Source organism: Aegilops tauschii, chromosome 3, assembly GCF_002575655.3.
Source record: "Aegilops tauschii subsp. strangulata cultivar AL8/78 chromosome 3, Aet v6.0, whole genome shotgun sequence".
In the NCBI taxonomy this organism is placed as follows: domain Eukaryota; kingdom Viridiplantae; phylum Streptophyta; class Magnoliopsida; order Poales; family Poaceae; genus Aegilops; species Aegilops tauschii.
Window position 1 is genome coordinate 550,454,586 of NC_053037.3, and position 71,865 is coordinate 550,526,450.

A 71,865-nucleotide genomic window follows, 5' to 3' on the forward strand; every position below is an offset into this window, starting at 1 on the left:
TTAAGGCTGTGAAAAGGATAGTGAGATACTTAATACACACACCAAATTTTGGCATTTAGTATCCTAAGAGGTCTTCTTTCGATCTTGTTGGTTACTCCGATTCGGACTATGTCGGAGACAAGGTTGATAGAAAGTCCACTTCGGGTACTTGTCAATTTCTTGGTAGATCTCTTGTGTCTTGGTCCTCCAAGAAACAAAACTCGGTATCCTTATCCACCGCCGAAGCGGAATACATTGTCGCCGTTTCATGTTGTGCTCAATTACTTTGGATGACCCAAACTCTCAAGGATTATGGGATATATGTGAAACATGTTCCATTGCTTTGTGACAATGAAAGTGCTATCAAGATTGCTCACAATCCCGTGCAACACTCTCGAACTAAGCATATTGAAGTTCGTCATCATTTCATTCGAGATCACGTTGCCAAAGGGGACATTGATCTTAAGCATGTTCGCACTGATAAGCAATTAGCGGATATATTCACTAAACCACTTGATGAGAAAGTGTTTTGCAGGTTGAGAGGTGAATTCAACGTCATTGATGCTTCAAACTTGGAGTAGAAACTCCATGTGGATACATGCAAGGCATGAGCCTTTGACTAATCCTTGATATTTCTTTCATGTTGCTATTTATATGTCTTGGATATATTTGCACCCTTGCATGCTATCTAACCCATGTAGGTGCTTGGATGAATCTAAATCTATGAGATTGCAACCCACTCATATCTTGAGCAATCTCTACATCACCAAGTCTCTACTCTACGGTGGTTGAAGACAAGGAAGCACGAAACCCTTCAAACATATCCTTTGACAAATTCTATATTAAGTTTTATGATTGTCATTTTGGATACACAAGTGCTCTTCCTTGCAAGACTAACCCATGTAGGTAGATGAACTCAAATTCCAAGTGGAGCTCCCAACTCTTGATGAGCTACATCAACCTTGAGCAACCCACACGAGTTCAACTACATGATCACGATCAACACCACCACCCAAGGTATGTTATTCCATCTTAGAGAAGCTTACTCCAAGTCATGAGTCAAAGCAACTCAACAAGATGTGAATACATCAAGATGCTTAAACAAAAAATGGTAACCCCATTTTGAGCTTAAACGATGAGTATGACCTATGATCAAGTGATCTCACTTGACTCCTAAGTCAATATACTCTAACATAGGTGACATTGTCGCCGACCAATTCTAGATGAAGTTCTCTTGTGTTCTTTTCTACGCTCTTGCATTTGTCTCATGCATATTAGTTTCCCCTTTCAAAAAAAACTTCATCTAGATTTCTTTTCTGTTTCTTTTTTGTTCTGCATTCCCTGCATCCAATTCTTTGCAAATCTTTCAGTTAATTCCTTGCAAATCCTTGTGAGATCTTACCTGACTAGTGAGCTGAGGTTACAAGTGTTTTCTCTGTGATGAACTCGGTCACACCGGTCTGTTGTTTTCGGTCCAACCGAATTCTTTCGGTGCAATCGAAGCACACAACTCGGTGCCACCAATTTCACTGCAGGAAAGACAGCTTGCCACTTGTTCCTGCATTCTTTTTGATCCAGCTCCACTCAATGATTCTTGTCCTCTACCAGCATCACATTCGACTTGCTGCTTTTTTCTGTGACTCAAGGACCAAACCCATTTGTAACAAAAATCCAGAAGAACCCTTCTTGGAAATTGATGTCAAAGGGGGAGAGAGAGATCACATCAAAGCTTAATCATTTCTATAGGGGGGAAATACTCAGGGGGAGAGAGTTCTTCTACAAGGAGACAGAAGTATCACTTCAAAAGACCCCAGATGCTTGGTGTTCAAGAGGAGAGAAGTCACATGTCTTTAAGAGGGGAAAGACATGTTCATATTTGATTGCTTGCATTAGCTCTGTTTCTTTTCTTTGCTCTGATTTTCTGTTCCCTATCCTCTCCCAGTATCCCATGCTAGATTCAGGGGGAGCAAGACATCTAAGGGAAGGAAATCCTTGAATTCATTGCACATCTTTACCTTTGGGGACATGTCTATATCCTATGGGGTACTCAGTACTCACTCTCTTCCTGTCATCCTAGTCTTGGTACTCTTGTGGTTTCTTTTGTTTGCTCTGGCTAGTAGGTGTATCTGTGTTATCTAACCTTGTTTACGCAGGTTCATTCCTTCCTAAGCCAACTCAAGACCACAAGGTAAGTATATGCATCACAGTCATGTGTATGAGGATTTCTTGCTGATGTACATACTGTTTGCAAGAAGGACTCATGAGCATGAAGGTACATTTCCTATATTCACATCATTTGCTCTGATGCATATAGCCAAGATACATGTAACACATTGCTTACTCTGTCATGCTCATGCATTCACATGCTCCAATATTCCATATTTACATGATTGCATACATGTAGGGGGAGCCTATGCATGTTACATGTCCTTCCAAAGCTTTACTTGTTATTCTCTATATATTTATCTAAAGCTTTGATGTATGTTGTCATCAATTACCAAAAACAGGGAGATTGAAAGCACAAGTGCTCCCTGGGTGATTTTGGTAATTAATGTCAACATATCTCTTGTTGGACTAATACTTTTACCTAGTATGTTTCAGATAAGTTCAACAATGGAGTGGCGTGGACTAGAGGATGTGGAACCCCTTCAAGATGCTAAGGACAAAGGATTGGCTCAAGCTCAAAGCACAAGACTCTACATTTTACTTTTAGTGATCCAAGATCACATTGAGTCCATAGGAAAGCCAATACTATTAAGAGGGGATGAGGTGTTGCTTAATGAGTTTCTTGCTCAAAGTGCTTAGTGATATGCTCCAAAGCCCTCAACCACTTTCTCACATCCACATATGTCCCAAACCAAAAGTCAAACTCGGCCCCACCGAAACTTTCTATCCGGCGCCACCGAGTTCTGTTGACGTAGCCACTGTCATAAACCCTAGTCTTTTCGGTCTCACCGATGGGGATCTCGGTCTCACCAAGATGGGATTGTAATCTCTTTGTTTCCCTTCGTAACGTTTCAGTCAAACCGAGATGAGCGATCGGTCCCACCAAGATTGCAATGCAAACTCTCTGTTTCCCTTTCGTAACGTTTTGGTCCAACCGAGATGAGCGAATCAGTCCCACCGAGTTTGCCTGACCAACTCTCTGTTTGTCAATTACCAAAATTGGTCTCACCGAGTTTGCGTAATCGGTCTCACCGAGATTACGTTATGCCCTAACCCTAACGTTATCGGTCCCACCGAGTTGACATGTCGGTCCCACCGAAATTCCTAACGGTCACATTATGAACTAAATCGGTCTGACCGAGTTTCACGATTCGGTCCCACCGAGTTTGGTAAATTGTGTGTAACTGTTAGATTTTGTGTGGAGGCTATATATACCCCTCCACCCATTCTTCATTCGTGGAGAGAGCCATCAGAACATGCCTACACTTCCAACATACATTTTCTGAGAGAGAACCACCTACACTTGTGTTGAGGTCAAGATATTCCATTCCTACCATATAAATCTTGATCTCTAGCCTTCCCCAAGTTGCTTTCCACTCAAATCTTCTTTCCACCAAATCCAAATCCTGTGAGAGAGAGTTGAGTGTTGGGGAGACTATCATTTGAAGCACAAGAGCAAGGAGTTCATCATCAACACACCATTTGTTACTTCTTGGAGAGTGGTGTCTCCTAGATTGGCTAGGTGTCACTTGGGAGCCTCCGTCAAGATTGTGGAGTTGAACCAAGGAGTTTGTAAGGGCAAGGAGATCGCCTACTTCGTGAAGATCTACCCTAGTGAGGCAAGTCCTTCATGGGCGACGGCCATGGTGGGATAGACAAGGTTGCTTCTTCGTGGACCCTTCGTGGGTGGAGCCCTCCGTGGACTCGCGCAACCGTTACCCTTCGTGGGTTGAAGTCTCCATCAACGTGGATGTACGATAGCACCACCTATCGGATCCACGGATAAAAAATCTCCGTGTCTCCAAATTGCATTTGCACACTCCAATCCCATCCCTTTACATTCTTGCAATTTGCATGCTTTACTTTCCGCTGCTCATATACTCTTTACATGCTTGCTTGATATGTATTGTGAATGTTAAAACTTGTGCCAAAACTCCACTTCAACTTAAAGAGATTAAGAACTGCAACTTTTCTTTTCTAGAGTCTATTCACCCCCCTCTAGACACCTCTTCTCATTCCTTTCACCTATATGCGGCATGATCTTAGGATTGGCCCTCCCATGGATTAGGCGCCATACAGTCTTATGTTTACTCGTATTTCACCTTTTTTTCTTTTTGAGTTTGGACTTGGTTTGACTGTGTGCATCTTAGTTATGCCGAGCCGGGTGTAATACTTAAACCTTTTAAGTAATAAAGCGCCCCTTATCGAAAAAGAAAGAACGTCGCACACTTAAAAGATAATTGACTATATTGAGATGCACAATCCGTCAAACCTAGAGTTGGATCCCTAGTGGGTTGGGGACACAAGCACTCCTGCTTTGCACCTTGTACAAGGAATGAAAATGCATTTATTAAGGTATTAGAAAGTGCCTTCTTCCCCCATGGTGCAATTTATTCACAATGTAAATCACTTTTTTTTGCTATTAGTTGAAACTATGCACCATTTTTTTAACAAGTGGCAGAGCCATCCTGGGACGACTACGCCCCTCCCCCAGCTAATAGGGTATACCACATAGTAATTAGCCTTGATATGCAGCAAAGCCAACCGAAAAACATGCCCCTTCCCCCTTCACCACCGCTTTTAACGATGAACACCTAATTGTACACATGATGGCAGTCGGGGTTTGGGTAGCCTATGTATATGGTGTCGGTAACACAATCAAGATGATCCTTTTGCGAGGGACCATTGACCGCTAGATGTGGAAGAGCATACAAGAGAAGATGTCAATGAGGAGCGATAGACTTCGATGACCCAACGAAGTTAGGAGATGTAGGATCAATATGTAGTAGACATAATTGCCAATGACAAAAGAAAAAGTCATGAAAATATATGAGAAAATTGTTATACGAAGGACAAGGAGGATTTGAGGCAGAGAAATGACGGGAAATGGACGGCACCTAAAGTCGTGCTCGTTCAAAAGTACAATTGAAGTTTGAGATGAGACACTCATATACATATATTTTTTGAATAATCACTTGTATAAATAATGAAAGCAAGATGCTTGAGCGTGATACACACTGATCAAAAAATCGAGGTGGATACGTGTCCTCTCGAACCTAGGTTGTTCTCTCTCTCTGCACAAGCAAAGAGCATCTAAAGATTTCAAACCAGTTTGAAATGAAAGATTGCAAACCAGATTTAATTGTCGCTGATTTAGTATAAAATATTACGATTGCAGATGTAAAGCAGATGATTAGAAAACGCAAGAATGAGAATTCATATGTGCGGTTTGGAACAGGATGAAAGCGCAAGGCAAAATAAGCAAGCCATTTCTTTTTACATATATAGCTTTTACTAAAAGATTTTGATCACTCTAGGTGCCTCATTCATCAAAACGACCATATTTGCTTCGCTGCATGATCTATAGTTGAATTAGATTCCACTGACTTGTGGGCCTCGCGTGGCTGCACCTGCACGACGTTTGCTCCCATCCCACTAGTACGATGGGACGCAGGGCTGTGACGAGGGACGTCCCTTCCTGTCCCGGCCTCGGCCACTAGCTAGCACCAGCAGTGCGATGGCATCGCACGCAGCGACAAACTCCCAAGCTGCAAACGCGACGAACCGGCACACGGGACATGGCACCGCGGCCGGTGACTCATCGTACTAATCCGCTGGCCAATGCTGCGTCGACACGACGACGCGCATTGCTCTTGGCTCGGGCCCGTGGTCAGAGCTGCCGACATGGTGCTTCCGGTACCCCACTCCCAACTCCCAAAAGTGCAGTACAAAATGCGGCGCACCGCCGAGGCCTGCCTCTCCAGTTAGCCGGGAGCCAGCCAAATGGCGACGCGCGCCTCCACTCCGTTCGTCCAGGCGTCGCCGGCTGAGCGGTAAGCAAAATATCTTTCCGTCCCTGTTGTTGATGTTTTCCTCCCGCTTTACTTTATGTTGCCTTCTTCCTCCCATTTCTGCTTGCTCTACTCTTCGCCTTGATTATTTTTTGGAGATCGAGATTGTGTTCTTGCATCGTTGCCACCATTGGCTCGTCACCTTGCTGGTCTCTCTAGATGCAGCAAAATTAAGCTGGCCGCGTCAGGTGTACGCCGGTTTAGCTAGTGCTAATACAGATCTCATAATTATGCAGAGCGTGCGTGCGTTGAGGGCGATGAGCTCGATCTGCTTCTAAAGCGTCGCGGGGGGTCGCTGTTGGTTGGTTCACCGCCGGCTCGTACGCGGGTGGCTGGGGAGGCGCCGGGAGGAAGTGGAGAGAGGCGCATTGCCATGGCCACCGTGTGTTAGTCGGCCGTGCCCGCCAGTAACGCCGTCCGCGCTGGCCAGAACCACTGCGTTGGGCGCCAGCCGCGGACGCGCGCGCGCGCTCCAGTAGGAAACAGAGCACCGCCGCGCGCGTGTTGCCCACAGTCACTGCTAATTAAGCTCGCTGACGCTGCTCTCGTCCCGTTACGAATTCGTTCTTTGCTTCCCTTTTTCGAGGCTCGTTTCACTTGTCCGACAGTCTCCGTCTTCACCACATGCATGGCTGCCCCTGTACGCCAACTTGCCAAGATTCGTGCGGCGTCTCCCTTTGCCTGTACTACTACATTCAATACTACCTGTCCAGTCAGTCCAATTAGCTGCTTGCTTGACCCGGGGCACAGCCCAAGGGGCAACCCGCCGCCTTCGGTAGTTTGCCTTTTTGGTGAAAGGCCTGTCGGTGGAAGGACATGCCAGATCTGGAAGGGACGTAGCACAGTGATCCCGGAGCATATGACGCATATGTCCCCGGCAGGCAGCATGACTCGACGCTCTGCCGGTCTGCCCGGTCGAAACGTATGCCTCTACCAGCGCCTGACGTTTCGACCGTGGAGACCCGCCACGCGACCAGGCGCGCGTGGCCCCAAGCTGCTTGTTTATTACGACGCGGCTTCCTTCCTTGGCCTGAGCTGCTATCTATCTATGCCTCCTTCCCCCATCTCTCTCTCCGTTTCCATTTGCTGCTGCTTCTTCTGGAGTTTCTCCTCTCCTGCCCTTCAGTCTCTGGCTCTCTGCAAGACGCGGCAAAGGTGGGTCAACGCGTGTGCTCGAGTTCTTTGATGCTTTGGTTGATGTTGTTGCTCATCTCATGGATAAGTGCTGTTGTTGATTTTTCATGATATGCACGAGCGGGGGTTTGATTTCCGTCACCGCGGCCTGAGACGAGGGGTTCGTCCACACACCTCAACTTTTTCACGCGCGTCGATCTTTGCTAGATTTACCATATAACACAGACTATATGTTGTGATGCAGTAGAGCGGACGTGTGCTTCCGTTCCGTGCAAGGCGGGATCAACCTGACAACATGAGCGAGGGCATCCTTGCCCAAGGCCAAGATGAAGGAAGGAAGGAAGGAAGGAGGACGGCGCGGCGAGGCAATCGGTGCAGTGACCGCACCGTGGTCGAGCTCACGGATGGGCGTGCCGCCATTGCCGGCGCCGGCACCGTGTCAGGTGTGTTTTGCTCGCTCGTATTATTCCATTCCCCGATGTTCACGCGGCCGATCTGTACACTTTGAAAGGTTTTCTTACTCAGCCGGTTTTACAAATTAATTAAAGCACATCTGCAAAAATATTTACAGTGTTGTTAAAAATTGTTCATCTAGTGTAAAAAAAAATGAACTGCTTGTGTTATTAAAAATTGTTCATCTAGTGAAAAAACTGCTTGTTTTTAGAGCTTAGAAAAATAAATATCTGCGATGGAAGGTACTCGACGATCTAACTAATTCTAGGTCAATTAAGAATTAGCAAATCTGTGAAATAAATTGCCAACTCTATGCATTATTCTTTTTTTTAACCCACGCACAACTTCTACCAAAAACTTACATACTGCGAGAGAACCAATAACTACCTGAAGAAAAACTAGGGAATAACTGACAGCAAATGGGAATAGTCCGTATGATTTTTCTACAACTAGTGCGTAAGAATAACATTGCTCTCTCCCTCAAAAAATAGAAGAATGGCACTGCTCATTTTTCATCGGGATTAAAGCTGAACTTTGTTTTCTTGCCTCAACGCACTACTAGATTTTTTTTTTTAGGATCACGCACTTACTCCCTCCGTCCCATAATATAAGAACGTTTTTGACACTAGTGTAGTGCCAGAAACGTTCTTATATTATGGGACAGAGAGAGTACTAGATAAACGAAACATGCTTTCTGCACAACTAGTGCATCGAGATTCAGCAAACACTAACATCACGAGGCCCAGCCCAAAGCCCAATCTGGTAGACGCAAAGAGAAAAGAGCAAAGAGGCTGTAAATTCTGTAGCAAATGCAAGACAAAGTAGGCCCACATCTCATCATCCAGCAAGGCTACTACTACTTTTTTTTTGACGAATTGCAAGGCTACCACTTATTTCATCTTTTTTTGTTTTGCGGGGAACCACTTATTTCATCTCAAATCAGCATTATGGGATCACTTACTGACATGAATAAGTGCATTAGGTTATAATAAAGTGCATCCACATAAACTGATTTCCCATTCAGTTGCAATTTTATTTGTTGACAGAGACCACTCAGTTCCATACGATAGGAATAGCGAAGGATGATAACAGACTGATAGATTCACATAAATATCACATATAGTTCGAACAAGGCAAAAGGTAAAACATCATATTATTGAATTAGTGTTAACCCACCACCCTTTTATTGAATTTGCCCTTACTGCCATACACGTTACAAGCAGCAGCTCTGACAACTCTTTCATACCCAACTGGGGAAGAGTGTTGCATCAGGAACAGAGCATTGCTTGTACCAAATGCAGACACACCACATGACTGCTCTCAAGTCCTTCCTCGCTTCTTCTTTCCCCTAGGACCATTGGCGTTCTCGCCACTCGTGCCTGCCCCGCTATTTTGTTGCGCCGACATCTGCACTCCGGCAAACAAGCAGGCAAAGCTTGTAAATAATCTTTGCACATATGGATTCAGAGGATCTATTCTGACGCCTCCATTTTGTCTTGTTTTTAGTTTATAGACTAAATTGCCTTGAAAATAGCCTTTTTATTGATTTAACTCTCCAACCAGGTTCTGTTTCAAAACTTAATTTCCTATTTGCAGGTAACTGACGGGATTTATTCTTATGTCTCCATTTTGTCTGTCATTTCAGGCAGCCTGCAATACAAACCGGCTTACTAATGCTACGGAATAAGCTAGACAATTCTCAGAAAAATGGAAAAAGAACCCGCTTGTCACTGGCTTACGGTAAACTTCAAGAGTATCCTGATTCCAGTATAGCCAGAAGATATTTTGGCATCTGCTATTTTGGCATCACAGGAATGTTCATACTTAATTTAGGCCTACCAAACAAAGCTTGTTCACAAGGTTTTCATTATCTTTGGCACGAGGTCAGATTTCTTTATGCATACGTGTGTCTGTTGCTTGGATCATATCCACAAGTACAGTTCTACTCAATCAAGGGCAGCACACAAACCTTTATGCCCTGTTTGAAATGGATACACTGGTTTGAGCTAAATACCGATGCCATACATCCATTCCAAACAGGTCCTTATGCTGAATTTAGAAAATCTCCTAGCAGTTGACTCCTTCTGAGTTAATGAAACTATCAAAGGCAGTCACATCCATAGTGAAGTATCCAGTGAGCTTATTTTGCTCTACCTATCATTTACCAACACATAGGCTCTAATATAGCAAACACATTCAGCCCATTATCTCAAGATCTAAGTACTTTCTTTAACTTTTCTATAGTAGAATTGGTAATAAAAATGGAAACTGCATACCCTATATCATAGATAATAACATTATATGCTCAGTAGGAATTAATTATGTCTAGTTAGGGCATCAAGAACAAGACTGGAAACCAAGATAGTGATAAAGCTGTGAGCTACTGAATTAGTGAAAATAGCTGAAAACAGAGCCATTTTTCTGATGGAGCAAAGGGTCCAACAGGAACCAAAGACTTGATGCATTGACAAAACACCTGATTACAGGTGTCAATAGAGCCATTGAAGTGTACCTTCTTGGATTTTGTATTCCTCAAAGCATCTGTCAGGAGTTTCTCCAGTTTCTCTAGCTTATTAGCATCTGAGACATCAGCATTGTTTTGAATAGACCTGCAGGATTGCACACAATCAGCTTATGGAAAAACACAGTAAATAACATACTAGAAGAGATTATGAAAGGTCTCAAGAGCTACCAGGAAGCGATCTCTTTAAGCGTTGACTGTATGTTTGAAGGATCACCATCCTGGTCCCGAACCAAAATATTGTGTCAGAGATATGTAAGTATATAAACAATCATATAATTTGGATATCATGGATTCAAAATGGTGTACTTACAAATATAGTCTTAGGTTATAGAATATAAATGGCTTATTTGGATAAACTAGTAGCTACCCAAAAAAAACTCTATTTGTATTCATTTTGCTGGTCCTTGATTATAAACACTCCATCATAGGTGACATAATCCTTGATCACAGACACTTCATCATGCACATCATACTTCCATGGCAAATTCAGAAATATAGACTGATAGAATCCATGATACTTGGCAGTTACATATTCCACACCTAAACAAGCTCTAAGATATGCAATAAGAAAAGCTATAGATTATTTTACATTGTTGCTACTTGCATCGCCTCCATTCAAGTTCGTTCCAGCTCCTGCAAATCTCTGATAGAGATCATATGTACCTTCAATGCTGAAAACAAATGTACCACATTAACATTTGGAAACTCACTGTACTAAAGCTGTAAGACTCTGACAGTCGGTTTCAAACAAAAATATCTAAGTAGTCAGGAGAAACAGTAAAATAGGATTCATCTCTTTCTCTTTTATAATTTGGTGAAGACTGCATATAGGTCTTTCAAATAAAAATTTGGTGAAGACCTGCATGTAAGACTCTGACAGGCGATTTCAAACAAAAAAACTAAGTACTGAGGACAAAAAGTAAAATAGAATTCATCTCTTTCTCTTTTATAATTTGGTGAAGACTGCATATAGGTCTTTCAAACAAAAAAATGGCGAAGACCTGCATGTAAGACTCTGAAAGGCGATTTCAAACAAAAATTGTAAGTACTGAGGAGAAACAGTAAAATAGAATTCATCTCTTTCTCTTTTATAATTTGGTGAAGACCTGCATGTAGTTTCATCATATCTCAACCTGTGCAAACAATAGCTACATAGTGTAAATTTAGAAACTTTTGTATCACTTTTCTCTTATAAAAGCCCCCTCCTTGGGCCCGAGTAAACCTGATGATGGACAGCCCAGCCCGATGACCCAGCCCGAGCCGGACCCAAAAAAATGGGCTGGGCTGGTCAGGCTTGCCTTTTCGGCCGGGTTTGGGTTCATTTTACCGGCCAAAAGAGTATTCAGGATGGGCTTGGGCTTCAATTTTCGTGATTTTCAGGCCGGGCTTGCACGTGCGTAGGCTAAACAATAGTGTTCAGTCAGGACTTTCGGCTTCACGCAGCTTTTTGGGCCGGGCTCGGGCTTGAGAAAAGATATATTTTTGGGTTCCGGGCTAGGCTAAGGCTTGTAGTTTAAGGATCGGGCTTTGGCAAACCCGGCCTTAAACCCGGCCCGATATATGATTAGGTTTAGGCCCGAAGGCTCTTTGCCTCCCGGAAGACGTTTTCTCCTCGGCATTCTCCAAGTCTTCTCCCAAGAGTTTGGGCCTTTGGGAAAGATGTTTGACCTAGAGTACAATACCCAACATGTATGGTATTACTTGCCCCCGTCGGCTAAAACTTCTATCAAGTTTGTAGCTACGAACCATTAAATGGATAAGATTAGTAAGGATGTTCATAAATACCTTCTAAGCATGTAGGTAAGAACACATATAAGAAGAGAAATTAAACCACATATACATTCCTTTCGAACGATATTATTGTCTCCCTTTTAGACTTTAGAGTGTGTCATCTTCACAAGCCCTCGCTCAATGTTTTTCTTTGGTTCCATAACGTTTGCATCATCCTTGGAAAGGGCTAGAACAACTACAAGAAAACTAGGACCCTCAATAAGACCGACCTCTTAGCCACGTAAGATTTAGTTGATCTGGTGAGGTTGACTCTAAGAAGTTCAAGATATTTTCTTAGCCACCTAAGAAAAGTCATTTTTCCCAACAGAAGCATAATCGATAATATAGGGCTTCAAGCATTCCTTGGTACAACTATAAAAATTGTGACACACATAGGTTGTCAAATCTACCCACTCCATTCGTCGTGGGTGCAATGCGGTGAGCTCAAGATGGTGGTAGGCAATTCGAGCAAAAGGGGGGCATCTATCTTCATAGTGGGTGGGGTTTCTATACTCCGAGGCGGATCGGGCACCAAACTTAGCTTAGATCTCCAGGAAAGCCCCTACATAGCTCAAGAAATAGTCCTACATGATGACCATTGTCAGTCGAAATGGATGGTACAACTTCAAGATGCATCACATTAAAAATGCAGTCGAATATGTTGATATCCTCAATATTCCTACTTCAGTATGACGCACAACAAATATGCTATCATACACAAACACATCTACATCACCATAATGATTCTAGACTTATTGGGCAACTTGTTCATGCGGCAAGCTCGTGGAGTCTAGCATACCTGCCTAGGCCGTGCACACCAACATCGTGTGGTGCACCACGAGGGTTTGAACAACCACCGTATTTGCAACTCTCAAATGAAGTCCATGCACTTGATATGGTAAGGGTTCCTAACTGCAAGAAATGTTAATTTCTACAAGCATACCTTCTTGCAAAAGCGCCCTAAAAGATCCATGGTGAAGTAATATTTAAGTCATTAACTTGCTCCGAAGAAACTTCTCACCCTATAACAAGTAGAGATGGGAGAAGTCCCCTGGTATACTCCAAAAGGAGTTTTACATGGATAAGCTATGTGATTGGTAATTCCACACTTCAGAGGTCACCAGTAACACTAAATGAGTCTTGAAGCGACCATCAAGTAATATGAGTTCCTATACATGCAAGAAATCATATCGGAAGAGGCTAGGCGGACTTGTGGTAACAATTGCATCAGAGTATGTTTTAGATAAAACCACCATCAAGAGTTGATTGAAAGAAACGTTTCATTCGAGATACTTTCTAAGATTTGCGGGAGGTAAGAAGCCATGGGAACTACCCCAACATTCTCATAACGTTGAAGATCCTCCAAGGGGAAGTCTCTCAAAGGATCATCCTATAAACTATTGAGGCTATTGAAGTAGAAAAGTTGAAGAAATGGGAAGCCACCATGTTGGGTTTCCCCGGCGTTTATGAGCATGCCACAATAGTTTGTCTATGTCGTGAGCTCGATGTTGGGTAATCTCCCCTTTGTTTCTCTTATTGGTACCTCCCGTGTTGACAGTCCCTCGAAATGAGCTGAAAGGATTCACCTTTTATAAATGTCTGCATGTCTTGTGTTGACAATGAACATGGAAGCCTCCCTAGGTTTTGAGCCTTGCCTAGAGAAATCACTTTGCACTCCCAAAGCCCGAGTAAGACTGCCTGAAAGGTGTAAAAGGGTTGGTGCATGAGCTTGTCCTTCGATGTGTACACTCCACAACATTGGATACCACTGCATCAGATGTGGTTGACTCATGAGATTGTTCTATGTCACTCATTTGTGTAAATCCTGGATGAATGTGAGCCACAAGAAAAGCAAACCCATGTGGAGATACTTTAACCACTCGAGGAAGGACTCATGATTGTATTGCCCCTATGAGGGAAGCATCGTTGCCAACGAAGCAAGGGAGAGTCTTTAAGAACACCCCCAAAAGGAGTCGTAAAGGGACAAGTTATGTGACTGATTCCACACTTAAGTGGTCACTAGTGACGCTAAATTAATGTTGAAGCGACAATCAAGTTACGCGTAGTTCCTATGCATGCATCACTAGCTTAATTATATTGGAGAAGGCAGGCGAACTTGTGGGAACAATTGCATTGGAGTATGTTTTGGACCAAACCACCATCTAGAGCTAATTGGAAGAAACGTTTGATTGAAACACTTCTAAGATTGGTAGGTGGTAAGAAGCCATAGCTAGTATTTCGCCACCCATCATAAAGTTGAAGATCCTCCAAAGGAAAGCCTCTCGAAGAATCATCGTTGAAACTATTGATGTTATTGTAAGATTAGGAGAAAATTTGAAGAAATGGGAAGCAACCAAGTTGGATTTGCCCGAAAGTTTATGAGCATGCCACAATATCTTCTCTGTGTTGTGAGATCGATTTCCATCTAAAATAGAGGGTAACCTTCCCTTATTATGTCTTGTTGGTACCTCCTATGTTGGGAAAGCTCTTGAAATGAGCAGTGAGTTCGCCTTTTTCAAGCATCCGCAATAGGATCCAACATAAACCTTCATCCTTGGGTTATCATTATTGACACAAACGAAGCATGGAACAACCTTTGAACTGACATAGGCTCGATCTACCACTCTTCACTGTGACCTTTTGGAACACATACCACCATCAACTTTCTCTTCAACCAAAATGATTACAATATCACAAGCGTAGTATGAGAACAATAACATACCATGCTAGAAAAAATGAACCCATGCCTTAAAATCTCCAATGCAAGGGGGCTACGTGATTCAAGAAGCCTCGATTCCCATATGACCATACCATGATTCAATGGACAAGAGCTACGATGACATTAAAATCCCCTCACAAAAACATTAGGACCCTTTGACTGTTTATTAGATGGCAACAAGGCATGATTGTGGGGCGCGCTTGCATGAATGTGGTGATGTATTAATTGGCCTTATGCTATCAAGGGATCCCATGTAACGAGCATCGCGGTGGTCCAATTATTTTACAAGTGGCCACCATTATTGCTAGTAGATTGTCTCTGCTACATATCCATCAGTATAAGAGTGTATGTCTGATAAATTGAAGGTTATGCTTAATGTGACCCCCTGAATGGAATGGTGCAATTTTCATGCTCTTTCTCCATAGCCAGAGGTGAGCAACAAATTTAAGTGCCTTTTGACCCTCTTGACATGAACTTTAGAGCCCTTTAAGTGCCTTTTGACCCTCTTGACATGAACTTTAGAGCCCTTTGGCTCAGAGACACCTCATAGTACGAATCTTAATATCAAGGAGTGACATGGAGGTGCATCGCAAATGTCAAGGCCAATAATGGGAAATGGGATGTATTTAGGCATGTGATGCCATACTTGGGTTAGCACCTCATGTCATTTAGATAGATGAAGATACTAATGCTCTATTAGTATCTAGTGTTTCACAACCTTAGGGCTTCACCCAACGGGCCAACCAGATAAATGCAATTCCCATAACTAAGCAGGAGATAAAGAATCATCATGTTTAGCTTCAGGATTAGGATCTCCATGTTTTTCTGTAGGAGGGCCTTATTGGTGGCAGTCCAATCCTTCTCGCTCTTCATTCGTGGCCCCACCAGGGGTCTCTAGCATGCTTGGATGCGATTGGACACATGTAAGAGAAAAAGGATGAAGAAAGTTTGTCCTAAAAGATAAATTATGTTTGTGACTCTATAGCCGCACCAGTTGGATTGGCCATCGATGTAAACTACGAAACGTAAACTCAATTAGTGCACATGAAATCGACATGTTTGGTCGAATCTGAACAAGATCAGACTGGCTTCTGGATTTGTCAGCAATGTATCATGATCGTGTGATTGGGCTCTAAGTTGATTCCCAAGGGTCTTAGTTCGTTTTAAACAACATAGCTAGTTGCATGCAAAGTCAATTGAATGGTCGAATCAAACAATAACCGATATATGATGAAACCAATAAATATGATTTACCAAGTGAAGATGGGCATGGTCGATGCATCGATTGGATTTGTCATTTTCTTTGAGGTTTTGAGCGTTACCACCCACAATGTGCTTTACCCCGTCAAACCCCGCCAATCCCCCGCCAATCGGCAATCAGCAGTCAGGACGCCACAAGGGAGGGCACTACCCCTTCAACCATTGCAAGGACTAATGCCCCTCTGAACCCCTTTTGAAAGCACCTTTTATACCATAGGACATTCTAAAGAGTTGTGGATTCACTTAATACAGTATAATGTGATTCTATCTATAACTTGTTTTTGCAGGATTATTGTGTAGAGTATGGCCCATTATGTATGTGATGCGTGTATGTAATTTTCCATGGCCTATGAGTCATGAGTATGTCACCCAGACTGGAGCCAATAAGCTATCATTAATTGTATTAACGACCTGCGTGTCGGCTTGTAATGATTCCATAATGCTATGTAATTTATTACTAACTGTTAGGAGCAACAAATTATATTAATACTTGGTGGCACATTGTACATGGACCATGAAGATGGAGATCATAATGGATAACAGAACCATGGCGATGGAGATCACCATAAGGGTGCCATACTATATATCACAATCATGTGAATGTGGTGGATTTTATTATTGTTATTTTACTCCTACGTACCCTCACATAGTATCAAGTAAAACTCATGCCCTCCCAATTAAAAGTTACATTGCACATCTCCTCTAAATTAATGGTGGGTCTACAAATGTAGGGTGCCATTAACTTTCCTTGATTAGATGTGTTCATGTTGAAATACACCCATAGCATTTGTTAACTTGACAAGGTCATCATAACAGTTAAGAACGTTGAGACATTGAGGTTGGCGTTGAGGCATAGAGATGCCACCTAGTAAAACGAGTCATATAGGGATAACGATTAGCAAGGTGTTTCTTACCGATTCAATTGTCTTTCAGTAGTGGCGCAAAAGGTCACTATTAGACTAGTTAATTGTAGGTCTTGAGTCACTCTATCAATAGAGGAATATTGATTTTAGTGGGAGTACATTCAATTAAATTTGCTTAATACCATTGACTATTTGATGGATTTATGTCTGTCAATGATTAATACGTCGACAATCTTACAATCGACTGTAGGTCGTGGAAGACAGTAGGGAGAAAGGTGGTGCCGAAGGGATCTCATCTACGATGAAGGTGACACGGTGGTTTTACCCAGGTTCAAGCCTCCAGATGGATAAAAGTCCTACATCTTGCCTAATAAGCTTTATTGATCAATGAGGGGATTAAAATGATGTATAACTAACTTATGAAAAACTAGATTACATGCATGTTTCTCCTGGAGTTTGATGATCTTTGACTAAGGGACACTCGCCCCTATGTAGGTTGCGGGCGATGGTGATAGTTGTCTTCGAGGGATACAATACGATAATGTGATCCCGCTGTTATAGGGAGTGTATCTCTCATAACTGCCAAATCTCTAGCTTAGTGCACACATCCTTATCCCTTTGAAGTGTCGGCTCGGTCACAACGAGGTGCAAGACATTGGAATATTCAGACACCCTTTTGGTCACTTGGTACGCAGGCCATTGAGGCATCCTTCTTGGACTAGGTACATGTAGTCACCGAGTAACCCCACCAGTACATGAAATGAATCTATTGTTATGCTTAGTGGATGCGGTGGGGAAAGTATTATCCACTCCCACTTGTAGAATCTTCCCGTCTGGCTTGGCGGAGTGGGAGCCTCAATCTATGTAGTTCCCTTCGTCCTCTGTGGTTCAACACGTACCCACAATCACAATTTTGCTCCAATATTAGACCAATGTATGGAGACGATATTTGAGGTTGGAAAACGAAGAGTTCTTCAGCAAGGAACAGTGTTCATTCAAACCGCTTCCGTTTGCTAGCGTGAATTTTGGGTAGTGGCCTTGGTGTATTTCGATCTAAACCATCACCGGTGCAGGGCGGGCTATAAAAAACCACGAGAGGCTACTTGTCGAGACTCTTTTCCCTTTGGTTTATCCACCCCCTTTTCTCCTCGCCCCTCTGCCAGAATGGTAAAGTGGCCCATGGACAATGTCGACTCTTGAGCGAGAGGTAGCTACATGAGTTGGTGGACGGTCACCTCCTGTAGGAGCAGGAGGCCATACACTGGCGCTCTACCCTTAGGGAGGCCTCTACTCAGAATAACCCTGACAAATTGGTCGTATTTGAAAGCTTCTGCCAGTGGGCCTTTTGATCCCGCCATCTGCCTTCATGGGTATCTTGGTCTGGTACCAAATCGAGCTTACCCACCTCAGCCCGTCGTCCTTGGCGTTGCTTGCTTTTTTCATGCACCTTTGTAAAGCTTGGCTTAGGGTAAGTCCAAACCTCGACATGTGGCGGTACTTCTTCCAGCTCCAGAAAGCCGAAAAAATCATTGTAGATAGGGTGTCTGACACCGCATCATTCCATGTTTGCATGGAGCAACATAGAGATTACATCACCAGACGTTTCCCCCCACCGCCAGGTTAGTGGTCAATGTCATTTTATTGTCGGGGCGAATTCAGGGAGGCTCCCTGACCGAGATTCCTGAGTAGAGTTCCAGGCCTACCTCCCTATGGCAGCTATGTTCTATCGCCCCACTATTGCTGGTAAAGATCTTCATGCCAAGGATGTAACCCGAGACTTCTTGGGGCGCCACATTTTCCTTCGATGTTTAAGGTCTTAAGCTTCATGCACTAGCCAATGCAACTAGGCAACCACATATACACTTCAACACCTCTCTCACGTGTGACGCGGGAAGTCGACATGTGGATAGACTCACAGGTATGGCTCACAAGGCCTATACATGGACACAAAGGGGGCAACAACAATTTTTGGATAAACTGCGAAAGCCGGAACTTGAACTCAAGACCTTAGGCTCTGATACCAGGTTAAGCTTTCTGCATCTAGCCAACGCAACCAAAAGTCCGAACTAATGAAAATGGTTAGAAAATCCACATATACACTTCAACATGAGGGAGTCGCGGAGTTCTCCGATGAAAGAAGTGATATCCATTGTGATTGATAAGGTTTTGCTTGCCTCAACCAAGCGTCATCATACTGAGTGATCCACTTCTAGCCGACCCTTCACCACAGCAAGTTGTACACACCTCTGATCGTTCAGATAAGGTTGGAGTTCCCTCCCTGTTTGGCCCGATGGCTGGAGCATATCGGGTGCACAACTGCCACCACTTGGCACTGGCCGAAACCAAGGAGAGATTTCTCACTAGGAGCTAGGGGTTCTGAGGCTAGAAACCCCTAACTCGGAAATGAGGAAGAGGAGGGATGAGCCTGACCCCACGAAGCTCCCTCTGAAGCACCCTTGCGGTGGTAGACGAGGGATAACCCAACTAACGGTGATCCCCCCTTTTGTTGGTTGATGCTCTTCTGTGGGTGGGCTTCGGTCTTATTTTTCCTATGAAGCCCTGGTTCCAGTGGATAGTTTTGGAGGCGATGACATTGTGATCCCTCCCACAATCCAATGGTGACCCGATCGGTCCGACTTAGATAGCTGGGAGGCCCATCAAGGCTAGATGAGGACGAGCTTTGCTTATAGGAGTTACATGCGGGTCTTCCTACCAAGGTGGATGAGACAAATTGCTTGCCATCCTTACCATGTGCTAGGGTAATACTTTTCTTGGCTAGTTAAACATTAACCTCCTCGTATGTACAATCGTCTCTTTTGGGGTCTCGCAAGTCAAGGCGAGATGGGGCCGACCTAAGGGGGTGTCAGATTTGAAGGCCAAGTAGCTTTTTCTGAGAGCAAGATAATGTTTGGCTTGGCTCGCACACCCAACTCCTGGAGCGTCGATTGGCCATGGTGTGGTAAAAAGCATCACGTTGCGTTGGCCCGGGAGGCACATTAGCAAAGGGAAAGCATTGGTACGGTAGAGATTGTCTTTTCCCTTGAGAGGTCCTTGGTGGCGACGGACCTGTCACTACGGTCCGTGTATGAAGACTGTGGAAACTTCTTATCTCGAGCGGGGTTGCAAATCGTGCCCCGAGGGACCTTTATGACCTTGGGAATCCATGATAGATTTACGACTCTTGTGTTGCCTTGATGTGCGAGATGGTGACACGGGAATTGAGTTCGGGAAACAAGAAAGCAGGCGCTAAAGTTTTGTCCTACATCACCGACAGCTTCCTTACGGTCAATCCATCGACGATACGGGACCTTTCCTAAGGGTTTTGAGGAATTGCTACTTCCTTTGTGGGGATACTTGACCCCTGACAACCATGGAGGATGTTCCGGCCTCTAGGCGGCTCAAGTTTATAGGCTCTTCACCTATAACACCAAACATGCATCACAAAAACTAGGGAAAACAATACCAAATTTCCTCCGCTTTCTGAGTCTTGAGTTGACCGTTGAGACCGTTCTAGCTCTAGGATGCTTAGCTTAAAGGTAGAGTCCTTTTAGGGTTGACGGCTGCTTGTTGATTTTTAGATTTATGAACATGTCGCAATGATCAAGTCAACTCCTAGGTCGCAACAGGGCTCTCATCTCTGCTTGTTATACTTAGTTTGGTCTTTACAACGAGCTTCCATGCAATACATCTTACCGTGTCACTATTGGATACCTAGGGATACCACTTTTCTAAGTGAAGGCAACAACGAGGAATAATGGTAGGGTACCACAAGGACTTTCTATTCCTTCCTGAATCCCAAGCAATGGTGAGGCCACAACAACCTTAATGTTTGGAAAAAAGCTTATCATAGCAATGCCCCGAGCAATTTTACAAAGGCTAAAGAAGGTTTGGATTTAATGGGAAGTGCAAAGATCATGACTAGGAAACTTGGGTGTTTTGTCCAATGGACCAAACCTGAGGAAATGGAGGCGAAGGGCTAACAGTGGAGGTTCAAAAAGTCCCTTGTGACGCGAATTCCCCTTTGCCATATGGATTCCCTATGAACCTAGTTACGCACGAGGCGGTTCATCATGGTTCTCCTGTTGAGGAAAGATGTCCTTGTGTTAAGACAAGTGTCGTTGCAAGTGTTGAAGTGTGGATTACCTAGCCCTTTCCATCAGATTGGACTTTAGGTTGCATTAGCTATTGCATGAAGCTTACCATGGTATCAGAACCGTAGGTCTCAAGTTCAAGTCCTGGCTTTCATAATTTATTGAAAAATTTGATGTTCCCCCCTTGGTGTCCATGTAAAGGGCTCTTGAGCCATACCTCTAAGTATATTCACGTGTTGACTTCCCGCGTCACACGTGAGAGGGGGTGTTGAAGTGTATATGTGGATTTCCTAGCCTTTTCCATCAGTTCAAACTTTTGGTTGTGTTGGTAGTGCATGAAGCTTAACAAGTACTAGGGTGGGATGAGGTGCATACCATAAGAGGGGAAAGTGAGAACTTTTTTTGGCCGGCGGGGCCTAAGGTCTTACATCACGTGAATTGTTAACGAGGAATGTTGTAATTCCTTAGTTTTCCTAAGGGTGCTCCCACTTTTATTAACTCTGCCCTAAGGTCTTCAAGTCTTCTTTTTCATCGAAGTCGACTCGGGCTCAAGTTTGGGTGTTGGGTGATTCCCCAAGGTCCACCTGAGTCGACATTGGGACGCATCACCCATTCTTCAAGTATATCGCCATCCTTGGTCGCCACACCAAGGTTCTTATGGCAATAACCGGCGGCCTCCATGCATCCCTAGAGCATGATGGCCCCCTTCGGCGCAGGAATCTTGCGACGAGCGTGCACATAGTTTGGCATGAACATTAATTTCATGAGTGCCAGCCATCAAAGTATGGCCTTGAATGTTGTCTTGTAGTCCACACCCTCAAAGAAATGGACAAGGTAACATGTCTAATAGTCTGGGCAGAAGATCTGCAGACTTACATGGAAGAATTGCCTAATTGACTTGATTGACGTCCTTGGGATTTACAGATCGTCACGTGCTTAAGTGATGAGGACGCTAAGTGAACTCCCTATGTCTACGAGCACCAGGGTGACGCTCTAGTTAGCGAGCACTGGGGTGAGAAACTAAAGGGAAAAACCCGAGCTGAGTTAAGTCCCTGGCTGTTCTCTTGGTCGAAGGTGATGGTGGTGTCCGACCATTAGTAGCTGCTTTTGGGATGGGGATGATGGCCAACAGTTGCCTTTCGACGACCTTGTACAACTTTCTAAACATGTCGAACACGGAGTTAGCAAATATATGGTCCAGAATGCGTTCTAGGAAGGGGTCAGTGCCACCAGTTCATGTGAACTTCTTTTTTTTCTACCGAGTGGTCATTGTGGTGTGATCCCGACCTAGACAAGCCCAAGCACTTTTCGATGATGAGTTTATGGCCTCTTTGGCATCCACGTCCTTCCATGCCCACTTGAGGAAGGAATTCATCGATTATGGCCTAGCCTTGCTTAGGTTGGCATTATAGGCGGTAGAAGGTAACCACCCCTCTAAATGCCTGGATAAACGAGTAATCAAGAACCCATGGGATAGTATGGCGGATGCTGAAAAAACATTGGATGAAGTCCCATAGTGGATCCTCATCTCCATGTTGGACATGTGACATAGTTTGTTCCACGAGTAGATTGATCATCGAGGGAGGTGCGTCAACTAATCTCTAACGGTCCCCTTAAGGATTGCCACAAAGGTATTTTGACATCACCACCACCAGCTGCTTCAATAATTGTGGCGTAAGTCTTAAGAAACTCTTTTACGATTGGTGGTTCCATCGAATCGCTTGACGGAGTAGACGCAGAAACCGTTCATCTATGGGACAACCCAAAGTTCTTCCGGGGCTAGGCATCCCTGAATTTTCCACCTTAGTGATCGACCACGCCTCAAGGAGTTTGAACTGCTAGAGCTTCCCGTAGAGCGATGAGAGGATGATGACATGCAAAACCTCTCACACGAATATTCGAGATAGGTGAAGGGACTCACATGAGCTCCTCTGTGTGTTGGCTTAGGGGGTGTAACAGGTGACCTCATGGCGATCGTGTGTTCCACACTTAGCTTTCAACGACTAGATGAATGGACATGCTTGTTTGTTCCTCACTAGAGAGCGAGAACTCGACCTTCAAACATATCACAAACTAAACATCACTTAGTGAATTTTGGCATGTGAATCTGCCTCCTGGCTTTTTCCTTTTTGAATGCATTGACTTTATTGGATTTTATTTGGATATTGGGTGAATGACTTGGTAATTTGGCAAGCTCTCTCCATGGAACCATGAACTTTTCTCAGACCATTTTGATCTCAAACAAATTCTTAGGGTGTATCTCTAAACCCTAATGCCACCATATTAAAACCATGATTCCATTTCTGACCATTACAAAGAAAACTTCTTTTCCTTTGCTCCTATGATTCTCCAATCACTAGCATAGCCTATATGATATATAGAAAGCCCACACCCACAAAAATATTTATTCGTCATTTTGCAATATTTCTCATTATTGAATATCCCTTTCATGTCCATTATCGGTTCATAAACTCAAAGTATATTTCTATGCCTTCAAAAATTATTAGGCCAACTCCAGCGCGCGACCCCATCCTGTCCGGGTGCGTCCGTTTGGGGCAAAACGGACAGACTAGACGGCCCAGCCCGCGGACGCAAACGGACTTTTGTCCGTTTTCTGTCCACTTTCGACCCATCCCCGACCCAAGTTTGGGCCGCCTTTGAGGTGAAACGGACAGCGCGCGAACGGGCGGGACGCGTGCGCTTGTCCTCCCCTGGCTCGCCCGTCGGCGGCTCCAATCGACGGATGGAGTAGCCCTCGAGTGCGGCATAATCTCGAGTCCCAAGTGAAGAACACTACTTTGATTTTTTTGCATGAATACTAAAAAAATACTTAATTAAAATAATTTGGAGACAATAAGTACAAAACTTAAAGTTTTATTCATCGAGACAGACTAGGCACAAGTTTGTGAAACAAAAATTATGAAGAACTTAAGTAAAGAAACGACGGAGGAGATCAGCATTCCCCACCCTTGGTTCTCCAGTCTTCTTATTAAGGTTATACGATCGGTAAGCACCATTCTTCAGCACCATGGAGATGATGAATGGCCCTTCCCACAGAGGGGCTACCTTATGTTCCATTTGAGTATCCAATCTGAGGACGAGATCACCTTCACTTAATGCACGCCCATGCACCTACCGCCTATGATATCGACATAGGTCCTGCTGGTAGACATGGATTGGACAAGGGCTAGCTCACGTTCCTCCTCGGGGATATCAAGGCCATCCTATTGCGCTACTTCAGCTTTCAGTTCATTATAAAATTTCATCCGGGGTGAATCATGAATAAGATAACTCGTCATATTTGCTTCGCTCCGTAGAGCATGAAAAACAGAGTGACTTTGGTGGAACGATTGGGAGTAGTTCTCAGGCCCCATAAAACATATGGTAATTCTATGACCCAAGCGCCTACTCAATGTTCCAAGTCTCTCATCAATCGTGGCTTCAAGCCTTTGAGGATCATTCCACTGGATCAGTTCAACTTTTCCATTAGTCTGCGGGTGCGCTATTGAAGCAAAGTCAACCCGAGTGCCTTGGGGCCAACAAAATTCTTTAAATTCATATGACTCAAATTAATACATCATTTTTTATGATGTTGTGAGGAATACCGAGGCGATAAATCATCTCTTTCATAAACTTGATGGATGTCTTGGAGTCCAATTTCTTGATAGGCATAGCTTCAATCCACTTGGTAAATTTGTTGACTGCTACCAATAAATGACTAAAGCCGCCTTACACCATTCTCAGCGGCCCAGTCATGTCTAGATACCAAACTGCAAACGACCAAGTAAGCCAGACGGTCTTCAGCTCGAAAGCTAGCTTATGAGGCTTATTGGCGTAAAACTGGCAACCTGTGCACTTCTCCACTATGTCTTGAGCATCAGCATGAGCAGTTAACTTGAAGAAACCAGCTCGGTACGCTTTTGCTACCAAGGCCAGAGAGGGCGCGTGGTGGTCTCATGTACCCGAGTAGATTTCTTCCAGGATTTGTCTTGCTTCTTCTGGGGGATAAAACGCTACTGCACTCATGTAACACTTTCTTTATACAGCTCACCATTCATAACAGTATAAGCCTTGGAGCGACGCACAATCTGCGATACGTAATGCAACTCTAGTCCTTCAATTTTTTTTCTCAAGTTTCCTGACTGCAGTGCAGTATGCTGCCATTGAGGGGCTACGAACATCCCAATCTTCCATCACCTGGTTAACAACTAGGTCTAAGTCCCCATAAACCAGCAAATGGTAGATACTAAGTGAAATAGCCATGCGTCGACCATACATCAAAGCTTCATACTCGGCCTCGTTGTTTGAGGGTGTAAATGACTTTGGAGCATGCAACTGAGTTTATCGCCTTTTCAGGAAATCAAAACCACTCCAACCCCCATGCCAGCTAACATCTTGGAACCATCAAAAAACATGATCCAGTGATCCGACTGGATTTGGGCGAGTGGGTGCTGGGCTTCATTCCTCTCGGCAGCGAAATTTGCAAGGGCTTGAGATTTAGTTGCTTTCTTAGCTTCAAATTTGATGTCGTGAGGCAACAATTCGATGGTCCACTTCGTCACTCGGACTGTCGCATCCCGATTGTTTAAGATTTCTGACAATGGTGCATCGCTTACGATTGTGATCGAGTGCTCTTGGAAGTAATGAACCAACTTCTTTGCAGCAAGGAAAACACCATATACAAGCTTCTGATAATGTAAGTACGCTACTTGGAAGGGGTTAAAAAACTTCATAGTAACGGGCCTTTGAACTTTCAGAGCATTTCCTTCCTCTTCACGCTTGACTGTGAGCACGATGCTAACTACCTTATTGGTTGCTGCAATGTATAAGAGCAGAGGCTCTTTTTCACTCGACACAACTAACTTCTTCAAATCTTTGAAAGGTGCTTGAGCTTCATCTGTCCAATTGAATTTATCAAATTTCTTCATCAGTCGATACAGAGGCAAAGCTCTCTCATCGAGTCTGGAAATGAACCAACTGAGAGCCGCGAGACAACCACCCAACTTCTGGAAGTCATGAATCTGTTAGAGTTATAATATAGGTCATGTACCCCTTTGTATTTATCCCGTTGTATAAGGGGTTTCCTGCATATGTTCCACACCTGTACATGTATATATATCGGCCTATGGCCTCATGGGAATATAAGTTGCTTATTCCTAACATGGTATCAAAGCCTTGCAGATCGAGCGGCAGCCAAGTCACGATCGGGCCGCTCTGGCTGATCTGGATCGAAACAACTGCTCCAGCAGCCGGCTTGCTCCACTTCGTCTCTGATCTCGCTGTCCGCTCTTTCGTTTGGTGTGCCGTCGCGCCGTTCCTCCCAGCATCGGCTCAGTGCGCGGCTCCCCGTGAGCCCCAGCTCCACTTCCCGCGGCCGCCGTTCGTGGAACCGCTGCGACTCCTTCTCGTCTCCGCTTTCCTCGCGCAGATTAAAAAAAAACATGTCTGCTGCATCGGGCTATGTTGCTGTCCCTCGCTGTCCGGTGATCTACGATGGTACTAACTACACCGAGTTCGCTGGTGAAAGAACATGCGGTGCCCCCATGTTTGGTTTTGGTAATTGATGACAATCTCTATGGACTAATGGTTGCCTTGAGTTATATTTGAAGGATTAGTCCATAGGCTTTTCTTGAAGTCCATGTGTTGGTTTCAAGGAGTTTATGTGGTGACCAAGGTGTTATTAAGGAATTATCCAAAGATTGGTCATGTGAGAGTAGAGCTTATTGCAAGCATGTCTTGAAGAAGAAGATTGTGTGATCATTCATGTTTACCTTCAAGACATCATCCAAATGAAGAGAGTTGGAAAGAGTCAAGGTTGATCAAGACTAAATCAAGAGTGAATCAAGTTGATCAACACACAAAGCGCACAAGATGTACCGAGAGGGATCAAGCGATCCCATGGTGTGGTAAGCATTGTCAATTACGCTTTGTGTACTAACCCATGATCTTCGTGAGAGTTCTTTGTGGGGTTAGGTTGCGGTGTGCAAGTTCAAGTGAAGCATCATGAAGAGATCAAATGCTTGAAGCTTGCCGTCCATTGTGGTGACAATGGACTGGTGAAGATGTGCGGAAGAGTGGCTCACCCATAGTGGAGTATGGGGGAGCAATCAACTAGACTTCATCGAGCCAACACAACCAAGAAAGGTGGTCCATCTTGAGGGAGTCAAGATCGTCATCATCTAGCTCAAGTGGACCATGTGCAAGGCAAAGGTTTGCTCTTGATAGGTTTTCTATTTTACCGGTCTCATGATGGTAGTTGGGAGACCGGGTTATAGGATCGATTGCCGTACTATCAAGGGGGGCTCTCAATGAGTAGCTTGATCGTATCGTTCATAGAGAGCTCAAACCATTGCATCCTTGCATCATCTTTGTTGGTTCTTGTTTGGTTCTTCTCTTTGTTAGTTTTGGAGCTAATGGTCATCTTGATGACAAGCTCGAGTTCATCGAAAACGGAGTTCACTCGCATCTTCTATGATGTTTTCGATGTTGGAGGTTATGCCGGTTCTTCTCGGTTGGAGGTTTCACTCCTCTATTTTTTGGTATACCTCCCCTGCCTCTTCTTACTATAACCAGTCGCTGTTTTGATGCTACTCGTCTTTCTCAATCCAACAAGCTTGAGTTTGCTCAATTCGGAGCTCATATGCAGAAGTTATGGCAGTTTTGGTTTCCTAGCGGTAGTACCGCGGCCAGAGCGGCAGTACCGCTTATCGCCCCAAGCGGTAGTACCGCTGTCCAAAGCGGTAGTACCGCCTATGGCCATAAGCGGTAGTACGGCTACGGTTCCGCGCTGGTACCGCCTCGATTTTGGGTCTTGCATTTTTCGTGTCGAGTTTTGCAGTAGTTGCACGGCAGTAAGGCACGGCAGTTCCACCTATAAGCGGTAGTACCGCTCCGGTCGGGCGGTAGTACCGCTACTGCATTTTTGTCCCGTGTTCTGCTCCTCCAGCGGTAGTACCGCTTATAAGCGGTACTACCGCCCCAAGGTTCATGTTTGGTTGCTCCTTTTCCCTGCTTCTTCCGCCAGAGCGGTAGTACCGCTCGTGGAGCGGTAGTACCGCTCCTGTGCGGGCTGAGCACATAACGGTTGGATTTTTCCCCTTCTATAAAAGGGGGTCTTCTTCCCATTGAACCTTATCCTTTGAGCTCGTGTTCTTCCCCCATTGTTGACCTCCTTCGAGCTTGCTAACTCTCAATCCCTCCATGGATTCTTGCTAGTTTTTGAGGGAAAAGAGAGAGGAGATCTAGATCCACATTTCCACCAATCACTTTCTCCTCTTTGTGAGGGGAACCCCTTGGATCTAGATCTCGGAGTTCTTGGTGTTCTCCTTCTTGTTCTTCCTCTCATTTTCCTCCCTAGCATTAGTTGCTTCGGTGGGATTTGAGAGAGAAGGACTTGGGCACTCCGTGTGCCCTTGCCATTGCATTTGGTGCATCGGTTTGAGTTCTCCACGGTGATACGTGGAAGTTACAAGTTGAGAAGCTTATTACTCTTGGGTGCTTGGTGCCCTTGAGCTTGTTCCTCTTGGGTGCTTGGGCGCCCTAGACGGTTGGTGGTGTTCGGAGCTCAATCATTGTGGTGTAAAGCTCCGGGCAAGCGTCGGGGTCTCCAATTAGGTTGTGGAGATCGCCCCGAGCAATTTGACGGGTACCGGTGACCGCCCCCAAGGGTTGCCAAAGTGTACGGGTTCGGTGACCGCCCCCAAGGGTTGCCATTTGTACGGGTTCGGTGACCGCCCTCAAGGGTCCCTTAGTGGAATCACGGCATCTTGCATTGTGCGAGGGCGTGAGGAGATTACGGTGGCCCTAGTGGCTTCTTGGGGAGCATTGTGCCTCCACACCGCTCCAAACGGAGATTAGCATCCGCAAGGGTGTGAACTTCGGGATACATCGTCGTCTCCGCGTGCCTCGGTTATCTCTTACCCGAACCCTTTACTTATGCACTTTACTTTGTGATAGCCATATTGTTTCTTGTCATATATCTTGCTATCACTTAGTTGTTTATCTTGCTTAGCATAAGTTGTTGGTGCACATAGGTGAGCCTAGTTGTTGTAGGTTTTGTGCTTGTCAAATTAACCGCTAGGTTTATTCCGCATTTGTTCAAGCCTAAACCGTAATTATTTTAAAGCGCCTATTCACCCCCCCTCTAGGCGACATCCACGATCTTTCAGCTGGCTTCATGCGCATTCACATGCGTGGCCTCCGTCTCTGGGGTGTTCTTTCTGGCGAGGTCTGCTGTCCGCCACGTCCGGTTCCTCCGGTGGCCCCTACTCTGCCGACTCCACTGGTTCTTCCTACGGATGCTAATCAGGCCGCCAAGGATACGGCTAAGCTTGCTGATGAGGCTGCTGATCGTGCCTATGATGAGAGGGTTTTGGCTTATGAGGAGGCTCTTCAGACGTATCATGGTGCTTTGTCTGTTTACACCCAGTGGCTTGATGATGATGCTCATGCTGCAGCTGTTCTCACTGCTAGTGTTCTGCCTCAGTTTGCTTCTGAGTTTCTGGGTCTTCCTACTGTCTTCCAGATGTGGACCTGTCTTCGTCAGCGCTATGAGCCCTCTGGTGATGCCTTATACCTTTCTGTGGTTCGTCAGGAGCATGCTCTTCAGCAGGGTGACTCTACTGTTGATGACTTTTATGCACAGAGTTCTGCTATCTGGCGCCAGCTTGATTCTCTCCGCAGTGCTGGTTGTCGTACTTGCCCCTGCTGCCAGGCTGTCCAGGCCAATTTGGAGTTTCATCGCGTCTACGAGTTCCTGTCTCGGCTCCGTAAGGAGTTTGAGCCCCGGCGTGCTCAGTTGTTTGCTCGTGGCCGTATTTCTCTCATGGAGGCGCTTTCAGAGATTCGTGCTGAGGAGACTCGCTTACGTGGTGCTGGTTTGCTGGAGGTTCCCTCTGTGCTCGCTAATCGGGCTTCTTCCACTCCACCTGCTGCACCGCCCCATTCTCGCTCGAGTGCTCCGCCGCTCTTGCCCACTCCTTCTGGAGGCTCAGGTCGCCCCCGTCCACATTGTGACTACTGCAACAATGATGGCCATATTGAGTCCCAGTGCTACACAAAGCGGAAACACCTGCGCAAGGCGCGATCATCCTCCTCAGGGACTTCGTCATCTCCCTCGACAGCTTCAGCCATTGCTTTGACTGAGCAGGATATTCTGAGACTTAAGCGTCTGCTCGCGGCTTCAGGTTCTTCCTCGACGGGTACTGCTGGTTCTGTGACTGATGCTTCTCGGACTGAGCACCCGCCCTCTACACAGTCAGGTACATCCCCATGGGTTCTGGACTCTGGAGCTTCTTTTCATATGTCTTCTCATTCTTCCGCTTTGTCCTCTCTTCGATCGCTGGATTCTCCTGTTCATGTCTTCACTGCTGATGGTACTCCACTTTCTGTTGCTAGTAGAGGCCATCTTTCCACTCCTTCTTATTCTGTTCCTGATGTTGCTCATGTTCCTCGACTTACCATGAATCTGTTTTCTGCCGGTTAACTTACTGATTCTGGTTGTCGTGTCATCCTTGATGTTGACTCTTGTTCTGTCCAGGATCGTCGCACGCACACTCTGGTTGGGGCTGGCCCTCGCCGCCGTGATTCTCAGGGTCTTTGGGAGTTGGACTGGCTTCATGTTCCTTCCACTGCCACCACCATCGCCAGTCCCTCCGCTGTTGTCGCCTCTGTTACTGGTTCCTTCAAGCAGTGGCATCATCGACTTGGTCATCTGTGTGGTTCTCGGTTATCGTCTTTAGTTCGTCGAGGTCTTCTGGGGTCTGTCTCAGGAGATGTCTCTTTAGAGTGTCAGGGTTGTCGTCTTGGCAAGCAGATTCAGTTACCATATTCACATAGTGAGTCAGTGTCTAAGCGTCCTTTCGATTTAGTCCATTCTGATGTATGGGGTCCGGCTCCTTTCGCTTCGAAAGGTGGTCATAAATACTATATTATTTTCATCGATGATTTTTCTCGTTACACATGGCTTTATTTCATGACTTCTCGTAGTGAGGTGTTGTCTATTTATAAGCGTTTTGCTGCCATGGTTCATACTCAGTTCTCTTCACCCATTCGTGTTTTTCGTGCTGACCGCTGGCGAGTATATCTCTAAGATGTTGCGTGGTGTCCTTGCTGAGCAGGGTACTCTTGCCCAGTTCTCTTGTCCTGGTGCTCATGCTCAGAATGGCGTGTCTAAGCGCAAGCATCGTCACCTTCTTGAGACGGCTCGTGCGATGATGATCGCCGCCTCTCTTCCGCCTCATTTTTGGGCCGAGGCTATCTCCACTTCCGCCTATCTCATCAACCTTCAGCCGTCCGCTGCTTTGCAGGGTGGTGTTCCTTTTGAGCGTCTTTTTGATCGTTCTCCCGATTATTCGATGCTTCGCTTGTTTGGTTGTGTTTGCTATGTTCTTCTTGCCCCTCGCGAACGCACCAAACTGACCGCTCAGTCTGTTGAGTGTGTCTTCTTAGGCTACAGTGATGAGCATAAGGGCTATCGTTGTTGGGATCCTATCGGTCGTCGGATGCGTATCTCTCGAGACGTGACTTTTGATGAGTCTCGTCCTTTCTACCCACGCCCATCTTCCTCGCTTTTTTCAGTGGAGGATATCTCTTTCCTCACTTTTCCTGACTCACCTATCACCCCCGTCGCGCCTGTGCCTATTCGTTCCACTCCCTCTGCTTCTCCACCCCTCGTCGATTTGCAACCACCATCTTCCCCGGTCTCCTCACTTAGCATGTCACCGGATTCTACACCTTCATCTCCGGTGACTTCTTCGTCGCCACCCCCCAATTCTACCTTGGCGATTCCTCCTTCTATTGTTCCATCTTTTCCTCAGCATTACACTCGTCGTTCACGACCTGTGGATGCTTCCTTGGATGAGTCGTCCTCTTCCTCTCAGCCTACTTATGGCTTGCGTTCTCGTCCTCGTCCGCCTATTGATCGCTTTGGATTTCCCACCGCTGGTGCTGCTGTTCTTGAGCCGACTTCTTACCGTCAGGCTGTTGTTCATCCTGAATGGCAGTTTGCGATGGCAGAGGAGATTGCTGCTCTTGAACGCACTGGTACCTGGGATCTTGTTTCTCTTCCTCCCGGAGTCCGTCCCATAACTTGTAAGTGGGTCTACAAGGTTAAGACTCGCTCCGATGGTTCTCTTGAGCGTCACAAAGCTCGTCTCGTGGCTCGTGGTTTTCAGCAGGAGCATGGTCGTGATTATGACGAGACTTTTGCTCCTGTGGCCCATATGACCACTATTCGTACACTTCTTGCCGTTGCCTCTGCACGCCACTGGTCTATATCTCAGCTTGATGTTAAGAATGCCTTTCTTAATGGTGAGCTGCGTGAGGAGGTGTACATGCAGCCACCACCTGGGTATTCTGTTCCTGATGGCATGGTATGTCGTCTTCGTCGCTCTCTCTATGGCCTTAAGCAAGCCCCTCGCGCCTGGTTTGAGCGTTTTGCCTCTGTGGTCACTACTGCTGGTTTTTCAGCAAGTGCTCATGATCCAGCATTGTTTATTCACCTTTGTCCTCGTGGCCGGACTCTTCTTCTTCTCTATGTTGATGACATGGTCATCACTGGGGATGACCCCGAGTATATTGCCTTTGTCAAGGCCCGTCTTAGTGAGCAGTTTCTTATGTCTGATCTTGGACCTCTTCGCTACTTTCTTGGGATTGAAGTCTCTTCTACCTCTGATGGCTTTTTTATATCCCAGGAAAAGTATATTCAGGATCTTCTTGCTCGTGCTGCTCTTACTGACGAGCGCATTGTTGAGACTCCTATGGAGCTCAATGTTCACCTCCGTGCTACTGATGGTGATCCTCTCCCTGACCCGACGCGTTATCGTCATCTCGTTGGCAGTCTTGTCTATCTAGTTGTCACTCGTCCGGACATCTCTTATCCGGTTCATATTCTGAGTCAGTTTGTCTCTGCTCCCACTTCGGTTCACTATAGTCATCTCCTTCGTGTTCTCCGCTATCTTCGGGGCACGATCTCTCACCGTCTATTCTTTCCTAGCTCCAGTTCTTAGCTTCAGGCCTATTCGGATGCTACGTGGGCTAGTGATCCTTCTGATCGCCGTTCACTTTCTGCTTACTGTGTTTTTCTTGGCGGTTCTCTCATTGCCTGGAAGACGAAGAAACAGATTGCAGTTTCCCGTTCGAGTGCTGAGGCTGAGTTGCGAGCCATGGCTCTTTTGACGGCAGAGGTGACTTGGTTACGGTGGTTACTTCAGGATTTTGGTGTTTCTGTCACTACACCGACTCTGCTCTTATCTGACAGTACAGGTGCTATTAGCATTGCGCACGATCCTGTGAAGCATGAGCTCACCAAGCATATTGGTGTTGATGCTTTCTATGTGCGCGCTGCTGTGCAGGATCAGGTTATTGCTCTTCAGTATGTGCCTTCCGAGTTACAGTTGGCGGATTTCCTGACGAAGGCCCAGACTAGAGCACAACATGGCTTTTATCTCTCCAAACTCAGTGTTGTTCCTCCACCATGAGTTTGAGGGGGGGTGTTAGAGTTATAATATAGGTCATGTACCCCTTTGTATTTATCCCGTTGTATAAGGGGTTTCCTGCATATGTTCCACACCTGTACATGTATATATATCGGCCTATGGCCTCATGGGAATATAAGTTGCTTATTCCTAACAGAATCTTTGCCTTACGTTTGTCTCGCGAGTATGCACTACTGAGGCTGAAGCCAAGCTATTTCTTCGTCAATTGACTTGCATTAATCTTCGGAGAAATGACGCAGGTATTCTTGACGGGTTTAGCCTTCGTATCCAAATGAAGCTTGTGCTCAGAAAGTTTCATTGGAATACCAAGCATGTCAGAAGGCTGTCATGCGAAGATGTCCCAGTTCTCATAGAGGAACTGGATGAGCTCGTCTTCCTCTCTCTTATGTATGCCCTTCGCCACATTTATGGTCTTGGTCGCGTCGGTCAGATGAACTTGCAACAACTTCTGGGTATCATTGGCAGACTAAAAGGCGGCCTCTGACGTTGGCTTCTTGGTAGATAAGTTCACTAGGATCGGCTAATTTCTATATTCATCGAGTTCTACCTCTGCCATCTACTCATCCACAATGACAAAACCGCGCTGCATGCAATTTTCAGCTCTCTTCCCATCCCCAATGATGGTTATAACTCCGTTCGGACTAGGCATCTTTAATTGAGATAAACATAGCATGGCCTGACCATGAACCTCGCATACGCTGGCTGACCAAGAATCGCAAGATGGACACATTGGAAATCCACCACTTCAAAAATCAAAATTTCTTCCCAAAAGTTTTTGGGGTTGCCAAACACCACTTCCAAGGAAATTTGGCCGAGTGATTGGGCCTCCTTTCCTGGGATGACACACGAAATCACATCTGACTAACGCTCAACTTGGACAACCGAATGCCCATCTGCTGCAAGGTGCTAGTGTATATGATATTCAGATGGTTGCCGTCGTCCATGAGGACGTCCCATTAACCAGTGGACTGACAATCAACGCATGTCGACCCAAAGTCGGGACATGAGCTGGATGATCCGACTAGTCAAATGTAATGGCGTTTTTGACCAGTTCAAGTACTTGGGTAGTACTGGCTTAACTGCATTGACCTCTCCCGTTTGACGCACTTGAGCGCCCGCTTGCACTCGGATGTGCAAAGATCAAGAGTACACCATGCTCTCTTGGAAATCCACCTACTAGAGCTACGTCATCGTCATCCTCCTCCTTTTCTTTGCTCTCCGATGGCATTAACTTGTTAGACAACATTTTCATCAGCGCCAGCACTGCCGAGTGGTGTGCTTGGGAAGAACAAGGTTTCCTTCTGCATCCTTAGTGACATGAATCTGACATGGTTTGTCCAATATTTCTTCATCTGAATCTGCCTTCTTACTAGGCACCCGCTCTTTCTTTTGACCCTTGCCCTTGTTCTGATTAGCAAAGGCAACAAGCTCAATGCTTGCACTTATTATTGTTACGATTGTTGTTGTCATTACCACGATTCTGGCCCGAGTGGTTGTTGTTGTCACTAGCTCGTCCTTTACCAGTCACGATTCTATCTTCTTCCTCGCCATTGGCATAGCAATTTGAATTTCCATCATTCGGCTCAAGGAAAGAACCTTGGTACGATCAAACTTCAAATTTAATTATCTATATCTCAATGCCTTGCTTGAACACATAAACTGCTTGATGCCTGGTGACATTTTCAATCGAGTTATGCAGTGTGGTCCACCTTTGGATATACTCTGAGAGTTTCATTCTGCTTCTGGACACAATGTTGCAGCTCGGCCAAACCACCAGGCCGCTTGTAAGTGCTCAAAAAATTCTTGACGAACACTTGATGCAAGTGTTCCCAAGTGTAAATACTACTAGGTAGCAACTCCTTTAATCACACTTGAGCAGATCCTTCCAACATCAAAGACAAATGTTTCATTGCAACATCATCGTCGACTCCAGTCTGAAAAGTGGCACGATAATCATCAAGCCAAGTGTCGGGCTTGGAATTCCTGTCGTACTTGCTTATCCAAGTAGTCATCCTGAATTGCTGGGGAATGGGGGCTGAACGGATAAACCAGCTAAAACACATTGGCCCTGATGAGCTTGATCCACTCGGGTAATCTCTTTCATAATCAGATCTTTCTTCTCGGCCTTGATCCTACCGAGTCAAGTAATCCCAAGCATCGAAGGGACGATCATCCCGCCCATGCAGTGAATCGCCATGCTTACAGGGATAATGATCAACCCGTTGACATGGAGAAATCACTTGCCTCCAATCATCTCCATGGTAAGGCGCGTCGTGATAGTGTCGGAGCGAGTATAGACTGCGCCATTGCATCGAGGAGATATCACTCGATCGTAATACTATTCATCATGTCGCGGTGGAGTTCGGTCCTAGCGGTGCATCACGTCTTCGTGGAATGGGTCGACTCCCTTCAGCATTATGGTTGATTCAGACAACCTAGAGTAGAGCTAAGGGCGAAACACTTTTCGCCCTCGTCTATGCAGCTAAGGCGGTCCTCCTTTCCAAGCTCACTTTCAAATCACCTCGCATCCAATCCTATGTGGAAGAGGAGCAATAAAAAGGGAGGATTGCCGACGTCAATCTGTTGGAGGAGCTTTGATGCCGAGCTGTTGTTTGTGCAACCCATTACCAACAAGGACTTAGACGCCATCATCATCATCATGTTCGATCATGAGCACTCGATGTAATGCCCTGTTACGCCTAGCAGGATCAAGACTGGCCCCACAGACCAACACTAGTCTTTCCTGCGCTCTTTGTCCTTGCTCGTGCGCACCCAGGACCAACTACCCGATCGGTCACCCATCCTAGAATGGGCTCCCGGAAAAGAAGGAATTCCTTGTTGATATGAGTAGTCTATCATTCCTATTAAGCCAGGCTCTCACATACACCCCCACTCAAAGGAACCGACGTCCTCGTCGGCCCATCAGGAACGTTCCCTCTTGGTACACGTGTGCGCGTCCAGTCCGGCACATGTGCCATGCCGTGTGCCACAACGGACCACACGCGCCATGCGCCACATGCCCGCGCACCTGACTCGCGCATGCCCGTGTAACCGCGAGGGTCGGCTCTGATACCAAATGTAACGCCTTGTTACGCCAAGCGGGATCAAGACAGGCCCCACAGACCAACACTAGTCTTTCCTGCGCACTTTGTCCTCACTCGTGCGCACTCGGGACCAACTTCTCGGTTGGTCACCCATCTTAGAATTACTCTAAGCCAAGCACGCTTAACTTTGGAGTTCTTTTCGAATGCGCTCCCGGAAAAGAAGGAATTCCTTGTTGATATGAGTAGTCTATCATTCCTATTAAGCCAGGCTCTCACACTCAAAGTGGCGGATCTCATCCTCCCTCGTGCCCAGATGCGAGAAGGGAAGAAGAAGCTCTCACCATGTGGGAGGGCCCTTTCTTGGTGACTAGTGTTTCGTGACCAGGTCGCGTGCGACTAGAAACAGAAGGTGTATTGGTTCCAAATGCGTGGAATATCGAAGATCTATGCGTCGAATACCGGTTCCAAGTTGTGCTCTAGGCCAATTTTCCCATGAGCACTATGCTCAGGGGCTTGTGTTTTCATGTAAAGTTTTGGCAAGTTGGATGCCCGAGCCCTCTTGGGCCGATCTTCATGTTAAATAATTTGTCTTTGTCTTTTCATATCCCGACCCCTTTGCTGCCAAGTATGCGCGTGCTTGGGAGAGTAGTGGGTAGGTTGTTTATTAGTTGGGGAGATTTATGTTCTCTTCCTAAAGATAAGCATCATCCTCACGTTTGGAACTTTTACTAACCATTGAAACTTGAAAACTGCCCCTTACCGAGCGTTCAGGCAAACATGCAAGTAACACATAAGTATGCATCTATCAAAGGAGAAGTTCTTCACAAAAAGGTGCTCGAGGGAGTCTCCATGAAGGCCTCCAAGCAGGTGATCGAGAAGTAATACTCGCACATGACCCTGGACTTCAACACCAACAAGAGGGGCTCTAGCCCTAAAACAAAAACAAAGAACGAAAAAGGCGAAGCCATTTCGCTGATGAATCCCTCTGCCACTCCAAGCCTTGTCAGTCTTCCATGCTCGAGCTTCCCTCCTCTTAGAGCCTCGACTGGTGGATGGACCTGACTCCGACGGAAGAGCAGAAGGGCTTGGCTAAGAGGCAGAGTCGTATCCTTCAGTAGCGTGCCATGGATGCACGCCCAACGAGCAACTTGCCGTTGGTCCGGAGATTTCGGCACCGGGGGCTCCAGCGATCCCATCCCGGGGGCGCTCTTGCAAGTTGGTCTCGGCGATGATCTGCATTGCCATGAGCTTCAGATCGATCTCGACCCGCTTCTAGAGTGCGTCAATCTCTTGGCTCATTGAACACCCCGGTTGTCGATGGGCATCAGCGCAAGTGTATGTTGTTGTCTGTAGAAAACACGATGTCTCGGATTCGAACTGCCCGCCAAGCCGCAGAGCGCCTCCATCTCTGCAACCACGTCATTGTGCGACAACAAGAAGTTCTGCAGACTAAACTACAGCTGGAGGGGGGTGGAGGGACGTGCGGTGGACGACGGCGGCTACTAGAGCGACATGAAGCCATGGCAATAGGGCCAAGTGGCCAGGGATTAAAAGAACGAAGAGGAAATGATGAGGAGTCTACACAAGGGTGAAGCCTTCTTATAGTCAGGGAGCTAGGATGATGGTCTTGCAATTAAGAGCAGAGCACAACTCCCATCACTCATGTAATTGGGCCGCCACGCGACACCTTCACTATGCACGAGAATCGGGGTGACGCTTGTGCTTTTGCAAGCGATGAGTTGTCATAAATGAAGGGACGTTTTCGCTTCCACGGCGCACAGGAACCAGAGTGGCATCTCCACTTCCATAATCATGGGCTGATGTTTGAGGTGACCCATCAAAGAAAAAGAGCCTTCCGCTAGTCTCGATCCCTCCGAAATTATCGCCAAGTGGTAGAGTAGGGGGCTACTGTAAACGACACGGGAAACAGGGTCCCCCGGGTCTCTAGAGATGAGCCTAGCTTATTGTTCAATACTTAAAGAAAGAGACAACATGCTCAGGGCCTCTGAAGCATCAAGACACGAAGAGCAAGTACAATAGTGGGATTATAACCTGCTTACATGGCACTTTTTCCTATGTGGAGGTGAGAGATGTGAAAAAGTAAGGGGAGTGAGCTCTCATCCAAGAGTCTAGCTATATACGCATTCCTAGATAAATGCAACAAATATGAAGAAAGAGATAGAGAGAAGATGAAAATAATAATAATGTAATAGCCAACCTTATAGCCTACATTATTGTATGAGTGCCTATAGATAATGGCTATAAATGACATTGCAATTACTTATAGCCATCAGCTGGCTATATTATTAACCATGCTCTAATTGCTGCGAGGAATCTATATATCCTCGCCTTCGGGTCATTTGAGGGGCTCGCAAGTTGGCAAAAGATCAAGTATAGGCTTGGTCGCTTCCCTTCGGGTTCTCCGTGAGATCAAAGGCCGACATGCGCATTAATAGCTATGCCTGCATGTTTATGATAACCTACGGTTTATCGGTTATGATGATTATTAATAGTAAGCCAGTTCGCTCTGAACCGAGGCGATATGGCCTACCGCGTATCAAGAACCTGGCATGTGCAAGTCACTTTTTTTACTATCACCCCGCTGGATTTAGCATGTCTCTTAGAGCAAGTACAATAAGGTGACATAAGCAGGCTTTAAGAAATAGAATATTATATCTTTACTTAGTTGGAGGAGAGAGAAGAGAAGCGGACTCTTGGTTAGTAGCCGGCTGCAACACGAGACCCAAGATACTTTGTGAGGATATAAGGTGGGCCAACTATTAATAAAGTAGTACACATTTAAAACTTACTATTGTACATGTCGGCTATGAGTTTGGCTCTAGATGACATGGCAACTCCTTGTAGCTGACCGTTGGCTGTATTATTAACCATGCTCTTAGGCTTTCTCTCGCCAGGAGTGGGAGCTGGCGAGCTATGTATAGCTAGCGCGGCTCAGTTCATCGACGCCACCTGGCCCACCGCCCTATCCTCTGACGGACCCGCGTGGGTAGCACCGACTAGGTCGCCCAAGATCGTTTGTGGCATGCTTTCTAGCAAGGTATTGCGGTGCCCCCCTACACCCCCCCCCCCCTATATAAGGGGAGGACCAAGGCCGTGCAAAAGGTACGCAACTTTGAAGAAGACATAAGAGTAGTTCAGAAAAGAGGACAACTCTCCAATAGAGAGAGAGAGGGAGAGGGGAAGGGGGAGGGGGAGGGAGAGGGAGAGAGAGATAGCGCTCATCATGTAATCCATGATACGTAAGCAGAGGAAAAACTCAAGTAGGGCATAGGGTAGTACACCATTTTGGTGGCCTGAACCTGGGTACAAAAAACTTTGTGTCTTGGTTTGAAAACTTTTGGAGTGTTTTAGCCCCTGACCAAACAGAAATGGGGATCCCCGCGATATTTGGCATCGACGCATCCAACCTCGACAGGACCATACTATTCATCAAACAATGTTTTTTAATATAGTTTCACTTTTGTCATTTTTGCCCAAAATACCACAAATGTCATTTCTTCATTAAACTTCATACACAGGTATATCGTTTGACTACGTATGTTACAAAAAAGTACATTTTTATTGCATCTAGTTTTTCTTTTTGAATTTAATATTCATAAAAAGTGTGCGTGGAATCATGTTCACCAAATCAGCGTCCAAATTTGTATCACAACTAGGGTCTTCAATTAGTGTTTTGAGGGTGCGTGCGCATAAGCATCTACCTTATGTTCGGTGTTTCTATCTATTACTCCCTCTGTCCCATAATATAAGATCTTTTTGCAAGCTAACATAGCTTGTAAAATCGTCTTATATTGCGGGACGGAGGGAGTAAAAAGTAAAATAGGCGTTGTCTGTCTACTTTCAGTTAAACTCCACAGTATAGTCCCGACGTTTAACTTCCGGTGCTTCGACTTCAAGTAATGATTTTCAGTTAAACTCCACAGTATGTTCCTTTCAAGGAGGACGCGCAAACAAAAATCGTAATCACCATGCGGGCGGCATGCGTTGGTTGACCATGCAGGAGCCAACAAAAGGCGACAGGCTCAAGCGTCGTAGGCGGAAGAATACGAGCACGCGGTCCACGCCATTGGAGAAGCTTCCCCGGGTCAGTACAAGACCACGCTTTTCTCTCCAACGAAGCAAAAGCAGAACACCTGCCCCTGCCCCTGCTCATGCTCATGCTCATGCAAGGTGGTTGTACCAATACTCGCAGTGCACATATAAGAAGCCAAGATGCTAAGCAGGTTCGTGCAAGGTGGAAAGCCTGCGGGAGATTGTCTCGAGCATCTGGCGTGCGCGCGCAGAGCAGCCGTCCGCTATGCTACTACGGGAGGCCAAGGGGAAAACAGATTGAAATCGGAGCAAATCTACCGAGCGCGCGCCGCGGATTCTGTCGGGCGAATTGGAGTACTAGCGTGGCGTAAATGAGTGCACAGGAGTAAGCAACGGGAGCAGGTAAATAAGAGCGCGGCGGCGAGGGGAGAGCATGCACCTGGAGGAGGCGTACTCGTAGAGCTTCCCGGCGGGGGAGAAGACGAGCAGCGCGACCTCGGCGTCGCAGAGGACCGCGAGCTCGAACGCCTTCTTGAAGAGCCCCGCGCGGCGCTTGGAGAAGCGCACCTGCCGGCTCGTCCGGTCCTCGATCCGCCGCAGCTCAACACGCCCGCGCCGCGCCATCCCCACCGGCCGCCGCTCGTCTCTCGCTCTGTTTTTGTATCTCGGTGGTTGTTAGGGGTAACGGAGTGTGACGGGGCGGTGCGAGGCGGGGAGGGGAACTCTGGCTCGGGTCCGGCACCGTGGGGGAGGAGGGGTGAACGGGACGGGCCGCGGGTGTGACGTGGGGTCAAAATGTGCTGGACGGATCGCTGTACATCCTGTGCTCCCAAGCAGCTGCATGTCCCCACCAATGGGAATCGAGAACGTCGGTATCCCCTGGGGCTTTTTGCTACGCCTACGCGCACACAGTAACATTTTATTCTGTTTCTTCACATGGTATGACTGGCTGATTATTTTTCTGTAATATAATAATGGGATGCCCGACGAATATACACTTGTCCCACTTTTTAATCCACTCCACTCATGTGGGTGGTGTTTGCGTCAAGCAGAAAAAAGACGCTGAAAGGTGGGTCTAGAGATCCCATGAAATGGAGAGCGCACCGCACCCACTGGGCCAGGTAACCTTAGTAAAACTCCCGATTAGGAATGCGGGGGATGAACCTGACCGTTGGCTTTTGAAGCAGGGACGCGCGGTACATATCCACTGCTGACTGTTCCCGTCCTCATCCACCCGGCTCCACGCTGTAAAAGAGACAGCGACTCACTGCTTGCAGTTGCAGTGCTCCGAGCCAGGCTGGAGGGACAAAATTTCTGTTCTGACCTTTTGTGTAAACTTAATCACGAATTGATCTCGTTTCAAAAAGATTTTCGAATCTGACCTTTTTTGGTCACGCCACATCTTTAGCGTCTGGTTTGCACGGCAGACGCCAGAGTGCATGGCGTTTGGCCCTGGCCCACACTTGCCTGGTTGGCGCTGATGTGGCAATGTGGAGACCATCCATCTTGGCGTTTGGGGAAACGCCATAGCTCTTGGTGTTTGGCCCTATTCCATCACTTAAACCAAAAAAGCTACATGCACCATTACTAGAGTTGCTTCTATAAACAATTCTCATGATTAATTACTCCCGTAATAAAAAGCCTGCTAAACATCGTTGCAAAACGAATTAACCCACGCCTAAATGCAACCAATGACGACAAATTTTCTACGGATCGACTTTGGATGAGGCGTCAGGGTGAGATGGAGCAGATTTCTAGGAGATTAATATGGTGATCCGGTTTTAAATTAATTAATCACATGATGATTTACTTTTCTGTAGTATCTGCGGTTGTTAGCCTATTAAGGGCATCTCCAACGCTGACTCTCAAACCTTCCGCGACCGTCCGGACCGTTTTGTTTGGACAAAGAATCCATCCAACATGGTCCTGTATCGGTCTACGGTGTGGTCCCGACGCTTTTTCTTTCACAAACCGGAGAAAAAATGTGGAGGAGCTTTCCGGGAGTCGGGACAGCTGTCACGCCCGCTTCTGACATCCCTAGCCCACCCAAACCCTCCTCCCTCGCCGGTGCACGCTTCCCGCTCGAAACGTTCAGCGTAGATCCAGAGTGTGAGTGTCCGCATTCATGAGGACCAGAGCAGACGCGACCACTCACTGGCGCCATCATTGAAGCAACACGCCGACCAAAAGAGTGCCGCGCGCACCGCTTCCCGGTGCTGGCGTCTGTTCCATGTTCAAACAACATGACAGTAGTCCGTCCATCCGTCTGCCGCCCACATTGACGGTGGCCCCCTCAAACGCCCAGACAGACCGGCACCCCTCATCCCCAGGCCAAATATGGGCCGGATATGGAGACGTCCGGGCACACCCGCCACGTCGGACCCGGCCCACGCTGGCCCACCCGACCCCACATAAATTTCTTCCCATCCGCTCGCCGGACCAAAACCTAGCCACTTCCCTCCACTCTGCTCCGCCACCCAAGCTCGTCTCCGGCTCCTTCCGACCGTCTCCGACATGGCGGGCAGCGGATCCGAGTCCTTCACCTCCAGATCCGTCGACTCTGAACTCATCCCACGCGCCCCGGAAAGGAGATGGCCGTCCGACTTGCGCTCCGCCGCGCCTGGGAGGAGGCCCGTGCACGGCAGCGGTCGGGCTCTGTGGATGTGGAATGCATTTTTTAAGGCATGGCTGGTCACTGTCCACGGACGCGCCTAGACGCGCCCGTGGACGTTTGAAGAGTCGGATTTGCCAAGTCCTAACTACACATAGGAGTATTTCGTTAGTTGTCTAGACGTGCCTACGCCAAGACCAAGGTATTTTGTTTGGATCCTGAATTTTGATCTTTTTTGTACATTGTCTCCCGTTTTGCTAAACATAGCCAGATGGGTATGTGTGAAGACTACGTTTGTGTGTTCTAGCAGCTTGTAAATTCTTGTGAAGAAAAAACAAGTGGTGATTTGGTCAAGAGATCATCTCATATACTGTAATTGTAATCCCTTAAAATTCAAGGCAGATCTCTTTATTTTCTTCTCCTTATCTTTTTGCGTGCATGATACTACTACCAAATTAGGACAAGGTAACCATACATGCTCTAGCCTGGGCTGGGCTATCAAGCAAGCCATTAATTACGGGAGTTAATCAAGAATTTTTTTTAGAAGCAACTTCATTAATGGTGCATGTAGCCTTTTCTTTGTTTAAGTGATGGAGTAGGACCAAACGCCAAGGGCTATGGCGTTTCCCCCAGACGCCAAGATGGATGGCGTCTCCGCATCGCCACATCAGCGCCAACCAGGCAAGTATGGGCCAGGGCCAAACGCCACGCATCCTGGCGTCTGCCATGCAAACCAGACACCAAGGATGTTGGCGTGACAAAAAGGTCAGATTCGAAAATCTTTTCAAAACATGCTCAATTCGTGATTAAGTTTATAGAAAAGGTTAGAACAAAAATTTTGTCCTGCTGGAGTGTGTGGCCGCGGAGGGCTCCAGCTAAGGACGTACGGCGCCTGCCTGCCCAAATATCTGCACTGATCCTGGTGAGGCCCAACTAGCCGAAAGTAGGTAAAATTCGCGAAGATAAGGATACCGCAGAGGGCAAGGATTTGTTGTGGCTCGCGTGGTCCTCAGCCTTTTCTTTTCTTTCCGCGTTGTCGCTGGGTGCGACTGAAAGCATGGCGAATTTGCCTTGCTGTGTTGATAGCGAGGCAGGACTCCAAATCCTATTCACCGTTGGTTGATCGACCCGTCCCTTCCTCGACCGTTGGATTGCGCGTGAGACTCGGTCGTCGTCTTCCTCTCGCCATCCCCTCGCGCATGCACGTCCTCTCCGAACTCATGCCTCACCTGAGACTCGCCGTGGTAGCGTTGACCGGTGTCATTGCAGCACCGGTTGGGCCCATTCGTAGCGTGATGCTGACCGTCACCGCACATACCGCCCCGCCCCGCGCTCACAGCTCTGTTGTAACATCCCTGGGTAATACCCTAACCAGAATAATGAATTGTTATTTTATTTTGCAACCATCATGTCCGGATGCATCACTTCACTATGCAAATATTCTGAAATAAATGACAAAAATGTCAAACCTCCAAAACTAAATTGTTTTTCAAATTAATATTCTTAGGGTTTTATCAAGCCCATATTCCTTTTTTATCATAGACACTGAGATAGAGCTCTAAACTTTGCACGTGATCTTCTAATAATACTAGCAGGCTGAGGCGCGGCGGCACGCCGCACTCATGAGGAAGTCACTGCCGGGGATATCTAACGACATATGCCAGGGGGTGGCTTATCATGGATGGGGACAAGAGTACGTCGTCGGACTCTAGAAGCGGGAGTGACCGAGACCGCATACGCCGGCGAGTCTTACCCAGGTTCGGGGCTCTCCGTGGAGATAACACGCCTGGTCCTGCTCTGCGGGGTCTCCGCATGATCACTATAGTCAATAGCATAGCTACAAGATTGCTCCTTGAGCTCTTCGGCTAGAGGAGGAAGAAGGGCAAGGCTAGCTCTACTCCCCTCTCTATATGTGTGTGTATGATCACTAGGGTTCTGAACCCCTTGCATGGGGAAGCCTGGGGGGTTTATATAGGCCTACCCCCAGGGGTACAATGGTAATCCGGCCGGGTGTAGGACCCGGCCGTCAGTGTCTCTAGGCTCCGGCTTCTCCGCCGGCTGCTGGGCCCGCCGCTTGGTGGGTCCCGCCGGGTGTAGGACCCGGCCGTCAGTGTCTCTAGGCTCCGGCTTCTCCGCCGGCTGCTGGGCCCGCACTCGACCGACAGGCAGGGCCCGCCGCCTGCGGGCCCTGTGACTGTTTTATACTGTAGCCTTGCCCCTGATGATGGAGGCTTTGTCGGGGAGAGCATGGCTACAGTCCCGCCACTTGGCGGGCGCTCACTGTAGCCACACCCCGTCTCATATGGTTAATGGCGCGCAGACTCCGAGGGGGAGGAGGACCGCCTGCTAGGCGTCGGTCCGCCCTTGTTGCCGCCTGCTTGGGGTTCGCCGCCTTCTGGTGGCTCGCGGACAGGTAGGGCCCGCCGCCTGCGGGCCGTACCGACCGCCCATCGTGGGAGCGTGGCTCCGTCTGGCGTGGGTGATGTGATGGGTCGCGTGGCAACAGTGTCGCGCCGGGCAAGGGGTGTCCGATTGGTACACCGCACTATGGCCACGTTCCACCCTGGATTCGAGGGTGGCAGGTCGCACTGTAGCCACGCCCCGTCTCGTTATGGTTAAGTGGGTGCAAACTTTGAGGGGACGGGGCCGCTTGCTAGGAGTCGGCTCCCTCGAGGCCGCCTTCTGAGAGCCGGCCGTCCTCTGGCAGCCGGTCCGTCTGACCAGGCGGCCTAAAGGGTTGGCCTTTCGTCCGGGAGGTGTGAGGGGCGCTGCTAGCCCCGATGTCTTGAAATACCATGGGGAGCTGATGAGGCTACCTGTGGTTATTTACTCCGAAAGTAGTCCCCGAAGCTGGTTGTCGGAGTAAATGACCACGGGTAGCCTCATCATCCCCCCCATGGTATTTCAAGACATCGGGGCCGGCTGCACCCCTCACACCTCCCGGACAAACGTCTGCCTTGTTGGGCCGGCTGGCCCAAGCGGCCGGCTGCTAGAAGGCGGCAGAACCCAGAAGACGGCCACGAGCGAGGCCGACTCCTAGCAGGCGGCCCCTCGTTCCCTTGAAGTTAGCACCTCATTACCACGACGAGACGGGGCGTGGCTACAGTGCAGCCTGCCACCCCCGGATCCAGGGCAGATCGTGGCCACAGTGCAGCGTACCAGGCGGACACCCCTTGCCCGGCGCGACACTATGGCCACGCAGCCCGTGACATCATCCATGGCAGAGGGAGACAAGCTTCCACGACGGGCGGTCGGTACGGCCCGCACTCGGCGGGCCCTACCCGTCCGTGAGCTACCAGAAGGCGGCGAACCCTGAGCAGGCGGCACGGGTGTGGGCCGACTCCCAGCAGGCGGCCCTCCCCCTCCATCGGAGTCTGTGCGCCATTAACCAGATAAGACGGGGTGTGGCTACAGTGAGCACCCGTCAGGCGGCGGGTGATACGTCTTCAACATATTTATAATTTTTGATTGTTCCATGCTATTATATTATCTGTTTTGGATGTTTAATGGGATTTAATATACCTTTTTATATTATTTTTGGGACTAACCTATTAACCGAAGGCCCAGTGCAAATTGTTGTTTTTTTGCCTATTTCAGTGTTTCGCAGAAAAGGAATATCAAACGGAATCCAAACGGAATGAAACCTTCGCGAGGATCGTTTTTGGAACAAACGCAATCCAGGAGACTTGGAGTGGACGTCAAGGAAGCAACGAGGCGGCCACGAGGCAGGGAGGCGCGCCCCAGGGGGGTGGGCGCGCCCCCACCCTCTGGGCCCCTCGTAGCTCCACCGACCTACTTCCTTCGCCTATATATACTCTTATACCCTGAAAACATCCAGGAGAGCCACGAAACACTTTTTCCACTGCCGCAACCTTCTGTACCCGTGAGATGCCATCTTGGGGCCTTTTCCGGTGCTCCGCTGGAGGGGAATCGATCACGGAGGGCCTCTACATCAACACCATGGCCTCTCCGATGATGTGTGAGTAGTTTACCACAGACCTTCGGGTCCATAGTTATTAGCTAGATGGCTTCTTCTCTCTCTTTGGATCTCAATACAAAGTTCTCCTCGATTCTCTTGGAGATCAATTCGATGTAATACTTTTTGCTGTGTGTTTGTCGAGATCCAATGAATTGTGGGTTTATGATCAAGATTATCTATGAACAATATTTGATTCTTCTCTGAATTCTTATATGCATGATTTGATATCTTTGCAAGTCTCTTCGAATTATCGGTTTAGTTTGGCCTACTAGATTGATCTTTCTTGCAATAGGAGAAGTGCTTAGCTTTGGGTTCAATCTTGCGGTGTCCTTTCCCAGTGACAGCAGGGGCAGCAAGGCACGTATTGTATTGTTGCCATCGAGGATAAAAAGATGGGGTTTATATCATATTGCTTGAGTTTATCCCTCTACATCATGTCATCTTGCCTAATGCGTTACTCTGTTCTTATAAACTTAATACTCTAGATGCATGCTAGATAGCGGTCGATGTGTAGACTAATAGTAGTAGATGCAGAATCGTTTCGGTCTACTTGTCACGGACGTGATGCCTATATACATGATCATGCCTAGATATTCTCATAACTATGCGCTTTTCTATCAATTGCTCGACAGTAATTTGTTCACCCACCGTAAAATATGCTATCTTGAGAGAAGCCACTAGTGAAACCTATGGCCCCCGGGTCTATTTTCCATCATATTAATCTCCAGCCAACGTGCTATTTCCGTCGCCGTTTATTTTGCAATCTTTACTTTTCAATCTATACAACAAAAATACCACAAAGATTTATCTTATTATCTTTATCAGATCTCACTTTTGCAAGTGACCGTGAAGGAATTGACAACCCCTTTATCGTGTTGGTTGCAAGGTTCTTATTTGTTTGTGCAGGTACTAGGGATTTGCGTGTAGTCTCCTACTGGATTGATACCTTGGTTCTCAAAAACTAAGGGAAATACTTACGCTACTTTGCTGCATCACCCTTTCCTCTTCAAGGGAAAACCAACGCATGCTCAAGAGGTAGCAAGAAGGATTCCTGGCACCGTTGCCGGGGAGATCTACGCACAAGTCAAGACGTACCAAGTACCCATCACAAACTCTTATCCCTCGCATTACATTATTTGCCATTTGCCTCTCGTTTTCCTCTCCCCCACTTCACCTTTGTTGTTTTATTCGCCCTTTTTCGTTCGTCCCTTTTTACTTGCTTCTTGTGTGTCCGTGTGTTAGATCGTTTATTTTGCTGTTATGGCTAGTCCTTCTATCATTGTTAGTACTCCCGATCATGAAGTTCTTAATTTTAAACAAAGGGAGGGAGAAAATCTAAAAGATGCTTGGCATAGAATTTGCAATGCTCAGAATAGATCTACTAGGAAGCTTTCTACTTCCGTTCTTCTTCGCAATTTTTATGTAGGCATCACTCCTTGGAACAGATATATTCTTGATACCATTACCGGAGGGAATTTCTTGGGTAGCCATACTTTTGATTCTTATAATGCTATATTAGATTTGTTTGGCCCACCACCTCTTTTAGTTAATGGAACTATTTTAACTTTGGAACACGTAATGCAAAGGCTTGAAATTATTGAAAATAAAGTTGCCACTGTAGAGTTGATTGAGAATTTGGATAAAAAGATCCACAACCAAAGTACCCAATATGGATCTAAGATAGGAGTTACTCTGAATTTTTTTAAAGAAAAAAAACCCATAGTTAATGAAAAAATAGATCAAGATTCCACTAGAATTGATAAGCTTGAGGATATTATTACCAACTTAGGGTCTGCCTTTTCTGCCGTGAGAAATACTTGAAACCCTCCTACCACCAAAGTTGCCAAATTTATGTATGTTCCTAAAAATAAGGGTGAATCTTCTAGTAAGGAAACTGCAGATCTCAAATCAATAAGTATTCACCCCAACTTTTTCGCTATCATTAAGGAACCTTTCGCTACAAATGAATTTCTTGATTTCTTGCCTAGGAGTTTGATCATTAATAAAAAGAAGGAAACTCCTAAGGGTTATATGTGTTCAATTGAAGAATTGCCAACCAAAGATGACAATGCCTAGATCTATTCTTGTTTTTATGCCTAGCTAGGGGCGTTAAACGATAGCACTTGTTGGGAGGCAACCCAATTTTATTTTTGTTCCTTGCTTTTGTTCCTGTTTAGAAATAAATAATTAATCTAGCCTCTGGTTAGATGTGGTTTTTATGTTTTAATTATTGTTTGTGCCAAGTAAAACCTATAAGATCTTCTTGGGTGATAATTATTTGATCTTGCTGAAAAAGACAGAAACTTTCTGCTCACGAAAACAATCGTTAAAAATCACCAGAAAGTGATAAAATACTGATTCCAATTGCAGTAGATCAATAATCAAATTATCTAGGTCGTCCATTTTTGGTAGATTTTTCTAAGTTCCAGAAGTTTGCGTTTGATACAGATTACTATAGACTGTTCTGTTTTTGACAGATTCTGTTTTTCGTGTGTTGTTTGCTTATTTTGATGAATCTATGGCTAGTATCGGGAGGTATGAACCATAGATAAGTTGGAATGCAGTAGGTTTAACACCAATATAAATAAATAATGAGTTCATTACAGTACCTTAAAGTGGTGGTTTGTTTTATTTCGCTAACGGAGCTCATGAGATTTTCTGTTGAGTTTTGTGTTGTGAAGTTTTCAAGTTTTTGGGTAAAGATTTGATGGATTTTGGAACAAGGAGTGGCAAGAGCCTAAGCTTGGGGATGCCCTAGGCACCCCAAGGTAAAATTCAAGGACAACCAAAAGCCTAAGCTTGGGGATGCCCCGGAAGGCATCCCCTCTTTCGTCTTCGTCTATCGGTAACTTTACTTGAGGCTATATTTTTATTCACCACATGATATGTGTTTTGCTTGGAGCGTCTTGTATGATTTGAGTCTTTGCATTTTAGTTTACCAAAATCATCCTTGCTGTACACACCTTTTGGGAGAGACACACATGAATCGGAATTTATTAGAATACTCTATGTGCTTCACTTATATCTTTTGAGATAGATAATTTTGCTCTAGTGCTTCACTTATATTTTTTAGAGCACGGTGGTGGTTTTATTTTATAGAAATTATTGATCTCTCATGCTTCACTTATATTATTTTGAGCGTCTTTTAGAACAGCATGGTAATTTGCTTTGGCTATAAAATTAGTCCTGATATGATAGGCATCCAAGATAGGTATAATAAAAACTTTCATATAGAGTGCATTAAACACTATGATAAATTTGATGCTTGATAATGGTTTTGAGATATAAAGGTGGTAATGTTAGAGTCATGCTAGTTGGGTAATTGTGAAATAGAGAAATACTTGTGTTAAAGTTGTCAAGTCCCGTAGCATGCACGTATGGTAAACGTTGTGTGACAAATTTGAAGCATGGGGTGTTTTTTGAGTGCTTTCCTTATGAGTGGCGGTCGGGGACGAGCGATGGTCTTTTCCTACCAATCTATCCCTCTAGGGGCATGCGTAGTAGTACTTTGCTTCGAGGGCTAATAAACTTTTGCAATAAGTATATGAGTTCTTTATGACTAATGTGAGTACATGGATTGTACGCACTCTTACCTTTTCGCAATTTGCTAGCCTCTACGGTACCGTGCATTGCCCTTTATCACCTTGAGAGTTGGTGCAAACTTCGCCGGTGCATCGAAACCCCGTGATACGGTACGCTCTATCACACATAAGCCTCCTTATATCTTCCTCAAAACAGCCACCATACCTACCTATTATGGCATTTCCATAGCCATTCCGAGATATATTGCCATGCAACTTTCCACCGTTCCGTTTCTTATGACATGATCCATCATTGTCATATTGCTTTGCATGATCATGTAGATGACATCGTATTTGTGGCAAAGCCACTTTCATAATTCTTTCATACATGTCGCTCTTGATTCATCACATATTCCGGTACACCGCCTGAGGCATTCACATAGAGTCATATTTTTGTTCTAGTATCGAGTTGTAATTCTTGAGTTGTAAGTAAATAGAAGTGTGATGATTTTCATTATTAGAGCATTGTCCCATGTGAGGAAATAATGATGGAGACTTTGAAATAAAAAAAAGAGGCCGAAGAAGCCCAGATAAAAAAAGAGGCCAAAGAAGCCCAAACAAAAAAATGAGAGAAAAAGAGAGAAGGGACAATGTTACTATCCTTTTTCCACACTTGTGCTTCAAAATAGCACCATGATCTTCATGATAGAGAGTTTCTTATTTTGTCACTTTCATATACTAGTGATGATCAATTTTTTACTCCACGAGAAATTGAACAAAAAGCTGCCGAATTGGCCTACGGGAATTTTTCATTATAGAACTTGGCTTGTATATTCCAATGATGGGCTTCCTCAAAATGCCCTAGGTCTTCGTGAGCAAGCAAGTTGGATGCACACCCACTTAGTTTCTTTTGATGAGCTTTCATACACTTATAGCTCTAGTGCATCCGTTGTATGACAATCCCTACTCCTTGCATTGACATCAATTGATGGGCATCTCCATAGCCCGTTGATTAGCTGCGTCAATGTGAGACTTTCTTTTTTTTGTCTTCTCACATAACCCCTATCATCATACTCTATTCCACCCATAGTGCTATGTCCATGGCTTGCGCTCATGTATTGCGTAAGGGTTGAAAAGGCTGAAGCGCGTTAAAAAGTATGAACCAATTGCTCGGCTTGTCATTGGGGTTATGCATGATGGGAGCATTTTGGGTGACGAAAATGAAGCATGGCCAAACTATATGATTTTGTAGGGATAAGCTTTCTTTGGCTATGTTATTTTGATAAGACATAATTGCTTGGTTAGTATGCTTGAAGTATTACTATTTTTATGTCAATATTAAACTTTTATCTTGAATCTTTTGGATCTGAACATTCATGCCACAAGAAATAGAATTACATTGAAAATTATGTTAGGTACCATTCCACATCAAAAATTCTGTTTTTTATCATTTACCTACTCGAGGACGAGCAGGAATTAAGCTTGGGGATGCTTGATACGTCTCCAACGTATCTATAATTTTTTATTATTCCATGCTATTATATTATCTGTTTTGGATGTTTAATGGGCTTTAATATACCTTTTTATATTTTTTTGGGACTAACCTATTAACCGAAGGCCACTGCAAATTGCTGTTTTTTTTGCCTATTTCAGTGTTTCGCAGAAAAGAAATATCAAACGGAACCCAAACGGAATGAAACCTTCGCGAGGATCGTTTTTGGAACAACCGCAATCCAGGAGACTTGGAGTGGACGTCAAGGAAGCAACGAGGCGGCCACGAGGCAGGGAGGCGCGCCCCCCACCCTCGTGGGCCCCTCGTAGCTCCACCGACCTACTTCCTTCGCCTATATATACTCTTATACCCTGAAAACATCCAGGAGAGCCACGAAACACTTTTTCCACCGCTGCAACCTTCTGTACCCGTGAGATCCCATCTTGGGGCCTTTTCCGGCGTTCCGCCGGAGGGGGAATCGATCACGGAGGGCCTCTACATCAACACCATGGCCTCTCCGATGATGTGTGAGTAGTTTACCACAGACCTTCGGGTCCATAGTTATTAGCTAGATGGCTTCTTCTCTCTCTTTGGATCTCAATACAAAGTTCTCCTCGATTCTCTTGGAGATCTATTCGATGTAATACTTTTTGCGGTGTGTTTGTCGAGATCCGATGAATTGTGTGTTTATGATCAAGGTTATCTATGAACAATATTTGATTCTTCTCTTTATTCTTATATGCATGATTTGATATCTTTGCAAGTCTTTTCATATTATCGGTTTAGTTTGGCCTACTAGATTGATCTTTGTTGCAATAGGAGAAGTGCTTAGCTTTGGGTTCAATCTTGTGGTGTCCTTTCCCAGTGACAGCAGGGGCAAGGCACGCATTGTATTGTTGCCATCGAGGATAAAAAGATGGGGTTTATATCATATTGCTTGAGTTTATCCCTGTACATCATGTCATCTTGCCTAATGCGTTACTCTGTTCTTATGAACTTAATACTCTAGATGCATGCTGGATAGCGGTCGATGTGTGGAGTAAGAGTAGTAGATGCACAATCGTTTCGGTCTACTTGTCACGGACGTGATGCCTATATACAAGATCATGCCTAGATATTCTCATAACTATGCGCTTTTCTATCAATTGCTCGACAGTAATTTGTTCACCCATCGTAAAATATGCTATCTTGAGAGAAGCCACTAGTGAAACCTATGGACCCTGGGTCTATTTTCCATCATATTAATCTCCCGCCAACGTGCTATTTCTGTCGCCGTTTATTTTGCAATCTTTACTTTTCAATCTATACAACAAAAATACCAAAAATATTTATCTTATTATCTTTATCATATCTCACTTTTGCAAGTGGCCATGAAGGGATTGACAACCCCTTTATCGCGTTGGTTGCAAGGTTCTTATTGGTTTGTGCAGGTACTAGGGATTTGCGTGTAGTCTCCTACTGGATTGATACCTTGGTTCTAAAAAACTTAGGGAAATACTTACGCTACTTTGTTGCATCACCCTTTCCTCTTCAAGGAAAAACCAACGCATGCTCAAGAGGTAGCAGCGGGACTGTAGCCACGCTCCCCCCGACCAAGACTCCGTCGTCAGGGGCGAGGCTACAGTACAGAACAGCCGACACGACCCGCAGGCGGCGGGCCCTACATGTCGGCCGAGAGCACGACAGTCGGCGGGACCCACCAAGTGGCGGGCCCCAGCAGCCGGCGGAGAAGCCGGCGACCAGAGACACTGACGACCGGGTCCTACACCCGTCCGGATTACCATTGTACCCTTGGTGGGGTAGGCCTATATAAACCCCCCAGGTCACCCATGCAAAGGGTTCAGAACCTTAGTTGCCACACACCCACGTAGAGAGAGTGAAGCAGGGCTAGCCTTGTTCTTCTTCCTCCTCTAGCCAAATAGCTCAAGGAGCAAGCTTGTAGCTACCTTGTTGAGATAGTGATCATGCGAAGACCCCGCAGAGCAGGACTAGGGGTGTTATCTCCTAGGAGAGCCCCGAACCTAGGTAAGATTCGCAGGCGTATGCGGTCTCGCTCACTCCCGCCTCTAGAGCCCGGAGACGTACTCTTGTCCCCATCCATGATAAGCCACCCCCTGGCATATGTCGCACGATATCCCCGACATTTGGCGCCTACCGTGGGGCAAGGTGCACCGTCGTCCGAAAACACGTTCTGGACGGGAACCCTCTTCCTTCCTGACGAGCGCAGCCAGCCCGGCATGCCCGACGGCGCCTGCACCGACGCGCTGCGTGGCGTGGAAGCCGCTTGCGTGGCGAGCAGCGTCGCTGATCTCATTGGCGGGATCCGCCTCTCCGACGAGCCCGCACTCGACGCGGGAGCAGCCAGCTCCGAGAGCTGCCTCGTCAACCTACTTGGCAAGCTTCACATCGCCAACGAGCCAGCCTCTGACCTAGAGTCAGTTGGCTCCACTGACCCGATGCTCGTCAACTCCGACACGGCATCCCTCGACGCCTTCCCCACCAACGTGGTGGTCATCGACGACCCTCTCCCTCGCGCGGACAGCAGCGGCAGCACCGTCACGGAGGTGCTGGTCATCCGGCATGATGGAGCCTCTGGCGGGGCGGGTCAGGATCCGGTGCAGGCGACAATGCGGGACCTGTCCGCACCCATAGTGGTAGACGCCAACGGCGAGACACGAGAAGCCTGCCGCGTCGCACTCCTCGACAGCACCAGCAAGCTGGCCACCATGAGACGCCTCACCGAAGCCTACCAGCGCGAGATCGACCGCGCCGTTTGCGGAACGCCGGCTGTTGGAGAGCCCAGCCGCGTGGGCACGGTGCGACAACGCGGCGCCGCCATCGCCAGCATGCTGGGAGCCGACCGCCTAACATGCGCGCCGCCCAGGCGGCTGCAGACGAGCTCGACCACCTGGAGGGTGACGAGCGCCGCTGCATGACGGAGCGCGTCCAGCAGCTCATTGATGCGGCCACCGCGCAGCAAGAAGCCGGCCGCCGGAACCCGGCTCGCAGGCCGACCCACCCCCCTGCCGAGAACACGGCGCGACCTCCCAAACGCCGACAGCCGGTGCCCGCGACCGAAGAGACCAAGAGCCGGCTGCTAGCCGCAGCCGCACCCGCATCACCATCGAGCACGACCAAGACGGCCGCCCCCGAGCAGTGGAACGGCGGGACGATCGTCCGCTTCCCCCGCGCAGGGAGAGGCGCGCCTCCCCGCCGCCTGTTGAGCACCCGACTCTCGGAGACCGGCTGGGCTGCCATGAAGGAGTCGGAGAGAACGATGCCCGCCACCGGATCGACCGCCTGGCTCAGTCTCTGGCGGTAGAAGAAGAGGATGCAATCGGCCCACCTTGTTTCGGCCCCCGCATTCGCGACGAGCCCTTCCCCAAAGGGTTCTCGCTCCCTCAAGACACTACCAAGTACAACGGCTCTGTGAAGCCGGAAGATTGGCTGGTTGACTACTCCACCTCCGTCAGCATCACAAACGGCAACAAGTGTGTTGCCGTGAAGTACGTTCCGCTCATGCTTCACGGCACGGCCCGAACATGGCTGAACAGCATCAAGCCCTACAGTGTCAACAGCTGGCTGGACTTCACCGAAGTCTTCATCCGCAACTTCACCAGCACCTACAAGCGGCCGCCCAAGCCCCGCCAGCTCTCTCTATGCATCCAAGGCCCGACCGAGTCCACCCGCGATTGCTTGACGCGGTGGGCCAAACTGCGCAACTCCTGCGAAGGGGTGCACGAGGTACAATCCATAGAGTACTTCACCGCCGGGTGCCGAGAGGGTACCCTACTCAGGCACCGACTTCTTTGCGACGAGCCGGCCACACTCGACGAGCTGCTGATCATAGCAGACAAGTATGCCACTGCCGACTCCTCTATGAAGTCGGAGCTCTGAGTGGACGCATCTAGAAAAGTGCTCCCTCTGGCTCCTCAGACGCTGGCTGGTGTGACAACAGCCGGAGCCAGCCGCAGAACGACAACAAGCGCAAAGCCCCTCAGCCGGCCACCAGCCGGCAAGTGGCAACAGTTGAAGACCAGCAGCCGGAGGGACAACCCGGCCCCAAGCATCAGAAGGGCGGCAAGCCTGCATGGTTGCCTGCCTTTTCCTATGAGCAAACCCTCGATGCTCCCTGCATGTTCCATAGCGGCGCGAAGCCATCCAACCACACCACCCGGAAGTGCCACTGGCTCACCCGAATTGCTAAGGGTGAAGGACTGCCGCCTCCGCCTGCTGGCTAGCCGGCTCTGCCTCCTCAGCAGCCGACGGCCCGTCCAGTCACCACCATCCAAGATGAATTCCCCGAAGAGCATGGAGCCTACGTCGTCTTCACCAGCGTGGCCGACGACAGGCATAGCCGGCGTCAGCATCATCGTGAGGTGAATGCCGTCACTTCTGAAGTCCCAGAGTTCATGCACTGGTCCGAGAGGCCCATCAGCTCGAGCCGTGCTGACCACCCGGAAGTGATGCCTTCTCCGGGTTCCTATGCCATGGTGCTGGATGCCACCTTTTCAACAGAGAGGCGAGCTGCTCGTTTCTCCCGAGTTCTGATAGACGGCGATAGCAGCATCAACATCCTCTACCGCGACACCATAGAGAAGTTGTGCATCAAAGAGAAACAACTTTAGCCTAGTCGGACTGTCTTCCATGGCATTGTACCTGGCCTTTCCTGCTCACCAATCGGCAAGATCAAGATAGATGTCCTCTTCGGAGACAAAGATCACTTCCGTCGCGAGCCAATTTGGTTTAAGGTGGTTGACCTGGAGAGCCCTTACCACGCGCTCCTAGGCCGGCCAGCTCTAGACAAGTTCATGGCGGTGCCGCACTATGCCTACCTCAAGACGAAGATGCCGGGTACCAAGGGCATTATCACGATAGTCGGCGACTACAAGAAGTCGGCCGCCCGTGCTGCTGCTAGCAGCCGGCTGGTCGAGTCCCTCGTGATCGCTGCTGAGAAGAAGCTCCTTGACCGGGTTGTAGCCATGGCCAGCATGCAGCCGGACCTGTCCCAAGATCCCAAGGAGTCAGAGACCCAGGGCTCCTTCCAGCCGGCCAAAGAAACAAAGAAGATCCCCTTGGACCCCGACCACCCGGGGAGGCACGCTATCGTGGGGACCAACCTCGATAGCAAATAGGAAAGCGAGCTCGTCGATTTCCTACGTGAGAATCGGGACATCTTCGCATGGTATCCCAAAGACATGCCGGGTGTTCTGACGGATTTCGCCGAGCACAAGCTACATGTCAGATCAGATGCAAAACCAGTCAAGCAACCCCCCTGCCGCCTGTCAGAAGAAAAGAGAAGAATTGTTGGTGAAGAGGTCGCCCGCCTTCTTGCAGCCGGCTTCATCATGGAAGTATTCTTTCCAGAGTGGCTTGCCAACCCGGTCCTTGTACTGAAGAAGAACAACAAGTGGCGCATGTGCATTAATTACACCAGCCTCAACAAAGCCTGCCCCAAGGATCTGTTTGCTCTGTCTTGGATAGACCAAGTGATAGACTCCATAGCCGGATGTGAGCTGTTGAGTTTTTTGGATGCCTACTCTGGTTACCACCAGATCAAACTGAACCCAGCCGGTCGGCTGAAGACCGCCTTCATCACACCATTCAGAGCCTTCCGCTACCTGACCATGACATTCGGCTTGAGAAATGCCGGTGCCACGTTCCACCGTTGCATGCAGAAGGGCCTCCTCAAGCAACTCGGCAGAAATGCCCATGTCTACGTAGGCGATATTGTGGTGAAGACGGAGAAGCGTGGCACCCTCCTGGAAGATCTCAAGGAGACCTTTGACAATCTGCGTCGTTTTCAAATCAAGCTCAACCCAGAGAAGTGTGTCTTCGGAGTCCCAACCGGCCAGCTCCTTAGTTTCCTTGTCTCAGAACGCGGCATCGAGTGCAACCCTATGAAGATCAAGGCCATTGAGCGGATGGAGAGACCCACCCGGCTGCGCGACGTCCAAAAGTTCACCGGATGCTTGGCGTCCCTCAGTCGCTTCATTAGTCGGCTGGGCGAGAAGGCTCTTCCCCTGTACCAGCTAATGAAGAAAACCACTCACTTCGAATGGAACGACAAGGCAGACGAGGCCTTCCTCCAGCTCAAGAAGATGCTGACCACGCCGCCTGTCCTGGCGGCTCCGACTGCTAAGGAGCCCATGCTCCTCTACATCGCCGCCACCAGCCAGGTGGTCAGTACAGTGATCGTGGTCGAGCGCCCAGGAGACAGCAGAGCATAGCCGGTCTAGAGGCCAGTCTACTACTTGAGTGAAGTGCTATCGACCTCGAAGCAGAATTACCCCCACTACCAGAAGATGTGCTACGGCGTGTACTTCGCCGCCAAGAAGCTCAAGCCATACTTTCAAGAGCACCCCATCACGGTTGTCTGCACCGCCCCGCTCGCTGAGATCATAGGCAACAGAGATGCTTCGGGCCGGGTGTCTAAATGGCCATCGAGCTAGCTCCCTACACCATCTTCTACCAGCCACGCACTGCCATCAAGTCCCAAGTGCTGGCCGACTTCCTCGTCGACTGGGCCGAGACCCAGTACCTGCCGCCAGCGCCGTATTCTACCCATTGGCGGATGCACTTTGATGGCTTGAAGATGCGTTCTGGCATGGGAGCCGGCATCGTCCTCACCTCTCCCAAAGGCGACAAGCTCAGATACACACTGCAAATTCACTTTGCCTCTTCCAACAATGTGGCCGAGTACGAGGTGCTCGTACACGGACTCCGACTAGCGAAGGAGATTGGCATCCACCGGATTCTGTGCTACGGTGACTCGGACTTGGTAGTCCAGCAGCCGCCTGGCGACTGGGACGCCAAGGATGCAAACATGGCAAGCTACCGCTTCCTCGTCCAACAGATCAGCGGATACTTTGACGGGTGCGAGTTCCTTCACGTGCCACGAGCCGACAACGAGCAAGCTGATGCCCTGGCACGGATCGGCTCCACCCGCCAAGCGATACCAGCCGGAGTCTCCCTCCAGTGCCTCCGCAAGCCTTCTATCAAGCCTTCGCCGAAATCAGAGTCCATCTTCATGCCGGCTGCTCTCGAAACAGTCGGATCCGACTCGGGGGCTATAGCAGCCGGCCTGGGGACTTCGGCAGGCAGCTCGCGGACTGCAGCAGTAGCACCCGGGCCGGGAACTTCAGAACCCGGCCCGGGGGCTGCAGCAGTCGGCCCGGGGACTTCACCAAGCGGCTCGGGGTCTGCAGCAGTCGCACCCGGCCCGAGGACTTCAGAACCCGGCCCAAGGGCTGCAGCAGTCAGCCCAGGGACTTCAACGACGCAGCAAGTGGCATCCAACTCCAACCCGCCGCCGCCCAACCCAACCGCCCTAGTACCAGTGGCCGTGTTGACAGTGGTCAAAGTACCATCATGGGCGCAGCCCATCCTCAACTTCCTGGTGAGCGGAGAGCTACCAGCCGACGAAATCTTGGCCCGGCAGGTGCAACGCCGGGCAGCAGCATACACCATAGTAAACAGAGAGCTGGTTAGGCGCAGTGTCACTGGTGTTTTTCAGCGCTGCGTAGAGCCAGTGAAGGGCAAAGCTATCCTCAGAGACATCCACCAAGGCGAGTGCGGCCACCATGCAGCCTCAAGATCCCTTGTCGCCAAAGCTTTCCGCCATGGTTTCTTCTGGCCGACTGCTCTGGACGATGCCATGGACTTGGTCAAGAAGTGCAAAGGATGCCAAAAATTCAGTTCCAAGCAACATCTGTCAGCTTCTGCACTCATGACCATCCCCCTCACTTGGCCATTTGCCGTTTGGGGGCTGGACATGGTGGGCCCGTTCAAGACAGCACGCGGCGGCATGACCCATCTGCTGGTCGCCGTGGACAAATTCACCAAGTGGATTGAAGCCAAGCCAATCAACAAGTTGAACGGTCCGACTGATGTGACCTTCATCGCAGATATCACTGTCCGGTACGGTATACCACACAGCATCATCACCGACAACGGCACAAACTTTGCCAAGGACGCTTTGGCCCGTTTTGCGCGACGCAGGGCATCCAACTGGTCTTAGCGTCCGTTGCCCATCCGCAGTCAAACGGCCAAGTCGAGCAAGCAAACAGCCTCATCTTGTCCGGCATCAAGCCCCGACTGGTCGAGCCACTTGAGCGCTCGGCCGGCTGCTGGATCTAAGAGCTGCAGACCGTCCTCTAGAGTCTTCGGACCATGCCGAACAAATCAACCGGCTTCACTCCTTTCTTCCTCATGTACGGGGCTGAAGCCGTCATCCCGACCGACATAGAGTTCGACTCGCCTCGGGTCACCATGTACACGGAGGCGGAGGCAAAGGAAGCATGAGAAGACGGCATCGATCAGCTGGAAGAGGGCCGGCTGTTGGCACTCAGCTGGTCCACCATCTACCAGCAGAGCTTGCGCCGCTACCACAATCGGAGGGTCAAGCCACGATCCTTCCAAGAGGGGGACCTTGTGCTCCGGCTGATCCAGCGAACAGCCGGCCAGCACAAGCTCTCGGCCCCATGGGAAGGGCCCTTCATCATCAACAAAGCCTTGGGCAACGACTCCTACTACCTCATCGACTCGCAGATGCCCAAGGCGCGCAAGAGGGACGACTCCGACAAAGAAACAGAGCGCCCATGGAACGCAAATCTTCTCCGAAGATTTTACAGTTAACGCAGTATGTATCACACTACCTTTCATGTTAAGAGCAAAGACATCGAGCCCCTCGAGAAGCACTCGGGGGCTACCCTTTTTATCTACATGATAAGTTTAAATGCCTGTGAATGTGTTATTTCATCCCTTTGCCTGGCACCGGGTTCGACCAGTCGGCCCGGGGGCTCGCCACCTTGTCCTATGCTAACGCTACCTGTAGTCGGACAAGTAGTGTGCCGACATCTAAAGCCCTCTCTTGTCTTAAGCCGCAGCTCGCAGAGCCACTGTCCGGCTGGCAAGAGCTGAAGGCAAGAAACGGTGTCCACACAAAAAATGACTAAGGAAAATGCGCCAGCATAGGCCAAGCCGGCTCCTTGCCTTGCTGTCTGGCTGCTAAGCAGCCGGCCGGCCGGCTTCTCATTTGACTTCCTACGCTCCAAATGGCCAAAGTACTTGTCTTCCTGAACGACCAAGTACCTGACCCAGCCACAGACCACAGAGTGGCTGTCCGACTGGCAGGGCGGCAGCCAAAGGAAGGCGGCAAAGGAAAAAGCCAAAACAGAGCAGAAAAGCAAGACAAAGTAGAACCCGGCAGAGCACAAACTTGTGCGAGAATTAATTTACATAGCACGGCTCATAGCCAGAATTCAACATAGTTTGAATACACCCCCAGCGGGTGGAACTGCACAAATTTAACAAGCTTGTTCGAAAGATTACAAAAGCAGGAAAAGATAAGATAAAACTGGCTGCCTAGGCCAGAGGAGCAACAGGCGGGTCCGCCGGGTTGGAGGAGGCGGCGGTGCCGGTTAGTGGAGCGGCCGACTAGTGAGTCTCAGCCTGGTCAGCGTCAGCAGCAGTCGACGCAGCCACACGCGGCTCGTTGCTCGAGGCTCGATCAGGCTAAGGCTGGCCGTCCGCTCTGTCTTCCGGTGCGTCGTCTTTGCCATCCTCGCCCTCTTCGTCCTCGCCCTCGTCGCTGGAGGCGATCTCCTCTGCCGAGTCCTCCCCTTCGTCTGAGTTCAGCCCGAACCAGTCAGCCGGCAGCTCGGCGCCCCGCTCGTCCAGTTCAGGAATGAAGACGTTTGTGTTGGTGTACTCGGCAAGCGCCGCCGCGCGTTGAGAGAGCGTGTGGTCCACTACCGCCAGCTCCGGCCCGGCCTCAGCGCGGAAAGTGGCCAGCTGGGCCAGATTCAGGCTTGGATACCACACCTTGGCGAACTCCAAGGCCGTCCGACAACCCACCCGAGTTGCGGCGCCCTTCCAAGCCTCGAAGCGCCCGACCGCTACCTCTAACCAGTCGGCAGTCCGACTGGGGGTGCGTGGCACTTGAGCATTCGGCTAGAGGGCGGTCAGCACCTGGGCCCCGGCGCGCTGAAGGCAGCAGAGCAGGCGGTGGGCCGGCTGCAGGCGCGTCCTGACGGCGAGAAGCTGCTCGTTAAGGTTCCGAGACGCGTTGGGCGGAATCTCCACTCCAACTCTCCTACGCTGCTCGTGCCGCGCCTCGATGGCCTGGCTCACGACGACGGAGTAACCGGGGAAGAACTCTGCGCAAGAAGAAAATCAAAGATTAGAAGCCGGAAGCCAACTCTTGCTGGAGTCGGCGACTGTTCGAAGGAAAAAAGGGACTTACCATCGATCATGTCCTCGATCTCGCCGTAGCCGTCGGTGTGGATTTTCTCCTTCTCGACCCATATCGAGCGTTGACTCTCGAACTCGGCCGTGAGGGAGTCTTCCCTCTCCCTCAGCTTCTGGAGCTCCGCCTGGTCCGCCAGCTCCTTGCCCAGGCGGTCACACTCCTGAGCCGCCTTGCTGCGCTCCTCCTCCTTGGTGCGCAGCTCGGCTTGGACCTTGCCCAGGCGCTGCTGTAGTTCGGCGGCTGCCCCTGCAAAGGTAAGAAAGAAAGGACATCAACAATCAACAAAGAAGAAAAGTGGTTGCAGGGAGATTCGGCCCGACTGCTCAGCAGTCGACCTGAATCTCGGGGGCTACACCCAGCGGGTGCACTGACACGCCCCCGCGGGAGAGAAGATGGAGTGCTTACTCCGGCTCTTGGTCAAGTCAGTGGTCCATTTGGCCAGCTCCTGGACATGGGAGTTGAAGGCGGCTGTGCGGATGTTGTTGTAATCCTGCAACAAAGACAACAGAAGCGAAAATAAGTTAGCACTCGGAACTTACCTTGAAGTTCCGAGCCGCTTGCTCAGCAGCCGGCCCGGAACTCGGGGGCTACACCCAGTGGGTGCGCTGGCGCACCCCCACAAAAGATTACAAGAATCAAAAATAAGAAGTAAGAAGCATACCCGAATGGCCACCCATGTCGCCAAGAACGCGTGCGTGTACTGCTGGAGAGCGGCGCCTTGGGCCTGGAACCGGGCCTGGACGTCCTGCGCGGCCGTGTTCAGAACACCCGTCCCGCCCCTAGGCATCCACTCCGGTGGGGCAGCACTGGTGGCCTCGGCGTCGGGGGCCGATGAGCTAGCGGCCCCGATCTCCTGCGGCCGTGGCGCTGAGGCCGCCTTCTCCGCACGATGGTGCACCGAAGTGCGAACCGCCGGAGTCGGGCCCACCACCAACTCACCGCTAGATGGCGGCACTGGCGGCGCTCCAGGCTGACTGCCCTGAGCGTCGGCAGTTAGCGTGTGCGGGGGCACCTCTGCTCCCAAGATGACGGGGTCGCCCCCCTCTCCAGGGCCAACTGGTCGCCGCCAGCTCCTCCAGTCGACGCCTGGCCCTCTGGCATGGCCGCGTGCCGCCTCTTCTGCCTACACCTCTGCGGCCGCGGCCGCCCGCTCCTTGGCCGCTGCGTCGGCCCAAACCTTAGCCGCGGTATCGGCCTCCGATTCTGCCACCCTGGCCGCCTCCACCTTCTCCCGCTCCTCGCGTGCCTCCCGCGCGTTCCTCTCTGTTGCCTCATGGAGGTCGGCGAGTGGGTCCACGCGGCAGGGTTCTGCGGAGCCGCCTGCTGCCCCAATCACCGAGGAAGACGGGGGCCTGCTCAAGAGAGAGCGGGGCCCTATTCAAGCCAAACAAGAAGAACTAAGAAAATTTTTGCGAGAAAAAAGAAGAGCAAACGCAAAGCGACGGTGGAAAAGATCAAAGTACTTACGCAGACACCGTAGGGCGCTGCTTTGGGGCCTTCTGGAATTGGGCCGCCTTCGCGGCGGCCGTGTTCTTGGGCTTCTTGGCCGGCTACCGTACAATCCGGTGTCGGCTCGGCGCTTTGGCGCGCCGCCTGGTGCAGTCGGCGCAGCCGAGGAGCTGGCGCCCGCCCTGTCGGCTCCGCGGTTGCGGCGCAGCTCGTGGTCCTCCTCATCATCATCCGACCAATCCCCAAGGCCGCCTCTTGAGGAGCCGCCTGCTCCATCACCACCACCGCCGGTGTCGTCCTCCTCCATGGTGGCCGCCCCCAAGTCAGGGTCGTCCGCATCGCTCACCGACCGGCCCGGCAGGTATTCCTGGCCCGAGGCCAGAGCGTCGGCTGCCGACTGGGTCGAGAAGATCTGCACCATGGCCGACTGGTCAGGCGGCAAAAGAGAACCCGGACAAATGAAGGGAAAAAGAATTAAAAGACTCACCGCAGACGGCGGGTGTGCACGGCTGTACGGTGGCTTGCCGAACCGCCACTCCTTCTCCGAGAGCTTGCCGGTGGAGAAGTAATTCACCAGCCGGACCACCTCCACGTTCGACAGCTCCTTGGTGCACATCTGGCATGGGTCTCGGTGCCCACTCATGCGGCTGATGATGTGGGGCCGGGCTTCGAGGGGGAGCACTCGGCGCGCCACGAAGGCGGTTAGCAGATCCGAGGCCTTGAGGCCCTCCGACTCCATCATCACCTGAAGTCGGGCGAGAGCGGCGGAGGAGGCGGCCGACAGATGCTTCGGCCAAAATTGCCAGTTGGTGCGGGGCTCGACCGGTGGGCCGGCTACATAAGCCGGCAGGTTGACGTAGTCCATTGTTGGATGGATGTTCTTGGCGTAGAAGTAAGACTTCTGCCACAGCTTGGCCGACTGCAGCAAGGCAAGGGAGGGGAAGCAGACCCCGGAACCCGAACGCCGCACTGCAATGCAGGCTCCGCACTCGGCCGCCTCGTTCTTGACGGCGGTGCCGAGCTTGAGGTAGAAGAACTCTCCCCAGAGCTCAAGGGTGGGGAGTGTGCTGAGGTAGCCTTCACAGAGGGTGACGAAGGCGGCTAGCAGCACCACTGTGTTCGGCGTGAGGTGGTGCGGCTAGACTTTGTAGAAGGTGAGAAAGGAACGGAAGAAATTGCTCGCTGGCAGGCCGAAGCCGCAAAGAAAGTGCGACCGAAAGACGACGCGCTCGCCGTCCTCCGGCGCCGGAGAGGTCTCCACTTCGGGAGGGATGCAAACCTTTACGTGCGTCTCGCGAGGCAGCCGCCGCGTCTGACGAGGCAGCCGCCGCGTCTGGCGAAGGAAAGTGAGGTGGTCTTCATGGGCATTGGAGCCATCCCAGTCGCCGGCCCGCTCGCGCGCCATGGCTATGGATGCTCGACGGAGGCGCGGCACGGCGACAAGCGGGCGAAACCGCGGCGGAGCGAGGAAGCGGCAGTGCGAAGAAGCCCGGCGATGGCGAGCTGTTGTAGCGCTTCGGCAAGAGGAAGGGGAGCAGCGGCAGCAAGAAGAGGAGAAAGGCGAAGACGAAGGGAGAGGAGGGCGTGCGTGCGTCTGCCACCCCCTCCTCCCCCTACTTATAGCCCCCTAGCGGCGGAGCCGAGGGGGCGAGACGTGGGGGGTCATGGGATTAACTACGCCCACTCTCCCCACGACCCCGCGTTTACCGCGCCGTAACGGTGTGCGATTAATGTGCCACAGAAGCCCAACCGCCTGCCTCGGCCCCAGCGAATCCGCCCGCGTGCCGAGGCCCTGTAGTGGCGGGCCCCGGCCTGCGGCGACGTCCCGTCGCGCGCGTGGGGTGGCAGGCCGGCCTGGCCTGCTGGCGCCGCGTGGCGGGCAAGCAATGGGCGGCAAGCCTGCCATCCGGCTGGTGTGCCGCCCGGCCCCACCACGACGTTTCGAATTCACCAGGCGGCCAGCCTAGCCGCGGCCGACTCATAGCTGTCGGCGCCTCCAGAAGACGGACAAAGCAAGACCACTCAGAGTAGGAAGCTGCTAAGGCTCCTCGCCTCTTCAGCCGCGACGCCCCACCGGCTTCGGGGACTACTATTGGAGTAAATGACCACGGGTAGCCTCATCAGCCCCCCATGGTATTTCAAGACATCGGGGCCGGCTGCGCCCCTCACACCTCCCGGATAAACGTCTGCCTTCTTGGGCCGGCTACTATAAGGCGGCAGAACCCAGAAGACGGCCACGAGGGAGGCCGACTCCTAGCAGGCGGCCCCTCGTTCCCTTGAAGTTAGGACCTCATTACCACGACGAGACGGGGCGTGGATATAGTACAGCCTGCCACCCCCGGATCCAGGGCAGATCGTGGCCACAGTGCAGTGTACCAGGCGGACACCCCTTGCCCGGCGCGGCACTGTTGCCACGCAGCCCATGACATCATCCATGGCAGAGGGAGCCATGCTCCCATGATGGGCGGTCGGTACAGCCCATAGGCGGCGGGCCCTACCTGTCCATGAGCTACCAGAAGGTAGTGAACCCTGAGCAAGCGGCACGGGTGTGGGCCGACTCCCAGCAGGCGGCCCTCCCCCTCCATCGGAGTCTGTGCGCCATTAACCAGATAAGACGGGGTGTGGCTACAGTGAGCGCCCGCCAGGCGGCGGGACTGTAGCCACGCTCCCCCTGACCAAGCCTCCGTCATCAGGGGCGAGGCTACAGTACAGATCAGCTGACACAACCCGTAGGCGGCGGGCCCTACCTGTCGGCCGAGAGCACGGCAGTCGGCGGGACCCACCAAGTGGTGGGCCCCAGCAGCTGGCGGAGAAGCCGGCGACCTGAGACACCGACGGCCGGGTCCTACACTCGGCCGGATTACCATTGTACCCCTAAGGGTAGGGCTATATAAACCCCCCATGTCACCCATGCAAAGGGTTCAGAACCTTAGTTGCCACACACCCACGTAGAGAGAGTGAAGCAGGGCTAGCCTTGTTCTTCTTCCTCCTCTAGCCAAACAGCTCAAGGAGCAAGCTTGTAGCTACCTTGTTGAGATAGTGATCATGCGGAGATCCCGCAGAGCAGGACTAGGGGTGTTATCTCCTAGGAGAGCCCTGAACCTGGGTAAGATCCACAGGCGTATGCGGTCTCGCTCACTCCCGCCTCTAGAGCCCGGCGACGTACTCTTGTCCCCATCCATGATAAGCCACCCCCTGGCATATGTCGCACGATATCCCTGACACTGGTGGGGCGCCACGGCTGAAATCGAGGAGCCTCAGCAGCTTCCTACTCCAAGTGTTTTGGTAATCTTACTTCGTCCGTCTTCTGGAGATGCCGGACTAGGCCAGGCCGGCCGCGTGGTGAATTCGAATCATCGTGGTAGAGGCCGGGTGGCGCACCAACCGGGTGACTGGCTTGCCGCCTATTGCTCACTCGCCACGCGGCGCCAGCAGACCAGGCCGGCCTGCCAGCCCACGCACGCGACAGGACGTTGCCGCAGGCCTGGGCCCGCCACTACAAGGCCTCGGCACGCGTGCGGATCCACTGCGGCCGAGGCAAACGGTTGCCCTTCTGGGGCGCAGTAACTCCACACCATTATGGCGCGAAAGGTGCGGGGGCGTGGGGGAAGTGGGCCCAGATAATCCCACGCCCCCATGTCTCGCCCCCTCGGCTCCGCCGCCGCGGCCTATAAGAGGGCGGAGGGGGTGCGGCGGAACGCATGCGCGCTCCCGCCGCTCTCCATCTTCTTATTCCTCTGCTCATCGCTGCTCCTCGCCACCCCGCTGCTCACTGCTGAATGTTGAGGCAGCCGTCACCTCATCCTCACTGCGCCGCCACGCCCTCGACCTCGCCGCGCCGCCGTGCCACAAATACGCCACGACCATGGCACGGGACGACCGTTCTGGCGACTGGGACGGCTCCAATGTCCAAGACGAGGACATCGCCTTTCTCCGCGCGACACGGAGGCTGCCCGGTGAGGAGTGCGTGGGGGTGCGGATTCCGCTGGAGCGGGAGATCTTGCCGGCGCTGGAGCCCGACAAGTACGTGGTCTTCCATAGCCACTTTCTCCGCGGCTTCGGCTTGCCAGCGAGTTGTTTCTTCCGCGCCTTCCTCAACAACTACGGCTTGCAGCCACATCACCTCATGCCCCACACTGTGGTACTTCTCTCCGCCTTCATTACTTTCTGCGAAGGCTATCTTGGAATTCTGCCCACGCTCGAGCTGTGGGGGCGCTTCTTCTACCTCAAGCTTGGCACCGCGGCCAAGGGCGTGGCGGCTCAGGGCGGCGCTTGCGTCGCCGTGCGGCGCACTGGTGGCGGACCCCGGTTTCTGGCTGTGGTGGTGCTGGAGTCGGCCAAGTTGTGGCAGAAAACGTATTTCTACGTCCGCAACTTGGATCTGACGCGCAACTTCGTCAACCTGCCGGGTTTCGTGACCGGCCCGCCTGCTGAGCCATGGAGCAACTGGGGCCAGCAGCCGGCGAAGCCGCTGCCGGTTGGTGTCACCCGCGTCCTCAACCGCCTGGAGGTGATGACGGAGGTGGAGGGCCTCCGGCCGGCAGACCTGGTGGCCGCCTTCATCCAGCGCCAGGTGCTGCCGCTCCAATATCGGCCCCACCTGATCTGCGACATGGGCGGCCGCCGGGATCCGAGCCGGACATCGACGAAGGAGATGTCGGCGGACGAGGTCGCCCCCCGTGTCAACTTCATCTCCGGCAGCCAGCTCGAAGTGGGGAGCTGGAGCTTCGGCAAAGAGCCCTACAGCCGGGCCAACCCGCCGCCTGGGGTTAGCACTCGACCTTCTTCTTTGTTCTTTTTGTTTTTGCGACGACCTTCGTCAAATCTAATCGTCCAGGTGCTACGCAGCGCGCCGTCAGCCCCGATCAATGGTGGATGCCGGACTGGGAGGTCAGCGACATAGGTGACCCTGAGTTGGGGCAGCCACGTTGGAGGAGGACGACGCCACTGGGGGAGGCGGCGGCCGTGCAGGCGGAGCCGCAGGAGGCAGCGTGGCAGGGGATGTCCGGGGGTGGTCGGACGACGACGAAGGCGGCGACAAGCCACACCGCGCCGCGGGTGCCGACAGGACCGGGGCCGGCTCCTCGGCGGCGGGGCCGATATCTGGAGCAGCCGGCTCCTCGAAGCTTCGAGCTGATGCGGGGATGCCCAGTGTCGTGGATCTAAGACTGACAGTAGAATGGGGGGTAGGCATGAGGAGGCAAGATCCTAGCTGTGGCGAAGTTGTACACACGAGTTTTACGAGTTCAGGCCCTTCGCGGAGGAAGTAATAGCCCTACGTCTCGGAGCCCGGTGGCGGTCGACTGGATTATGCGTGTGTGTGTTACAGGGGGTGTGAACCCTTGTGCCAGTGGAGGGGGGTGGCTTATATAAAGTGCGCCAAGACCCCAGCCAGCCCACGTTACAAAGGGTTTAAGGTACATAAAGAGATGGCGTTATTGGTAATGCTAGTAATAAAGTGACATAAATGTCCATTAAGGCTACAAAGTAAATGCCCGACCGTTGCTGTGCAGATTGACTTTAGACCTTCTGTCCGTCCAGTGTTTCCTGCGTCGGTCGAGTGACATTGGATCTTCTGAGTGGAATGCTGATACGTCTCCAATGTATCTATAATTTTTGATTGTTCCATGCTATATTATATTCTGTTTTGGATGTTTAATGGGCTTTATTATACACTTTTATATTATTTTTGGGACTAACCTATTAACCGGAGGCCCGGCCCAAATTGCTGTTTTTTGCCTATTTCAGTGTTTCACAGAAAAAGAATATCAAACGGAGTCCAAACGGAATGAAACCTTCGGGAACGTGATTTTCGAAACAAACGTGATCCAGAGGACTTGGAGTCCATGTAAAGCAATCAACAAGGAGAGCACGAGACAGGGGGGCGCGCCTACCCCCCAGGCGCGCCCTCCACCCTCATGGGGCCCACGTTGCTCCACCGACGTACTTCTTCCTCCTATATATACCTACGTACCCCCAAACCATCAGAGGCATCCACGAAAACCTAATTCCACCGCCGCAACCTTCTGTACCCGTGAGATCCCATCTTGGGGCCTTTTCCGGCGCTCCACCGAAGGGTGCATTGATCATGGAGGGCTTCTACATCAACACCATAGCCTCTCCGATGATGTGTGAGTAGTTTACCTCAGACCTTCGGGTCCATAGTTATTAGCTAGATGGCTTCTTCTCTCTTTGGATCTCAATACAAAGTTCTCCTCGATTCTCTTGGAGATCTATTCGATGTAATCTTCTTTTGCGGTGTGTTTGTCGAGATCCGATGAATTGTGGGTTTATGATCAAGTTTATCTATGAACAATATTTGAATCTCCTCTGAATTCTTTTATGTATGATTGGTTATCTTTGCAAGTCTCTTCGAATTATCAGTTTGGTTTGGCCTACTAGATTGATCTTTCTTGCAATGGGAGAAGTGCTTAGCTTTGGGTTCAATCTTGCGGTGCTCGATCCCAGTGACAAAGGGAAACAACACATATTGTATTGTTGCCATCGAGGATAACAAGATGGGGTTTATATCATATTGCATGAGTTCATCCCTCTACATCATGTCATCTTGCTTAAAGCGTTACTCCGTTCTTATGAACTTAATACTCTAGATGCATGCTGGATAGCGGTCGATGTGTGGAGTAATAGTAGTAGATGCATAATCGTTTCGGTCTACTTGTCGCGGACGTGATGCCTATATACATGATCATACCTAGATATTCTCATAACTATGCTCAATTCTATCAATTGCTCGACAGTAATTTGTTTACCCACTGTAATACTTATGCTCTTAAGAGAAGCCACTAGTGAAACCTATGGCCCCCGGGTCTATTTTCCATCATATTAATCTTCCAACACTTAGCTATTTTTATTGGCGTTTATTTTGCTTTGCATCTTTATCATAAAAATACCAAAAAATATTATCTTATCATATCTATCAGATCTCACTCTCGTAAGTGATCGTGAAGGGATTGACAACCCCTTTATCGCGTTGGTTGCGAGGTTCTTATTTGTTTGTGTAGGTGCGTGGGACTCGAGCGTGATCTCCTACTGGATTGATACCTTGGTTCTCAAAAACCGAGGGAAATACTTACGCTACTTTACTGCATCACCCTTTCCTCTTCAAGGGAAAACCAACGCAGTACTCAAGAGGTAGCAAGAAGGATTTCTGGCACCGTTGCCGGGGAGGCTACGCACAAGTCAAGACATACCAAGTACCCATCACAAACTATTATCCCTCGCATTACATTATTTGCCATTTTCCTCTCGTTTTCCTCTCCCCCACTTCACCTTTGCCTTTTCTTCGCCCCTCTTTCGTTCGTCCTTTTGTTTGCTTGTGTTACCATGTACCTTCTTTTTGCTTGCATCTTCGCTTGATAAAATTTTATGGATCCTCATCCACTTGCTAATCCCTTTAAGAGATCCAATTATGATGAACCTATTGCTAGTGAGTTGAGTGCACTAGATTATCTTTATGAGGTTTTGCTTGAAATTCGTGAATGAAAATTGTGATGAAGTATTTTATGATGCGATTCACGATAGCTCCTTGAATAAAAAGCATGATTGCAATGATTTTACTATAAATTCTCTTGATGTCAATCGTGCTAATAATATGCAAAACCCTAAGCTTGGGGATGCTAGTTTTGCTATGTCTACTACTTGTTACAATGATCATGATTGGGGTGATTCTTCTTATGATCTTGAAAATTTATTTAAGCCCCATGATGAATATGAGATTGATAATAATTTTTGCAATAATATTGAAAGTGAGTTTGGAAGAGTGTCAACTTTAGATCCCACATATTTGGATAATGTTCAATCTTATGAAGTTTTTGATAAAAGTGGGTTTGGAGAGGTGATGACTTTTGTTAATGTTAATCCCACTATTCTGGAAGAGTGTCAACTTTGCATACATGTGGATCGTCTTAAGAATATGTTTTGTGATAGCTATATTATTGAATTTTCTTATGATCCTACATGTAATTATTATGAGAGAGGAAAATATGGTTGTAGAAATTTACATGTCACTAAATTACCTCTTGTTATGTTGAGATTGCTATTGTTTCTTTCCGCTTCCTTGCATATGCTAGTTTTTGCTTGGCTTGATAATTTGTTTGCCTATAAGATGCCTATGCATAGGAAGTATGTTAGACTTAT

General features: G+C 49.1%; 1 protein-coding gene, 1 long non-coding RNA gene and 1 pseudogene across 4 annotated transcripts; 2 read left to right on the forward strand and 1 right to left on the reverse strand.

Annotated features, from left to right (window-relative positions):
• The first annotated feature begins 6,226 nt into the window (after positions 1-6,226).
• Positions 6,227-17,213, forward strand: LOC123497893 (uncharacterized). 3 transcript variants are annotated; one of them, XR_006672510.2, is made up of 4 exons: positions 6,227-7,290; positions 7,375-7,573; positions 9,229-9,323; positions 16,970-17,213. It is a non-coding gene; the product is annotated as an uncharacterized lncRNA (long non-coding RNA). The 3 variants fall into 3 exon arrangements; XR_006672511.2 differs by lacking the exon at positions 16,970-17,213 and adding an exon at positions 16,144-16,770; XR_006672509.2 differs by lacking the exon at positions 16,970-17,213 and having other exon boundaries at positions 6,236-7,290; positions 9,229-9,480.
• Positions 8,582-41,157, reverse strand: LOC109767007 (MADS-box transcription factor 51). Its single transcript, XM_020325759.4, has 5 exons — positions 40,844-41,157; positions 10,697-10,778; positions 10,276-10,325; positions 10,096-10,192; positions 8,582-8,990 (listed from the first exon to the last, which is right to left on the reverse strand). Exons 1-5 carry the CDS (start codon positions 41,026-41,028, stop codon positions 8,904-8,906), a joined length of 501 nt encoding a protein of 166 aa, XP_020181348.1. The 5' UTR covers positions 41,029-41,157; the 3' UTR covers positions 8,582-8,903.
• On the forward strand, positions 27,257-30,049 carry LOC141042504 (uncharacterized; annotated as a pseudogene).
• Positions 41,158-71,865: the final 30,708 nt, after the last annotated feature.

Coding starts and splice junctions, on each gene's coding strand:
- LOC109767007 (XM_020325759.4), bottom strand. CDS start 41,028: ATGGCGCGGCGCGGGCGTGTTGAGCTGCGGCGGATCGAGGACCGGACG. Junction 10,779..40,843: donor TACGAGTACGCCTCCTCCAG/GTGCATGCTCTC, acceptor ATTTGTTTTCAG/CATTGAAGGTACATATGATC. Junction 10,193..10,275: donor CTTAAAGAGATCGCTTCCTG/GTAGCTCTTGAG, acceptor GCAATCCTGCAG/GTCTATTCAAAACAATGCTG.